At 36.2% G+C, this 72089-nt stretch overlaps 2 protein-coding genes and 1 pseudogene across 6 annotated transcripts; 2 read left to right on the top strand and 1 right to left on the bottom strand.

Moving 5' to 3' along the window:
* Positions 1-33587: 33587 nt before the first annotated feature.
* LOC137713494 (uncharacterized) lies at positions 33588-41939 on the bottom strand. Of its 3 annotated transcripts, none has more exons than XM_068452793.2 (7): positions 41666-41939; positions 40477-40620; positions 40292-40393; positions 39110-39277; positions 37865-37960; positions 37505-37651; positions 33588-36641 (listed from the first exon to the last, which is right to left on the bottom strand). In XM_068452793.2, exons 1-7 carry the CDS (start codon positions 41747-41749, stop codon positions 33708-33710), a joined length of 3675 nt encoding a protein of 1224 aa, XP_068308894.2. In that variant the 5' UTR covers positions 41750-41939; the 3' UTR covers positions 33588-33707. The 3 variants fall into 3 exon arrangements, with proteins under 3 accessions (XP_068308894.2, XP_088540373.1, XP_088540372.1); XM_088684247.1 differs by having other exon boundaries at positions 40477-40900; positions 41666-41877; XM_088684246.1 differs by lacking the exon at positions 37865-37960 and having other exon boundaries at positions 41666-41890.
* Positions 41940-55364: 13425 nt separating this feature from the next.
* LOC137713181 (transcription initiation factor IIE subunit beta) lies at positions 55365-59650 on the top strand. Of its 3 annotated transcripts, none has more exons than XM_068452447.2 (5): positions 55365-55590; positions 56186-56425; positions 58047-58178; positions 58323-58439; positions 59058-59650. In XM_068452447.2, exons 2-5 carry the CDS (start codon positions 56186-56188, stop codon positions 59397-59399), a joined length of 831 nt encoding a protein of 276 aa, XP_068308548.1. In that variant the 5' UTR covers positions 55365-55590; the 3' UTR covers positions 59400-59650. The 3 variants fall into 3 exon arrangements, with proteins under 3 accessions (XP_068308548.1, XP_088540927.1, XP_088540926.1); XM_088684801.1 differs by having other exon boundaries at positions 55371-55590; positions 58917-59650; XM_088684800.1 differs by having other exon boundaries at positions 55452-55590; positions 56150-56425; positions 59058-59644.
* Positions 59651-63541: 3891 nt separating this feature from the next.
* Positions 63542-65883, top strand: LOC148691254 (uncharacterized; annotated as a pseudogene).
* The last annotated feature ends 6206 nt before the right edge of the window (positions 65884-72089 follow it).

Below are 72089 nucleotides of genomic sequence, written 5' to 3'. Positions count from 1 at the left end.
GTTGTGTGTGGACAACGGGCAAACATGTGACCATCGTGTTGATGCGTCAACCAACACCATAAAGTATCTAAATGGTCCACAGGTTGGTTGGATAGGTCCACAAATGTCCCCTTGAATCCTCTGAAAAAACTTAGGTGGGTTGTGAATGATCTTTGTATGTGAGGGTTGAGTATTCAACTTCCCTAAAGAATACGTTTTGCATGGCAGGAGTCCAACATAGGGATGTAACTTATGCCCGTGTGATGATTTGAGGATACGACGCATCATGTCACGTCCCGAATATCCCAAAAGGTTATCCCAAATAAACAAAGTGTCCTAGAACTCAAGCATAGGGCCAGTCACACTTTGGGCTTCTATGCCGCGAATGGTTATGATGTACAACCCACTTGGGAGATGTTCCAACTTCTCATGAATACGCTTCTAGCCATATTCATACGAAGTGATACAAAGAAATTCATAACCATTATCTTCAGTGGTTTCAATATGATATTGATTATCTCGAATATCTCTAAAACTCAGCAACGTTCTTCCGAAACGTGGAGAATAGAATGCTCCTTAATGGTTAAGATAGTACCATTGGACAACATGATATGTGCCTTTCAGTATCCTTCAATCAGGTTGGATAGGCCTGAGAGTTGTTAAAAGAGCTTTCTTGGTATTAAGTTAGTAAAAGAGCGTCATTCATGTAAGATGGTGTGCATGGTTGCACTATTTTCCAGACAACTAACTTCCTCACTAAACATACCTAGAAATAAATTGATAGAATTGGTCACATGCATAAATGTAAGTCCATTCATTCAATTAAGCAATTCGAGAAAATAATATCCGTTCAAATAACAATACATCATTCAAAACAAACCAAAACCAAACAAATTATTCCAAATACTTAGAAAAATTGTTCAAAATTAAACTATAAACCTAGAGAAATAGAGGGGAAACGGCCGGCCACACTTAGTGGGTTCGGCTACTAGGGGTAAACACCCTAAAAACACGTCTAATTTATTAAGCCATAGGAGCTAATGCCTCCTGAAAATCCGATATCTCCATCGATGTAGTTGCATCTTTCGGATGATCCACATGTGCAAAGTTAGACTCACGACGGGAATGATGCTTGGCAATAGCCTCAGGGGAAGGTCAGCATATGCATGACAATTAATCCCTTGATCCACAACAGTAGCACATGAACAGTTCAATAGAAACGGGCTAAACGCGAGCTTTGCCCTTGTTCTTGAAGTTTGGGGCCTTAGAGGCAAGTGGTGGACGTTGCTGGGTCACATTTCCTCCCTTAGGTATAGCACTATGTTAACCTTGGGCCCGTGGTTGGGCTTGTTACCTATTGTGACGGCCACAATGATTCTTTCAGCATTTATGGATGCTAGAATTGGTCGCATGCGCTTTAGGCGTGGCGTTCAAGCCAATAAGTCAAGCTAGACGATTCTTCATCAAAAGCTGGTTCTGCTTTTCAACGAGAAGTAAAACAGAGATCAAATCCGAAAACTTGGTGAATTTATGTGCCCTATATTATTACTGCAGGACAATATTAGTAGCATGGAAGGTCGAATATGTCTTCTCCAGGAGATCTGATTCGGCTAGTTCAACTTTACAGAATTTAAGTAGTGAACTGACTCTACAAACTTCAAAGTTGTATTCATTCACAGACTTAAAGTCCTGGAAGTGAAGGTGCTGCTAGTTATGTCTTGCTTTAGGCATGTATATGTCTTTTTGGGGATCAAAACAGTCGGCCAGAGCAAGCCATAGGGTGCATGGGTCCTCCTCAACAAGGTACTCGGTCTGCAATGCATCATGGATTTGTCTTCGAATGAAGATCATTGCATTAGCCTTCTGAGCTCCCTCAACAGGTTTGTAGGCCTATTTGATTGAACGGTCTTAGGGTTTAGAGAGAGAGGGGCCGGCAATATTGAGGGAGAAGAGAGAGAAATTTAATTGTGAGGTGTGTTTGTATCACCCCATTGTATCTTTATTTATACTAGTAGGATAGGCGAAAACCTTACCCTTTTAGGATTATAACATTTAATAGGTAATCAATTCCTAATAAGAATATAAGATACATTCTCATATCTACTAGGATTTACACAATCGCTTTCCTATTCTAAATATTAATGTAACATGTAAGTATTTATTCCATTGAATAAAATAGTAAAACCAAATAATTGCGTCCTAAAAAACCTAAAACCGTGTGGTTTTTTAATTGATAAAATAATAAAATGTTAAAACCATACTACTCCCTTGGAAACCTAAGTCAGTTCGGATTCATAATTGAATAAAATAATCATGTTAATAATATACTTTATTCTTTAATCGACATGTATGTATAAAATTTGTAATTTAAATATAATAAATTTCGATATTAGTTAAAATAAATAATTTATTTAACATTTATTAATTCTTATTTTTTCTAAAGTAGGTCTTAATTTTCTGTTGGCTATAACAATTAAATAATAAAATAGTCAAATGATTAGTAATTTTAAGCTCAAATAACCAAAACTATCGCTATGCTACAGCTCACGGCAACCTTATTAGTGGCTCTGCCGGTGGCTGGCAGAATGGTGGTTGGTGGAATGGTGCCCGAAGATCACTCAGGGGCTCGGGAATGCGAATGGAAGAAACTGACATGCTTGGGCTATCCCAGCAATGTATTGTCAAATATATTTGTCGCGATGATGCACGCCCAAGAGATGACTTCCCACTTCCCAACATGGATATCATGATCGATTCCTCCTCAGGGGAAGGTTAATGTCATTTATGGATAGCTTCAGTGGCTACCACCAATAAAGATGTCCATAAATGATGTAGAGAAGACGGCCTTCCGCACACCATTTGGGACTTTTACTACATATTCATGCCGTTCCGACTCAAGAAAGTTGGTGCCACATACCAACGAGCAAATGACGATTGTCTAAGAAGTTGAAGCTTACATGGACGGCCTTGTTGTGAAATCCAATATAAGGGAGGGACACTGGGAAGGTGTCACAATATAGGTTGAAGATGAACCCAAGAAGTGCGCTTCTAGTGTTTCCTCCAGCAAGTTCTTAGGATTCTTGGTTCACCGTCATTACTAGGCTTTGAAATTTATGGTTTAAGTTTTGTTTTAAAGTGCATACAAACATGCTTACGCCATTTACTTGTTAAATGTATGTGTGTTATGTTGCTTAATGAACTTAAGAACTGAAACAACATTATTCCTTGCATGGTCTTTGAATAACTATCCATTTTCAAATGGAACAAGTCCTTTCACATACATTGTTAAGGACAAGAAAAAACAGCACCTCGAGGCAGTAGCGGAGAGAAGGTGGAGCCATTGGGATCCTATGACCCCAATAAGGCCAATTGTCTCCCTTTAGGTATACCCTGGAGAAGTTGGAGGCATGTTCTTTTATATGTTTATCTAAATAGTTAAGGGTGTACATTATATATTATAGATGTGTATCATGAGTCGAATATATATACCAGGTGAATATTTTGCTTAGAGAAGGCTGGAATGAGCATCAACAACATTTGCTTACAATTCATTGGCTTCGGTTTACATATTTTTTTTTATTTTAATTTTATTATTATTAAGGGGAGAAGGAGGATTCAAAACTATTACAATAATTTAGGAGAAGAGGAAATTTCGAACCCCGGACGCATGGGTAAAAATTCAATACCCTATCTACTAAGATATTAGATCATATGCATCGGTTTACATAAAATGCTGAATTTGATATAATACATCTCTATGAGTAATATTATTATTATGATGATGCCCCCCTATTAAGACAAAATCTGGACTCTGCCACTACCTAAAGGAACCCTAGAAGTTCTACTTGCTGGTGCTAAGTTTGTCTTCCGGCTTCGAATTTGTTTCAAACACCTAATATTATTGCAGGTTAGGCTGATGGATCTTTATGTCATAAACAGTCTCACCTGCAAAGATCAGGAGAGAAGAACAAGGTGGCACGCGGTCAGTTTTCTAGTCTACCAACTTTTTATGCAATGCTATTAGGGCACACAAAATTAGTATAGCTGACATGAATACAGGTGGCTTTCACATTCATGAAGTAATATAATCTTTTTACTTATATTATTTTTTTACAAGCATGATTAATGAGTAATGTCTTATTCAGACGGACAAAAACTAATACAACTACCATCACATTCTCTAGAGTTGTGAATTAGACTATCATGAATGACAAATTATTTTTACAGGATGCAGAGCAAAATGATATTGAAAACAGCAAGAAAGAAAAAAGAATATATTTACGTTGAATCATTAATTGCATATAGCAGCAAAATTAATATTGAAAAAGAACAAAAATGATGGTACAGGTAGTGGGTGTTGGTGCTTAACACCTTTGCTAATTAGCCAAAAGCTATATTTGGAATTTTATTTTACAATGTTTATTTCGGATGTAATAAGAACCGTTGGATCATAATCTAAGTGGCTCTCTTAGCTAGTCTAAGATTTAAGCAATAGATTATGACACGTGTAATCATCTCATAGGGTGATAGAATCTAAGGCTTGGATTTGATCTTGTGTTGGTTAGAGAAGCATCTCACTTCTCTCTCCTCTAACTGTTATATCACACCAGAGGTGTGAGAGAATAATCAATTTCAATCATCATCTTCGATCACCATTGCTGCAGATTTTTTGCATCTCACTCCTCTCTCTTCACAGAACTCCAAATACACAAAACGAAGAAAGAAAGCCATAAACATTAACATGGCCTCAGAGCCAGGCTTCATCGCCTTAATTGGAAGTGAATCTGTGAAAAGAAACTAGAATCAATTCGACCTATATTTGAGCTTATTCGACGTTTGGGGTTGTGCGATTTCTTGAATCCAATGTCTAATATGGTAGGATCGAGTACTGCTAAACTTCGTACTCCAATTTTCAATGGAGAAAACTATGAGTTCTAAAGTATTCGAATGAAAACCATTATGAAATCTCATGGACTTTGAGATTTTGTGGAAAATGGTATTGATACTTCAGATCTAACAAAAGAAAAAGAGGAGATCGATGATGAAGCTAAGAAAGGTAAGATAACTAGAGTAGAAAAGCTCACAGTGACTAAAATCCTGATGAAGGATGCTCACACACTTGAGTTGATTCAAGGGGTTGTTTTAGATCAAATCTTCCTCAGAATCATGAATGAGGAAAGCTCAAAGGGAGCGTAGGACATTCTAAAGCAAGAGTTCAAAGGAGACAAACAAGTAAGGAGCGTAAAACTACAAGGTTTGCAACGAGAATTTGAATATACTTGTATGAAAGATACTGAATCGTTATATGCATATCTTACTAGACTGTTTGATATACTAAATCAAACGAAGAGTTATGGTGAAGATCTATCTAGGAAGAGAATGGTACAAAAACTATATATTAGTCTACCTAAATTGTATGATCTTATTTGCTCTGTGATTGAACACTCCAAGGACCTTAAGACTTTTGGGGTTCATGAAGGAAATATTTGTGAAAACTAGTTCATTTGAGCAATGTCTATGCATGCAATTAACAATTAAAAGGCGGAATCTGCTCGTATGCACTCAAAAACTTACCCACGAAATTCAAGGCCTAGTGAGTGTGGTGAATCAAGACTGAACTCAAGAACAAAGTGAGTTGAGAAATATTATACCTTTGTTGATTCCTCTTTGCATAAGCAAAGGCTAATCACCTAAGAGATAGGGCCTTCATTCCAAGTTCCCAAAATAAAGAACCTCTAAGTCTCCACACCAAGGAAAGCTTTGATGAAGAGATGAGTGACCTAGAGGAAGTAAGATTGCTAGCTAATTTCCTCTAGGGTGGCCGGCCTCTTAGAGAGAAAATGAGAGTTTGTGTTCTCTCCAATTTCCTCTAGGAAAACCCTAATCATGAAAATGGTTATAAAGTCCTTTATATAGTCCCTTCAATTAAGTGACTAAAAGAACCAAAACCCCTTTCTTTCTCTATATAGCCGGTCTCCTTAGAGCTATGAGATGTTGGGCCCTTTTGGGTCTTAAGTCAATAAGTTGTTATACAACTTATGTTAATGGGCTTGACATTCAAATCTCATTGGGCCTTGCGGCCCAAAACTAACCTAAGGTCTATAACAAACTTATTCGTTTGATTAATTATCATATTAATTAATCCTAGCCATAAATAATTAAACTATTTAATTATCCTTACTTATCTCTGTTGTTTCTTCAATCTCTACCTTACATGGTGTACGATCCATTAGGTTCCTTTTAGCGAGGCAATGGGCAATTAGAACTGTTCAAATCAATTATGAATTGAAACATACTTTCAATCCTCCCTTTAATGATTATACACCTTTAGGGCTTCCACAAACCATGAGTGACAACTAGCAGTATATTATGGCTACCCAAGCTAATCAGAAAAGGTGGAGAACCTATTCAGTTTAGGATTACAATACAATACGGTCTTTCTCTAATACAATACTCTTAACCACATTGTTTGCTTTAATAGTTTATTCATGTCTACTATCTAATGTGATTCATTTACTTATATGATTACCTTGAATGTGATTTGGAACGACATCCTAATTCTCATTCATACTTTAGCCAGAGATTCTTAATCATATCAGAAAGTATTCTCCCTCAAACGGTTTAAAGGTTAGAGATCCCTTGTTGCGCATTCACTTGCCTCCATGGCTAAATGGCTTAACCCCAACTATGTTGTGGACACCCTCTAACTGAGTGACTTTGACATAGTCAAAGATCAAGGACCTAACCATAAGACAACTATGATGCCTCAAGTCAAAGGACTACTTTGCATTATTCCGACCATGAGTTCTCATGTGACATGAGTATGAGATCTCCTTGTTGATCGTGTTCAGTGGATTCATTCTCTATGGAGCACCTACATGCTTGTCTTGATGTCAGTCACACCAATGACTTGAGACCAATCACCCTCCCTAAGAGAAGACATAGCACGTACTGATCTTAACGAACTGTCAATACCCTATTGGCAATCATATGATCAGAAATGTTTAAGATATGTATACGAAATAGAATGGTCTCATGAATCTAACTTCTTTAGATCACATTCTCCCAATTACATACCTTGGACTTATCGTTTAAGCATATAACTTTTATATGAGATGGCCTCAAACAATATTGTTTGCCTTTTATATTAAACTAGATTAGTTTAACTTGTTAAATGTCCATAGAGTATCATCATATGATTGGCTTTAGGGCACATTTCCAACAATCTCCCACTTGCACTAGAGCCAATCAGCTTGGTCATCAATGATGATACCTCTTCTGAATTCATTTCAAAAATGGCTGAGTAGTAGGCCTAGACAATGGATATCTATATGTTATCCATAGAAGCAACCTTGAGAATAACGATGTCACCATTATACATGATTCTCAATCATGTGGTTCAATCTCTCATTTGAGTTCGGATCTTGATGAGATGTTGATTCCCTGGCTTGAGTTATCGCCCCATTAGTGTCGTAGTGTCGGCACACTAGAGACATTTTCTGGTTGGAACCAAATGGAGAGTTCATAAATGAACTTTCCTATCCAAACAACGTTGTTGCATGCTTCTATATGGCGATATATTTTGCATGATGGAACACACTAAAGTCAATACTTATAATGTTTCCACCCAAATATGCCTTTAGTCACAATAAAGAGATATCCAATTATCTCTTCATTCATAATGAAGAAACATCCAATGATGGATATGATATTAGATTCATAATCTAATACATTTACGCTTCCATTGCATTACTCTAATTCTTCCTCATTCTTGAGGAATCTATCCTTTAGTATTTCTTAAATACTTAAGGACTCACTTGACAGTTGCCATGGTTCTGATCCTAGGCTTGCACTGATATCGTCTTGTACCGATCTTGGCACAACTCATATCAATGTTTTTCATACAATATGAAATACGTAAATCACCTTTTGTGTATGCATAAAGGATTCTACACTTTATGCTTCTTTGGAAGTCAAAAGGGTACATTCCCTTTTAGAAGAGCAACTCCTAGTTTGACTGGAATTGTCCTTTTCTTTTGAAGTTTATCATTCAAGAAACTTCCCACATCTATCGTCTGTCATTAGGGATTGAGATAATCTAATTATATCTTGAAATCTATCATTATAGATTTTCATCCTATGTATATAGACTATGTCTCACATATACATTCTATCATTTATAGAATGTTTAAAGTCATAACTTTAACGAAGAAGAACTCCTTTCATTTCCAAAATTAATATATCATATATATGTTCAAATTTAGGAATATGATTAACTCCCACTAATCTTTTGAAAACCTAGTAAAACAAAAGATTCAATTACATCTTTATGAGAAATCAAACGATTTGATCTTTCTTTCATAAGATGCTTATGGCTCCCACTAGCTTGCTAAGATTCATAATGGATAGATCTCTACAACTTACACGTCTTGTAATTCCTAATTTTAGACATATATTATCAAGACTATCTTGATAATGGTTTCAGAAACCCATATTATGTCCAAACATTGAATCACCGTTTGTAGTTAGCAATCTTCAAATTAGTAGAAACCAAGACTACCTCAAAGATGGTTTCTTCCAAGTCAACCAATCTCTTTGATTGTAGTCATCAAAGCTATCAATTAACTATAAAGGTTTCACTATTTCGGGTCAAATGGTACTATACCATTTCCTTGAGTATATGTCGTATATACACTCAATATTGTCATTAGGATTTTCATTCTTATTTCTTCCGAATTAAGAGGTGTAACTTTATGACATAGTCATAAAGTTCAAACATTCAACTGAGATGGTTTATAGATCCTCCTTGACTACCTTGGAGCTAGTGGTGTAGGAACTAGTTTGTTATATTTGTTGATTATCATCTTGTATCTCAAAGAACCCATTCTTTGAATTCCATCTCTAGTTCATTTGCTTTATGTTAGGCAAATCCTATTGTAGGATTACAATGAACTACCCAACAAACAACATTTGTTAGTTGGTTTATAGAACTGATATCCAAAAGTTAATTTCAGGATATCACACAAGGCTGTTCTCAAACAAATATTGCTTATTAGCACACAACCCCAAATCTTAACATGATTAAGACTTATCTTTCTTTCCAACTACATCCTATGGAGTCATGAAAATTTTGGAAGATCTTCTAACTGACAATTATATTGTCTTAGAAGTATATATCCTATATATGGGTAACTGATAACATCCAACGAACTACATCTTTTTCGAGTTTGTTCTTCTCCTAATGGAGAAATCCATTATCTTATGATGCTACTTTCCTTGATATCTTTCAAGGAAACTCATCTAAAGTGTCAGTTTTCCTTGGATCAAATCTAAGGAGGTAAATACTTTGGACATCTTACTCATCAACTTACATTCTTGAATTCTTTGAAACCTTTTGCAAAGTATTTGGACTTGTGTTTATTCAAAATAAATGATAGTCCAACCAAGAGCGATCTTCGGTGAATGTCATATAACATGAGTAGTATTATGTTGTGGACAAGTGCCACTAACATCTAAGTGAATTAACCTCAACAACTTTGTGATTCTTTCTTCTTTTCAAAAAAATAAATAAAGATTCGAACATTTCACCCCTATACAATTTGAACAAGAAGGCATTGGATCCGGATCAAACGATCCAAAGCATCCATCTATGACCAACTTGTAATTTATGTTTTAGAGATCCCACAAAGCAATGGGATGAGTCACTACATTGCAACCTTTTGGGTTTTAAGCATCATTATATTCTAAACAGTTAACACTACCACATCATCTCTACTATAGAGACAATCAATTAGATTACAATAATCCAATCATTCATTAATAAAGAACAATGTTTTGTCAAACAAAACATTCATCCATCTCTTATAATGACGGAATTAAGTTCCTTCATTCAGATTGAAATGTAAAGACAATCTTTGTTTTCCATTTTCTTTGGTAGTTCATATGAGGAAGTACGTACTATTGATGCGAGATTTATGCGCACACAAATTAAACCCTATTTGTGACAATTGTAGTAATGATGTAAGTAGGGATCGTTCTAACCGGGGATTAACTAGGGGTGCTAATCTATTTTGAATTGACTTGAAAACACAAAAACTAAATGTAAAGACTCTTAACAAGACTACTATGACTCAGAATAGCTTTGAAAAACTCAAACTGCCAAAAACAATCAAATTGACTCAAATAGAAACTAGAACTTGATTTAGACGAATTTGAAAGTGTTTATGACTCCAAAAGCTTAAAGATACAAAAATAAAACAAATACGAATGATTAAGACTCAACGAAATATGGGGGAAATGTGTTTGGACGATATTAAATTAAATGGACAGAATATAATTAAAGGCAAAATGTAAATATGAATGTGATGAAAATATGGATGATGGAATAGCCAAGGGGTTCTTCTCCACACATGTTACACTTGCATACAATATTGATTCTCAGTTGGTCTTTCGATAAGTTGTGAAACTCAACACCCCGGGTTAATTAGGTCCGCTTAAATTAACCGTCAAGTTCTCCTTAAGTTAATGAATTGGATGGGTTAGCGCAACGCAATTCACCACATTCTCCAAAAGTCCTTTACGTGAAAAACACAATAAAGATACAATCAAAGATCATTAAGCATTATGAAAACTATAAGTGTTGACGAGGCATTCGTTACTATGATGAGCATGAAACTCGTGCCAAGAATTCGTTTAACGTGATTGTTTATAAGCAACCTCCACTACTTGTGAATATAAGTTCATAACGATTAGGTGAAACTCACTTATATTCTAGCGTCATATTCATGCATGAAAATTAAGCGCGCATTCTTAATAAACATACATAAATAAGTTATCAATCAAACGGTTAAACAAATTGAATCAACAACTTATGAAATTCCAACGAAAGTTAATCAATTCATATTGCAAACATAAACATAGTTTCGAATCACCCCCTAGCTAAAGGGGGTTTAGTTCCTCATAACTTTGAAATCAAAGAAACACCTAAACATTCCAACAACTCAAACTTAAATTGTATGAACGTTTAGGCACTCTTCTCTTCCTCGTTGTTGTAGCACAAGGTCTAAGGAGATGTTTAGGGCTTTAGGTGTATGTGGAATGGAGTGGGGAATGGTTGGAATGGCTGCAATGAAGGAGAAGAATGCTGAAAAACTGGAGTGGATATGCACGGCACAAAGGTGTGTTTTTGTTGTGTGTTGTGTATGAATTTCTGTGGTGAATGGAATGTGTATGAATGAATGAATTTCTCAATGAATACATGGGTTTTTATAGGGGGAATGGGAGAATATGTTGATGATTGTTTAAGAGTGCATGTGGCTCTTATGATTGAGAATGCATGTGGCTGAAATAATGATGGAAAAACAGCTAGGAAAAGAATGATTAAAGAGGGAATGCATGTGGAATTGCAAGGGGGAAAGCTGGAATTGAATGGTTATGCACGGCATGGGTAGTTTTTGGTGCATGTGGCTGCAATGTTGTGCAATGATGAAAGGCAAAGTGCATGTGCAATGTTGGAGGATGAATGTGTGATGGTGTGATTGAATGATTTAAAGGGGCATGTGGGTGAATTAAAGGATGGAATGCATGTGAATTAGGTTGCAAAGAGAAGGAGAAAAGCTGGAAAATGGAATGGGATACACGGCAAGGTGTGTTTGGTGTTGGAAATGCATGTGTTTGCATGTGAATTAAAACTAGAGTGAATGATGATGAATGCATGTGGATTAAAGAGGGAGAATTTGGTGTAATGATGAAGTGTGTGTGGATGGTGGTTTTGCATGGCTTTGATGGATTGTTTGATTGGGCTAGAGGTTTTGCATGGCTCAAAGGATTGTTTGATTTGGCTAGGCCCTTTGTTTTATGTCCAAAGTGCATACAAGGCCTTCAAATTCGTCCAACACATTGGCTCCAAGCATATGCTATCCATTCCAAGCCCAATTTTGCTCCAAAATGCATCTTTTTGCTTCCTTAGCCATATGAACCTAAAAACACACGAAAATGGCTTAAACTACTAAAACAACTAGGAATTAACAATATAAATGAACGAAAACAAGCTAAGTAAGTCGCCTAAATATGCTCCTATCAAATTCCCCCACACTTAGCTTTTGCTAGTCCTCGAGCAAAACAAAACAAAAGAAACCAAAAACAAAACAAAACGAACAAAACACAACCTACACCTTCCAACAATCGTCTCAGGGATTTCCAATGCACATGACAAGTTAAAAATCATTATTCCCACAGATTTTAGCCATCTTTACACTTAAGTACATTGTTACTCATAGTCACCACATACTAGTTCACAATTAAGCATTTAAAACCATGATTTGAATGTAGTAACATGCCTTAGCGAATTTGCTCAATTCCTTACAAGATATGCACTCAATTTTCACTCAGATTTTCTAACTACACACCCTAATCTAGTTACATGTGAGAAGATTGATGTAAACATGAAAACGAACACTCACATATATATATCATAAAGAGAGCAATTTCTGGAATTAATAAGTATGTTTAGGTATGATCTCATGAATGGAATGCTCCTACTTAGATGTGAGAACCAGTGACACCATATGCTCATACCAAGTTCAAACTCCACAAATTGAAACACATAACGATCAAGATAGAAGTCAAAGGGGTGTAACGGGGCTAGGGTATTGGCTAACAATGAAAGGTGAAGGATAAACAAACATTCTTAAAGCAATAGTGAGCAAAGTATTGAATTAGGCACTTAGAATTCCCTTTTGAATGAAAACTCAACTTTTGAACAACAAGGGGGAACAAGTTCTTTTTCCTTTCTTTTCTGTTTTTTTTTTTTTTTTTTTTTTTTTTTTTTTTTTTTTTTTTTGAATCTCAAAACATACATAAACGCTTAAGAACAAAACATTCTCTCCCCCACACTCAATTTCTTTCATAATGTACTCAAAAGGAATTCATTTAAATCATGCTCACTATCTTTTAAGAACAAGGGTGTGGACTGTCCTATACTAGGCTAGGTGAGGATAATGTGGTTAAACAAAGAATAAAGGCTAAACAAGGCCCAACGGGGTTAAAACTTACAACAAATACGAAATATGGGAAGTAAGGCTATTTGGCTATGGTGGCAACTACACAACTTCATCTTGATATATGTTATGCAATTCAATGTCATGCTTTGAATGAACAGATATAAGTTCTAGCATTTAGTTCTATCATGATACAATTGCATTCTAAGTAGCAACCAAGCAAGGAATAATGAGATCATGCAACAACTTTAGAAAACAAAGAATCACAGAAAATAACTCTCCAAAGAAGGTAATGGCTCGAGTCTCACAGGGTTGTAGCGTTTGTTTGAGTTCCTTCCTTCAAGCATGTTACAAAAACGAATTTTTTTTTTTTTATGATTGCATGTGAAGTCATACATTATAACCATAACCAAGCATATACCAAGAGTAAATCAAACTTTTCTCTATGTTTATAACTCTTTTTAACAGTCATGCAATTACAAACCAAATCCTTATCATTGTGTTGAAAGGTACCCTAAGACACAAACACACAAAAACGACTCAAAACACTCTTTTTAGGCTTTTCAAAACATGTTTTTTCAAATTTTTATGTGATTTTCGGAGTTATAAAACAACAAATACTAAAACACTATAAAACAGCTTAAAAACGTTTTAAAACAGCAAGGAACAACATTTGAAGTTATGGGTGATAAAATCCCACGAATTTGCATCAAATATACTTAGTTACCCCCCCCCCCCCCCACACTTAAATCAAACATTGTCCTCAATGTTTTAAGCATAGATTCACACAAAGCATAAGTAAATACACAAAAAACACTTAAACATACTAAACATGGCAGAATGTAACTAACAAAGAGAAGAGTTTAGAGACGCAAATCTGGTTATGGAGTGTAAATTCCATCTTCTCTTTGGTGATTGCATTGAGGCATTGATCTTGGTGATTCCACAGGCTTACTCTTGAACTGGTTCTCCCATCGTTGATTTTCCTTTGTGCTACTCTTGAACTAGGCAGCAGGATTCATTTGGGTCTCCCCCGAAGGTCTTAGCTTCCTCCTTTTATCTGTTTCTTTGTTCAATCTTTCCAATTCGTATTGAAAAGGGTTAGAGGATAGCTCAGCATTTGCAGTTGTTGCTTGTCTCCACATGCTTCAATGTATCATTTTCACTTGCCTTACTTGCTCCGTTGAAGATGACTACTCGAGAGCAACGCTAGGTAAGCAACCAGGAATAGATTCCAGGTAGTTGGCTCCAGATCGAAAGACTGACTCCAAGTGCCGGCTGATTGCTTCTTTCACTTTGCCATGCGAGTAAGAACAAAGACAAAGAAAAAGACAGGGAAAGAGCATGATATGAGATACTTTTGCTTTTGACCTTGATGATATGAGATACCTTTGCTTTTGAAGAAGCGGTGAATGAATCAGCACACTTCAATCTAGCGTTTCCTCCTGGGTCATCTGTACTCCAGGCATCTGGTATCATCTTTGGGGAAGAAGAGGAATTTGAGTATTTCGAAAGGCTTTGATGGGAGTGCGCCCTCGGAGGTGAGGAAAAGTTGGGCATTTTCTTCAGGTCTGCCATGCCACAAAAGATGAAGGTCGACATATATAGAGATAATATCAAGTGGTGGTACTGTTCTTTTACCCTTGTCGACAAACATCTCTTCGATCCCGCAAATCCGGCTTTTTGAAATAGTGGCGCCTCTTCGATTTCTGAATACGCCTCTTCGATTTCTGAGCAGGCGCCCCTTCGCTTTCTGAACGACACGTAGTAGTGCGGATGCGACTCCTTTTGACAAAGCTGCACGCGTCCTCTGAAAAGCAGAGAAAGCGTCGCCGAACTTTGCGCTTGTCGGCTAAAGATGTGTAGTTGCGATGATGGCCTCCACGTGTTTTCTGAAAAGAAGAAATCTTTTGACAAAGTTGAACGCGTCTTCTGAAAAGCCGAGAAAGCGTCGCCTAAATTACGCCGGAAATTCCGGCTTTTTGAATCGGTGGACGCGTCGCCTTGGCTTTTTATAGAGGTATCGATCACCGCCAACATACACACTCTGAAGATTTCCCATTCTTGAACATCGTCTCCGGCCCTTTGAAATTTTAACTCCATCCACCCCTTCTCTTTGAACACTTTTGAAAAATGGCAAACCCATCGAACCTTAGCTTAGAATTGAGTCTCAGCAGTGATACGGGCGCGCCGCGTCAAGGTAACGTATGGCGCCCTTCTTTCTTATCTTCTAACGGTCCTCTTACAGGTGAAGACTCCGTGATGCAGGACGCCACAACAGCTACAATAGTAGCTAGGAACCTCCTCACTCCAAAAGATAGTAGGCTGCTGTCAGGACGGTCCGATGAGTTGGCCGTTCAAGAGTCCCTCGCTCTTAGTGTTCAGTGTGCAAGCTCTGTGTCCAACATGGGCCAACGCCTGCTTGCCCACTCCCGTCAGGTGGAATCATTGATGGCAGAGGTGGAAAGTCTTAAGCAAGAGATCCAGCAGCTTAAGTACGAGAATAGAAGTTTGCATGTGCTTGCAAATAACTATTCGTCGGGCATGAAGAAGAAGCTTGATGAGCTGCAAGAATCTGAGGGTCGAATTCAAAGTGACCGTCAAAGGCTTGCGGCTTATCTCCAGAGGCACCTTTTTCCTGGGTCATCCAGCGTTTGGCCAAGTATTGAGGCCTGGAATGCTCTAGCTCCAATGTCTTCCGCCCCGATGCCTTCCGCTTCAAGAGTTTTGCCAAGTAGTGGGGCCTCAAGCAAACAACCTTTGTGAAAGTTACATTCTTTTGCCATGTTTTTTTTTTTTTTTTTTTTTTTGTAAACAAATTGAAGGTCAGTGGACAGCTTTATTTTATTCAGTGTATTGGGTTGCCTCCCAAGTAGCGCTTTCTTTATCGTCTTGCAGCCGGACGATGGTATGCTCATTCCTCACTTAAGGCCCACGGCATGGAGGGGTCTCCTCCACAACATGATCCTTCATTTCTATGCCATTTGTAATGACCGTTTCTAGTGCATCACCATGTAATTGATCAATGTGTGCCTGCGCCAAAGAATCAAGAATATCAATAGAGAAACATGAATGATCATCATTAGGAAATCTCATAGTTTCAGAAATATTAAAATCAATCACTTCCCCGTCGAATTCCATTGTTAAAGTGCCTTTAAACACGTCTATCTTAGTACGGGCCGTCTTCATGAATGGCCTCCCAAGAAGAATTGGCAAGGATGGAGCATGGGTGGTTTCCTCCATTTCAAGGACATAGAAATCCGCCGGGAAGATCAAATTATTCACCTGCACTAAGACATCTTCCAATACGCCCTTTGGATAGGCATTAGATCTATCGGCCAACTGAATAATCACACCATCATTTTTCAATTCACCAAGGTTCATTGAGGCATAAATAGAGTATGGCATGACGTTAATTGAAGCTCCTAAGTCTAACATAGCATGTTCAAACTTAGTTTGACCAATAATACAAGGGATTGTAAAGCTACCTGGATCTTTGCACTTTGGTGGTAACTTTCTTTGTAAAATAGCGGAAACGTTCTCACTTACCCTTACCACCTCCTTGTTTGAAATCCTCTTCCTCGTTGTGTAAAGCTCTTTTAATAACTTGGCATACTTAGGGACTTGCTTGATTGCATCAAGGAGCGGAATGTTGACTTGAACTTTCCTAAAGGTTTCCAGAATGTCTTTCTCCTGCTCCTCCTTCTTTGTTTGCATAAACCTGCCAGGAAAAGGCACGTTTGCTGGAATCACATTAGAAACAATTGATTTTGGACCTACCTTTGTCGTGGCTTTGCCCTTGCTCTCTTCCTCTTTCAACAACCTTTCATCATCTTCTTGGCTGGATTTTGGTGGTTGTGAGGTGGTTCCAACTTCCTTGCCACTTCTTAAGGTGATTGCATTGGCGGTTTCGAAACCACCCTTTGGATTGACTACCGTAGTGCTTGGTAACTTACCATTTTCACGGAATTGTCCCAAAAATTCGGCCATTTCGCCCATTTGCTTCTTTAGCTCATTAACCTCCTTTGCTTGGTTCTGCATTCACTGCACCATTGTGGTTATGTTTTATCGTCATTCATAGACGTACCTGAGTTGGTTTGGGATGATTGTGCTTGAGGAGGTGGTTGTGGTGCCATTGGCCTTGGAAAGAAACCTGGGGGTTGTCGGAATCCACTTTGTTAGGCAGGTTGTTGTGCATCTCTCCATCTGAAATTTGGGTGGTCTCTCCAACCTGGATTATAAGTGTTAGAATATGGATCATTCCTCGGTTGGTTTTGATTCCCATAGCCCATGGCATTGGCTGATTCCCATCCTCCGTTCTCAATTAATTGAGGGCATTGATCAGATTGGTGTCCTTGAATGGAGCATACACCACAAATTGTAGCTCCTTGCGCTTTGGGGCCCTCCACAAACTGCGACAACATAGATGTAAGGTTAGCCATTTGGGATTGTAACTCAGAAATAGAACTTACCTCATTTACATGATGTGGCCGTGGGGTGTCTCTCTGCCCAACACCTTCATATTGTTGTGCATTGAGTGCTCGATTAGCAATGAGAGTTTTGGCATCCCTAGGTGTCTTGTCCACTAGAGCTCCTCCCGCGGATGCATCCAACATTTGCCGTTCAAGTGGTAGAAGACCTTCGTAAAAGTATTGAAGGAGAAGCTCTTCCTTCATTTGATGTTGAGGACATGATGCAACAAGGGCTTTAAAACGCTCGTAGTATGCCGAAAAAGATTCTCCTTGACTTTGTTGGATTCCGCTAATTTTCTTCCTCAAGAGAATGATTTTTGAAGTAGGGAAGAACTTTTCCAAGAACGCTCTCTTCATGCTTTCCCAAGAAGTAACGGTCTCGGGTGCCAATTCATAAAGCCAATCCTTAGCCTTTTCCACAAGAGAGAATGGAAAAGCTTTTATCATCAGAATGTTCCCATCGACATTTATGGGTGTCATGCTCGAACAAACAACCTCGAACTCCTTGAGATGCTTGTTGGGATCTTCCATGGAAAGCTCATGGTATTTCGGAATGTGGTGCAACAAGCTTGACTTCAACTCGAATTCATCGGTCTTGCCTTGGGCAGCCGCGGGGTATTAAATGCAAAGAGGGGCTGCATTGGCCAAACCCGAGGCAGAAAGCTCTTTGATGGTTCGATTGTCCACGGCCATGGTTGGTACTTCCTCTTTAACCCAATCCGTGGCTTCCTCTTCTACTTCAGGTTCGGGACTAGGAGGATTAGACTCTTGCAATTTCTTGTTCCTTCTCAAAGTCCTCTCGAAATCACCGTCAAAGTCAGAGATATGCTTACGAAAAGGTTGTGAGCTACGGGTCATAAACTAGTACCTACACACAAAAGTAAACAAGATAAGTAACCAACTTAATAGACTTGGCACAAGTAAGAAAACAAGTTGCCACACACGGCACAAAAACAAAACACATACACACGGTGCAAAAATTAAAACAAAACAGAAACTAAACAATTTAAACAAGACTCAAGACAAGGGATTAGCAACTTTGCCAATCCCCGGCAACGGCGCCAAAATTTGATGCGAGATTTATGCGCACACAAATTAAACCCTATTTGTGACAATTGTAGTAATGATGTAAGTAGGGATCGTTCTAACCGGGGATTAACTAGGGGTGCTAATCTATTTTGAATTGACGTGAAAACACAAAAACTAAATGTAAAGACTCTTAACAAGACTACTATGACTCAGAATAGCTTTGAAAAACTCAAACTGCCTAAAACAATCAAATTGACTCAAATAGAAACTAGAACTTGATTTAGACGAATTTGAAAGTGTTTATGACTCCAAAAGCTTAAAGATACAAAAATAAAACAAATACGAATGATTAAGACTCAACGAAATATGGGGGAAATGTGTTTGGACGATATTAAATTAAATGGACAGAATATAATTAAAGGCAAAATGTAAATATGAATGTGATGAAAATATGGATGATGGAATAGCCAAGGGGTTCTTCTCCACACATGTTACACTTGCATACAATATTGATTCTCAGTTGGTCTTTCGATAAGTTGTGAAACTCAACACCCCAGGTTAATTAGGTCCGCTTAAATTAACCGTCAAGTTCTCCTTAAGTTAATGAATTGGATGGGTTAGCGCAACGCAATTCACCACATTCTCCAAAAGTCCTTTACGTGAAAAGCACAATAAAGATACAATCAAAGATCATTAAGCATTATGAAAACTATAAGTGTTGACGAGGCATTCGTTACTATGATGAGCATGAAACTCGTGCCAAGAATTCGTTTAACGTGATTGTTTATAAGCAACCTCCACTACTTGTGAATATAAGTTCATAACGATTAGGTGAAACTCACTTATATTCTAGCGTCATATTCATGCATGAAAATTAAGCGCGCATTCTTAATAAACATACATAAATAAGTTATCAATCAAACGGTTAAACAAATTGAATCAACAACTTATGAAATTCCAACGAAAGTTAATCAATTCATATTGCAAACATAAACATAGTTTCGAATCACCCCCTAGCTAAAAGGGGTTTAGTTCCTCATAACTTTGAAATCAAAGAAACACCTAAACATTCCAACAACTCAAACTTGAATTGTATGAACGTTTAGGCACTCTTCTCTTCCTCGTTGTTGTAGCACAAGGTCTAAGGAGATGTTTAGGGCTTTAGGTGTATGTGGAATGGAGTGGGGAATGGTTGGAATGGCTGCAATGAAGGAGAAGAATGCTGAAAAATTGGAGTGGATATGCACGGCACAAAGGTGTGTTTTTGTTGTGTGTTGTGTATGAATTTCTGTGGTGAATGGAATGTGTATGAATGAATGAATTTCTCAATGAATGCATGGGTTTTTATAGGGGGAATGGGAGAATATGTTGATGATTGTTTAAGAGTGCATGTGGCTCTTATGATTGAGAATGCATGTGGCTGAAATAATGATGGAAAAACAGCTAGGAAAAGAATGATTAAAGAGGGAATGCATGTGGAATTGCAAGGGGGAAAGCTGGAATTGAATGGTTATGCACGGCATGGGTAGTTTTTGGTGCATGTGGCTGCAATGTTGTGCAATGATGAAAGGCAAAGTGCATGTGCAATGTTGGAGGATGAATGTGTGATGGTGTGATTAAATGATTTAAAGGGGCATGTGGGTGAATTAAAGGTTGGAATGCATGTGAATTAGGTTGCAAAGGGAAGGAGAAAAGCTGGAAAATGGAATGGGATACACGGCAAGGTGTGTTTGGTGTTGGAAATGCATGTGTTTGCATGTGAATTAAAACTAGAGTGAATGATGATGAATGCATGTGGATTAAAGAGGGAGAATTTGGTGTAATGATGAAGTGTGTGTGGATGGTGGTTTTGCATGGCTTTGATGGATTGTTTGATTGGGCTAGAGGTTTTGCATGGCTCAAAGGATTGTTTGATTGGGCTAGAGGTTTTGCATGGCTCAAAGGATTGTTTGATTTGGCTAGGCCCTTTGTTTTATGTCCAAAGTGCATACAAGGCCTTCAAATTCGTCCAACACTTTGGCTCCAAGCATATGTTATCCATTCCAAGCCCAATTTTGCTCCAAAATGCTCCAAAATGCATCTTTTTGCTTCCTTAGCCATATGAACCTAAAAACACACGAAAATGGCTTAAACTACTAAAACAACTAGGAATTAACAATATAAATGCACGAAAACAAGCTAAGTAAGTCGCCTAAATATGCTCCTATCAACTATCTGCTTTCGCAGAGATCTATATTTGATTCATGTTCTGAATGTGAATTACTTACTCTTCTCTCATTAATCTTCTACTTTTTATTAGCCACACTTTTACAACGATTGTAAAACATAGTTACTAATACGGAATCAAATATTCAAGTGGAAGAACCAACTGTTTTGAACCTTTCAAGAACATTTTATAACACCTTCAAAAGGTGTGTTCTTGACACTTACAAGACATTTCTTACAAATACCCCTTCTGATGCGAGAATTATACGCACACAAATTAAACCCTCTTTTTATCAATTGTAGTAAGTATGTAAGTAGGGATCGTTCTTAACCGGGGATTAGGAGGGATTGCAAAATCACTTGGAAACTGACTCAAAAACGTAAAATAAAGTTTAAAACACTAAACTAGACTCAAAGAAGGCAAAACTAAACACTTAAAACACTAAAACAAATCAAAAGATTCAAAACAGCCCCAAAACACTCAAAACTGCCTTAAAAACACTTTCTGGGCAGTTTTGAGCACTTTGGTGAATCTGGACGAATTTGTGTAACAAATTGAATCAAAACACTTATAAACACAAACTAAGACACTTTCTAACTAAATTGGACACTAAAGCAAAGGGGGATTGAGGTTTTGACGAAATTAAACTAAATGCACAGATTGTAATTAAAGGTAGAATGTAAATATGAATTTGATGGAATTGAATGGATGGGAAGCTAGCTAAGGGGTTCATCTCCACACATGTTATACTTGCATATAAAACGATTTCCAATTGCTTTTCAATAAGCCATGAATTCTCAACGCCCCAGATTAACCGTGAATTGCACTAATTAACCCTCAGATTTTCCTAACGTTATTGAATTGGATGATTACATACGACAACCAAAAACATTCCCCACAAGTTCCCTATATGAATTGCATAATAGAGATACAAGCAAGAATCATTAAGTTCTTTGAAAACCATAAGCATTGACGAAGCACTTGTTACTATGAATTGCATGAAACTTATGCCAAGAATTTACTTAACGCAATTGAGATCATCAACTTTTACTACTTGTGAATATAATTCCATAACGATTAGGTGAAATTTCCTTATATCCTAGCATCCAATTTATGCATGATAATTAAGCGTGCACTCTCAACCAACACACACAAATCAATGTAATTCACATAGATAAGTAAATTGAATTCACAACTTATGAAACGCAATTAGAAGTAATCAAATCATATCGCAAGCATAAACATGTATTTCGAATCCCCCCCCCTAGCCAAGGGGGGTTTAGTTCCTCATACGTACAAAACAAAGAGAATTGAAATTAAACATTGAATTCAAAGGAAAAGAAACACCTAAACATTCCAACAACTCAAACTTGAATTGTATGAACGTTTAGGCTCTCTTCTCTTTCTCTTTGTTGCAGCACAAGGTCTAAGGATAGGTTTTGGGGTTGTATTTGTATGTGGAATGGAATGGGGAGTGGTTGGAGTGGCTTCAATGGAGGAGAAATGCTGGAAATTGAAGGTTATGCACGGCTTTGAAGTGATTGTGCTGAAAATGAATGTGTGATGCATGGCTCAAAGGGATTTGTTGGTGTGAATGGCTGAATGGAAAGGTATGTGGATGTGTGGAATGGAGTGAATGGATGAATTTCTGTGGTGAATGGGAATGGTGTGTATGAATTCATTGCATGGTTTTATAGGGAGAGAATGGATGGGAGAGCATGTGAATGACAGCTAGGATGAATGATTTAAAGAGGGAATGCATGTGCAATGACAGCTAGGTTAGTTGTGGAAAGCTGGAATTGCAAAGGGGAATGCATGTGCACGGCAAGGTGTGGAGAAAAGGGGTGAATGGCTGAATGTGGTGCAATGATGAAGGAATAATGTCTTGGTGGCTGAAATGATGAAGTGGGATGGCTGGAATTGCAAGGGGATGCACGGTTTTGGGAGAGAATGGGAGAGAATGTGCTGCAATGATGAAGGAATAATGTCATGGTGGCTGAAATGAATGAATGAAAAGTGAATGAATAATGAAATGGGAAAACATGTGAGTGACAACTAGGTTGAATGATGATGAGTGCATGTGGCTGAATGAAAATATGTGAATGAATGAGAATATGGTGCGGCTGCAAGGTTGTAGTTTAGGGTGCTTGAGTGAATGGTTGAGATGGTTTGATGAATGAATGTGTTTAAATGGTTTAAAACACGAAACAGGGCCCTTCCTTGCACGGCAAGGAAGGGAAACACCAAGGGACACACGGCAAGGGTTTTAATGTTGCAAGGGACATTGTTTTGTGACCTAGAATAGGTAGGAGTCCTTGATATTGCTCAAACATAAGATCTTTAGGTCTTCAATTTCGTCCATTCCTTTTGCTCCAAACATAAGCTATCCATTCCAAGTCCAATTTTGCTCCAAAATGCTCCAAAATGCATCTTTTTGCTTCCTTAGCCATATGAACCTAAAAACACACGAAAATGGCTTAAACTACTAAAACAACTAGGAATTAACAATATAAATGCACGAAAACAAGCTAAGTAAGTCGCCTAAATATGCTCCTATCACCTTCCAATGTCCATCCTTTCATAAAGAAAGTTTGTTCCCTTGGTGTTTTACGCCTTCTTCATTTGACTTCTCCTTTGACTATATTAGTCATGGTCCCTAAACTCACACTATCTCTCTTGAAACTTATTTCAATTGTGTTATACAAATCAAACGATTTAGAGAGCGTGCGGTTATTGTTCACTATATAGTTTACAATAAACTTAGTGAACCATTTGGATAAGGACTCAAAAGTGAAGTCCTTGCCTAGTTTCCGTCTCCTGAAGTGGTTTAACACTTCCAACACTCAATAATTCAAAATCATAATAAGTCCATGTTGATGGATTATTTTTGTCAATCAACCATTATGTTCTAAACATAATTACAAACTTTCAAGAGTTGTTCCATGAAACTCTCATTTCTTCATACAATAATTTGTAACTGAAGAATCATGGCACAAAAAGTGTCCATGCCCTTGTGCTTACTTCTCAAGTTCCTTGTTCATTTAACAAAGAAACAAGCACTAGTGTTTGCATTAACTAAGGGTTGTTCAAAGCAACTCTTATTTCTTCGTACAACAATTTGTAAATGAAGAACTATGACACTAAAGGTGTCCATGTCTTTGTGCTAATCTTCATAAGTTCCTTTGTTCATTCAACAAAGGAATAAGCATTGGTTGTTTGTGTTGTCCTCTTTATGATAGACTTATGTAACATGTTCTTCCAATGATACATTATCAATAGGAAGATTGTGAGCATGAGACTACTTAAGTACATATACAATCCATTCAAGACAATCTATGGGATTGCGGTACCAAGTCCGGAAACTAAAGTCTTCGGCTTTTCTTTGTCAAGTTTTGGATAGCGTTTGCAAATATGTCGATAAATAAATACATAACGAATATAAATTGATTGATTTTAAGCTATTTGATTTAGGTCTTTAAATCAAATAGCACCACCCACTATTTTTGGAAAATTCCAGATCCCTCATCAGAATTCGAGAGTTTTGGAGAAAACTCTTAGTAAGGTATGGGAGGCTCACTATTACCAAGCCCACCTCACAATGATATGATGTTGGCTAGCAACAATAATAATGAGAGAGTATGCTTACTCATTTACATCTCATGTAAGTACCCATATTATTTGGCCTCTAGAGAATGATGCCTCACAATGATATGATGTTGGCTCCATTGCACTTAGTTAAGTCATCCCCACCATGCAAGTTCGGGTAGGGGTTTAAGAACAACCTCACAATGATATGATGTTGATCGTTCTCATTGCCTACCTTCACAACATCATGTATGCATATAGGACTCCTCCTGAGTGTAAGCCCGCACTTTGTACTCCCCCATGATAGGGTGAAGTCGGTGTACAAGTCACAAACGATCGGAGCCTACCATGGTGGAAGGCCACAAAAAAGTGTTCAAAGCACTCTCACAGTTGTCAACTTCATAATTGTTTGGTTGAGGGTTTTTAGGTCTCATCACATATTATTATGCATTTTAATCTCATTAAAACAATTTGGCCCTATTACTACTGTCGGTCCATGTCATTGATTTAGTAGTATATGATACTCCCACTAAGCTTGTAAAATGCTTTTGAACGCAAGAGTATGTGGTACTACTAACATAAGCTTTGCATTCATTGATGGACTATATAGTTGCCTTAGGGCCTTAGGATGACTATGAACCTTTGATTCGATCCAACACGAGCCTAGTGTTGGATCTTGGTCTAGGGATGGTGATTGATTTTAGTTATGTGTTTAATCACATTAAGGCGTGTTTTCTTATTGGGCGTTGGACCCTACTACTCCAATTTCATGCATATCAAATAAAACAAGAAAATGAGTACTTCAAAGCAAAGAAGAGCTTATACTCTTTTACAACATTTGATCATATCAAATTACAACCAAAATCTAATCTACACATTCCCATGGAATTTGAAAGATGGCCATCCACATAGATCAATTATCGTATGCTTACGCTCATAATCATCCTTTCTTTAATTAATAAATGCTTTAACTAATTAAACTTGAATGCAACATTGTCATTTGGTTTTTGTATCCATAGAATTGATTTAGATGGAGCTAAATGAAATGAAAATCTAATTCTCATTTAAAGATACAAAACTATTTTGTTCTCTACTAATTTGGGCCAAAATGCAATAACCTCAATTATTAGGCTATATTGCAAAACACAAGCTTTTGAGGTCACTTTGTAAAAACACAAAAGTCCACTATTTCATGTAATTACAACTAGAACCCAAAATTTTCAACAAATGCAAAAACTTCATTAAAGGAGCAAAACAATTTGTCCTTTAGTAATTTTGGACCTTTACGTAAAAACGTAAACTTTTGGGTCAAAGTAAAAATACACAAAAGTATCAAAACTTTATGTAATTGCATTAAAGTCCCAAAAGTACCCCCATTATACGGGTGGCCGGTTTAGGTGAGTACGAGAAAAGGTTGGTTTTTGTATCTTAAAGTGTGTTGAATAAGTGAAAGGTATGGATTGAAAAGTTGATTGGCATGACTGAATAGTTTGATTGATATGGGTTGAAAGATAAAAGTAAGGTGTAGCCTTTATCAAATAATAAAACACAAATCATCCATCACTTATCAATAACAAACCAAAACTTTATGACAACAAACACATTGAATCAAAACACCAAACCTTTTTGTTCTTGGTAAGAACATCCATGAAAAACCCATAAGAGCTCCATGAATGTTTTCACTCAATAAAACTCAAATTTTCACTACTTAAAAAGGGGTTAACATCCTAGGGCACTTAGGGTTTCCCAAAGTCACTTTAAAACACTTTTAACAAGACAAACATGAACCCAAAAATCCACCCTTTGGATTTGGCCGAATTTCCCCATAAACATGGCACCAAATTTTAGCTCCAAAAGTCATGCTCATATGAACTACACCTACAACATTTGAGATGGAAAATTTTCAAGCAAAATTTACATTCAAAGAAGCAAGAATAAAGCTTGTAACAATTACAACATTTAAATCAAAAACTATGAACTACAAAACCCAAAAGGATTCACCAAGTACTAGACCTAGGCTCTGATACCACTTGAAGGAAATATTTGTGAAAACTAGTTCATTTGAGCAACATTTATGCATGCAATTAACAATTAAAAGGCAGAATCATGCTTTTATGCACTCAAAAACAAAACTTTACCCATGAAATTCAAGGTCTAGTGAGTGTGGTGAATCAAGACTGAACTCAAGAACAAAGTGAGTTGAGAAATATTATACCTTTGTTGATTCCTCTTTGCATAAGCAAGGGCTAATCACCCAAGGATAGGGCCTTCATTCCTTAATTCTTAGCTCCATGGATTTCAAGGATGAAGATGGTAGAATGGATTCTGCAAGTTCCCAAAATAGAGAACCTCTAAGTCTCCACACCAAGGAGAGCTTTGATGAAGAGATGAGTGACGTAGAGGAAGTAAGATTGCTAGCTAATTTCCTCTAGGGTGGCCGGCCTCTTAGAGAGAAAATGAAAGCTTGTGTTCTCTTCAATTTCCTCTAGGAAAACCCTAATCATGAAAATGGTTATAAAGTCTTTTATATAGTCCCTTCAATTAAGTGACTAAAAGAACCAAAACCCCTTTCTTTCTCTAGATGGCCGGCCTCCTTAGTGCTATGGGCTGTTGGGCCCTTTTGGGTCTTAAGTCAATAAGTTGTCATACAACTTATGTTAATGGGCTTGACATTCAAATCCCATTGGGCCTTGCGGCCCAAAACTAACCCGAGGTCTATAACGAACTTATTTGTTTGATTAATTAACATATTAATTAATCCTAGCCATAAATAATTAAACCATTTCATTATCCTTACTCATCTCCATTGTTTCTTCAATCTCTACCTTACACGGTGTACGATCCATTAGGTTCCTTTTAATGGGGCAGTTAGCGAGTAGAACTCTTCAAATCAATTATGAATTGAAATGTACTTTCAATTATCCCTTTAGTGATTATACAACTTTAGGGCATCCACAAACCATGAGTGACTCCTAGCAGTACATCATGGCTACCCAAGCTAATCAGAAAAAGTGGATAACCTATTCATTTAGGATTACAATACAATACGGTCTTTCTCTAATACAATACTCTTAACCACATTGTTTGCTTTGATAGTTTATTCATGTATACTATCCAATGTGATTCATTTACTTATATGATTACCTTGAATGTGATTTGGAACGACTTCCTAAATCTCATTCATACTCTGGCCAGAGATTCTTAATCATATCATAGAGTATTCTCCCTTAAATGGTTTGAAGGTTAAAGATCCCTTGTTGCGCATTCACTTGCCTCCATGGCTAAGTAGCTTAACCCCAACTATGTCGTGGACACCCTCTAACGGAGTGACTTTGACATAGTCAAAGATCAAGGACCTAACCACAAGACAACTATGATGTCTCGGGTCAAAGGACTACTTTGCATTATCCCAACCATGAGTTCTCATGTGACATGAGTATGAGAACTCCTTGTTGATCGTGTTCAGTGGATTCATTCTCTATGGAGCACTTACATGCTTGTCTTGATGTCAGTCACACCAATGACTTGAGACCAATCACTCTCTTTAAGAGAAGACATAGCACGTACTGATCTTAACGAACTGTCAATACCCTATTGGCAATCCTATGATCAGAAATGTTTAGGATATGTATACGAAAGAGAATGGTCTCATGAATCTAACTTCTTTAGATCACATTCTCCCAATTACATATTTCTTGGAATTATTGCTTAAGCATATAACATTTATATAAGACGGCTTCAAACAATAATGTTTGACCTTTATATTAAACTCGATTAGTTTAACATGTGAAATGTCCGTAAAGTATCATCATATGATTGGCTTTATGGCACATTTCCAACAGTTCATGAGGTTGTTACTTCTTTGAAAAGCTTTAAACTAACGTTAAACAAATATGCTAAAAATTCCACATAGAGGGCTTTTTCCAGAAGAACTGGAAATCCAAAAGGAAAAGTATAGGATAATAAGTCCAATTTTACTACCAAACAAAATGTTACTCATGATGGAAACAAAACAAGTTGCAAACACTGTGATAAATTGCATTATGGAAAGTGTTGGTTTGAAGGAAAGCCTAAATGCATACTTAAGGTGAATAAAGCAAATCAACTTGAAGAAACAGGTTCTTTTTTGAATGCATGCAATGCACTAACTAATGTGAAAGTGAATCATTCCTGGTATATTGATAGTGGTTGGAGCAACCACATGACAGGAGATGAGAGATTACTTGTCAATATTCAGAGAAATTTGACTTCCAGAGTAAATATGAGAATATGAGAAATAGTAAAGGTGGTAGAAAAGGGAACACTGGTGATAGAGACTATGTTGGGAAGGAAGCATATTCAAGAGGTGATGCTTGTTCCTGGACTTGAAGAAAACTTTCTCAATGTTGGACAGATGATAGAGCATGGCTATTACTTGTTGTTTAGAGGATAGTGGTGAATATCTTTGATGGTTGGTCACTTGACAACTTTAGTGTGAGTACAAGTGACTAACAATAGGTGTTTTTCTCTATCAATGACACCTGCAAATCAATTAGTTATGAAAGCAAGTGTGTCACATTGTTCACATACATGGCACAAGAGGATGGGACACTTAAATGATAGAAGTCTCAGATTACTTGAAGATCAAGAAATGGTCCATGGATTGCCTCGCTTGGAGAAAAGCACTATCATATGTGAAGATTGTATGCTGAGAAAGCAATATAGAGAATCATTCTCATCATAATCCACTTGGAGAGCTCAATTTCCACTGGAATTAGTTCACACAGATATCTGTGGACTAATGCAAACTGAATCCATATATGGAAACAAGTACTTATTACTGTTCACTGATGACTACACCAGGATAACATGGTTGTGCTTTCTTAGAAATAAATCAAGTGCATTTAAGTACTTTAAGAAGTTTAAAGCAATGACAGAGTTGCAAAGTGGTTATAAGGTGAAATGTCTCAAAAGTGACAAAGGTGGAGAGTTCCTATCTACTGAATTTGACAAATACTGCAATGACTTTGGGATTCATAGGCAATTAACTATGGCATACACTCATAAGCAAAATGGAGTTGCTGAAAGGAATAATAGAACTGTGGTAGAGATGGCAAAGTCTATGATGCATGAAAATGATCTTCCTTATGCATTTTGGGAAGAAGTAGTGAATACAACAATTTATTTACTCAACAGATGCCCCTCCAAGGCTCTAAAGAAGATGACCCCATTTGAGTCCTATAGTGGCAGAAAACTGGGCATTGCACACTTGAAAATATTTAGATCACTGTGCTATGTGCACATCCCTTCAACATTGAGACACAAGCTTGAAGAAAATAGTCATAAGTGTATATCTGTGGGTTATGGAATCAATGAGAAAAGATACAGGTTGTTTGATCCAATCTCCAAAAGAATCATTTTGTCCTGAGATGTCAGTTTTTATGAAGATGCTTCATGGAAGTAGGAGTGAACAGAGAAAGGTGAAATGAGAGTCCCTGTGGTTACTGAGTATCAGGGGACAGAATGTAATGATGGTTAGAAGTCAATTGAGATTTGTGAATCAAGTGAACCAAATGGAAACAGTATCTCCAATTGATACTCAACCGAGTGAAAGTGAAATTGAGAGTTCTCATGCAATTGATCATACACCACATAAGTGGAGAAGTCTAAGTAAGATCATGGCTCAGTGTAACATGTGCATTATAAAGCCTGAAAACTATGAAGAAGCTATACTAGATGAATTTTGGAAGAAGGCAATAGAATATGAACTAGAGATGATTAAGAAAAACAGTACATGGAAGCTACTTGATAGACCATTTGACAAACCAATCATTGTTGTTAACTGGGTTTATAAAACTAAGCTAAACCTAGATGGATTGTGCAAAGAACAAGGCTAGACGGGTTGCAAAAGGCTATTCCCAAAAGCCAGGGATAGATTACAATGCAACTTTTGCCCTAGTGGCAAGGTTAGATACTGTTAGGATCTTGATAGCTTTTGCTGCACAGAAGAAGTGGAATATGTATCAACTTGACGTAGAGTCTACTTTTCTTAATGAAGTCTTGACATAAGGGCTTTTTATAAAGCAGCCACAAGGTTTGTGAAGGAAGATGAAGAAATTAAGGTGTACAGGTTGAATAAAGCTTTGTATGGGCTGCAGCAAGCTCCAAGAGCCTAGTATGATGAAATAGATGCATATTTCAACAATATTGGATTCAAGAAGAGCTCAAGTGAAGCGACTTTGTATGTCAAGACTAGTGAAGGTTCAGGTATCTTTACTGTCTCACTTTATGTGGATGATATTGTATACATTGGGAGTTGTACAAGATTGCTTGAAGAATTCAAGAATGACATGATGAGTCATTATGCAATGACAGATTTGGGACTACTTCATCATTTCCTTAGCATATGAGTGATACAAAATGAGAAAATCGTTTTTATACACCAAAAGATGTATGCAATAAAGCTCGTTGAAAAGTTTGGGCTGAGAAATTGCAAGTATGTGGCTACTTCTCTTGCAAGGAATGACAAACTATGTAAAGTAAATGGCAGTGAAGCTGTAGATAAGAGTGATACGGAAAGCTAGTAGGTAGCTTGATATACCTAATTGCCACATGACTAGATATAATGTTTACATCTAGCTTACTTGCTAGGTTCATGCATAATCCCACAAAGAAACATATGGGTACAGCCAAGACAGTATTAAGATACATCCAGGGCACTCTTGACTTTGGAATTGAGTTTGTGAAAGGAAAATCAACTACTTTGATAGGGTATTGGGACAATGACTGAGCTAGAAGTGAGGATGACATGAGAAGCACCTTAAGTTATGTGTTTTCACTTAGCTCAGGTGTGTTTTTGTGGGCTTCAATCAAACAAAACACTATGGCCTTATCAAATGCAGGAGAAAAATATGTAAGTGTTGTAGAAGCTACATCATAGGCAAAATGGTTAGGGTTTGTGCTTGAAGAATTCGGTGAGGAGCAAGTGGAAGGCACACCAATTCTTTGTGACAATACATTAGTTATAGCAATGGCAAAGAATCTAGTTTTTCACTAGAAAACTAGGCATATCAGCAGGAAACTCCATTTCATATGGGAAGCTATTCAAGCAAAGGAAATCGAGCTAGTTTATTGCAGAATTAAAGACTAGATTGCAGACATACTCACCAAGGCCTTGCCAAAGGATAGATTTGCTAATTTGATGGAATTACTTGGAGTGAAATCAGCTAAAGGGTTGGAAGGGAGTGTTAGTGCTTAACAACTTTGCTGATTTCTTAGAGCCAAAAGCTATATTTTGAATTTCATTTTATAATGTTTATTTTGGATGTAATGAGAACCTTTGGATCATAGTCCAAGTGGCTCTCTTAGCTAGCCTAAGATTTAAGTGATAGATTATGACATGTGTAATCATCTCACAAGGTGATAGAATCTAAGGCTAAGATTTGATCTTGTGTTGGTTAGAGAAGCATCTCACTTCTCTCTCCTCTAATGGTTATATCACACCTGAGGTGTGAGAGAATAACCAATTTCAATCATCATCTTCGATCACCATTGCTGCATATTCTTTGCAGCTCACTCTCTCTCTCTTCCCAGAAATCCAAATACACAAAACTAAGAAAGAAAGCCATAAACACTAACAATGGGTCGATGCCAGACTGGAAAGAAGCTATAATATTCACCATTGCTGGTGCTAAAGGTAAGCTTAGAATAAAAATATATGACGACGACTCTGGTACCACTGATGATTATGTACGAGAATTAACGTAATAAGAACTTTTACTCCCATGCATGCATAGGGATATAATATTTTGCAAACATTGGATAATGTAAAGCTTACATGACATGTATGCCAAAGTAACTATGAGTTAATTACATCCTTCTTGTAAATACGGGTGTGGCAACTCGTAATCGAGCTCGGTCGGGCGAGTGGAATAAATATGGTCGCGATGTCAAATGCATTGCTAATTTCTACACTTGAGAGACTACAAACAAGCAAGGAACACGTCTCAGCCTTGGGTTCTAGTACCTGAAGACAAGGTCACTAAATCACTACGAAGTTCAATAAATGGTTCGATTCAATGTGACGAACATGAAGTAACATGGTAATACCTCATTTTGCTTGGAAGCTAATGAAGTGACCTCTTTAGGCGAAAGATCGGAAAATATTTGCTAACCGATAACCAACCAACCTAAAAGTTGGGTTGTTTACTTGTCCAAATTAAAGGTGCTCCTAGGCTGTTTGATTCAACAATGCCAGTGTTGTATATTTATACATGTGTTGACATGAGGGTTAGGATAGTTAGTGTTTTTCTCAGGGGTGAGAAGGGTTTCTCATAGAGCAAGGGGTTCATGTAGAGTGTTTGAGTTGTTTGTTGAGTTGAATGTGCTTTCCATATTGCAGAACCCCTTCTATTTATAGGGATGATCTTCATGATAAACAAATCTGTTAAGGTAAAGTCCTGATGACACTGTGTTTACTCGGCATATACTTGAATATTGGTAAAGTCTTGATGAGACTGTGTTTACTCGGCATATACTTGAATATTGGTAAAGTCCTTATGAGATTGTATTTACTTGGCCTATATTTGAATATTCTAATTTAATCTCTCTAATCCCCTTCTTAGCTGAAACTCATATCCATCTAGTCTCAACCACTTTGATTCAAACCAGGATTTTGAACCTAGTCTCTTTATGTGATTAATCAAGAATGAATTCTAGTCCTTAAAACAATTTGCATCTAAATAGATATGGTTATGATCATTGACAATTTTAGTTCACTAAGGACTCGACCAACCGCGCGCTTAAACTTCATCTTTTTAAAATCCTACTTTCACAAGGGCATAGTCGAATTAGTCATTTCTTGAGCTGAAAGCCCACTAGACTAAGGGAGCATTACCTAGCCGAGGATTATGGCTTTCAACTCAGGTTCGCCCACGCTCGGCCCAAGCCATTTTTCCAAGACAAAACAATAGCGTAGTGCGTACCACAAAATGTCCTACGAATAAAGCTTGTCGATAGGGAAATTGATGAGGAACCAAAACTTACTCTAAACGTAATCTCGATTCAGAACTCGGCTAGATTCAATATTAACAGACACCGGATGCGAGGGGAGAATGCCACCACCATACGAAAAGGAATGACTAAGTCAGAGGAGAGATTACCAGTGAAGACCGTGATGGTGATTGCTGTGATCACGAGGAAGAAGAGTGGCATGGTGGATGCCGGAAGGATGCAGTTTTGCTCGATGCCAGTACTTTATACGCTAAATAACAGTTATGACTTGCGTGACCCCTCAAGTTTAAATTTCTGTTGGGCAGTCTATACGCAGGAAGAAAGCACTTGCAGAATAAATATACATTCACACAGATTACGCTGCTACATCACAACATGCAGTTACAGGGTTTCAAGATGTAGAACTTACAGAAACCTGTCTATTTGCAGACAGGAACCACCTTTGTTCTACGACTTCACCTTTCCATGATAATCATCTACGCAAGGCCACTGCGAACCAACCAAGCTTCCGGCAGGCAGTAATGAAGAATTTAGAGATAACTGTTGGCCTGAACACACCGCACTGAAATTTGATGTGCTCATGTTTCCAGCGGACTGGAATGAAGAATTCATGGATAACTGGTGGCCTGAACAAACCCCGCTGCAATTTGAAATGCTCAAGTTTCCTGTAGGGAGGGATGTAGGATTCCTAAATAACTGTTGGCCTGAACAAACCCCGCTGCAATTTGACATGCTCACGTTTCCTGGAGGGAGGGATGAAGGATTCCTAGATGACTGTTGACCTGAACCAATTCCACTGCAATTCGGCATGCTCACATTTCCTGAAGGCAGGAATGCAGAATTCATGGATAACTGTTGGCCTGAACAAACCCCACTGCAATTTGAAATGCTCACATTTCCTGCTGGGAGGGATGAAGGATTCCTAGATAACTGTTGGCCTGAACCAATTCCACTGCAATTCGGCATGCTCACATTTCCAGAAGGCAGGAATGCAGAATTCATGGATAACTGTTGGCCAGAAGCAGATTGTTCTGGCAGATTGAACTGAGGTAAATTATCACTTCGAAACAAGCTAGGTGAGCCAAAATCTGATAGTGCCATATTGTGAGATGTGTCAAGTTTTTCTTGGAAGTAAACTTGATAATAATCATCCTCTAATGGAATTGCACCTGTAAGAGTCTTGAATGCAAAATCGAGGCATGGGTCAGACCATGAATCCGTGAAAGGGAAAGGGAACTGTGGCTCTGGATTCTCAACATATGCCTTCTCGGTTTCAAACTTCTGGGGTTTCTCCTGAGGAACAGCATGCTCTTCAAGAACCTTCGCACTCTTGTATGACGTCTCCTCTTGCATTGAATTGTATATAGCAGTACAAGCACGACTGGCAAGCTTCACCACTGGTGTAATCTCAAGCGGTTGAGATGCTTCATCTGCCAAATCCACAGCCGGGATGGCTATACTTTGACATGAATTTTCAGTTGCATTTCGGATAGCTCGTTCCTTGGATGTAGTATTAGCCAGCAGCTCAGGTTGAACCCCAGCATACTGTTTTGAAGACCAACTGGACAACTTAGGATCTTTATTTTTCTTGGATTTGTTTCTACTGCAGTTCTTTTCCATCCCACTGTCAACTAAATTTTTTTTATGCAGCATATCAGCTGCAGGTCTCAAAATAGATCTGTTATACACAGTATCAGCTATTGGCAATTCCCCTGTAAGTGTTTTGAATGCGAATTCTAAGCATGGGTCTGAACCAAACAGAAAGCTGAGCTCTGGCTCTGGCTTCTCAGCATCCATTTTCTCAGTTTCCAGCTCTTGTTGCGCTCTGGGAACCACTGGGTCATCAATTGGCATCTTGTCCTCATGAGATATAGATTTTATGCCAGTTAAAGCATGATGTGAAACCTCTGCTTCTGATGCAGCCCCAAGCTGCTGAGATGCTCTGTTTACAAGATCTGAAGCCAAACCTACGTCTTGACTGGTATCACTTTTACTAGGTTTCCTAGTTGGAGCTTGAACAGCTCGTTCACTGGAAGCCAAGTTAGCAACCTCCTCTGGTTCAAGCCCAGCAAGTCGTTTTGAGGACCGACGAGACAAAATAAGTTTTTCCTTGTTTTTTGATTTGCTCGAGCCTATTGGAGCTTTTCTGACGTTGCTTTTTTTCTCAACAGTCTTATGCGAATTATTCTCATTCAGGGTGTAAGAAGCAGGAGTCAAAACGGGCTCATTTCCAGCACGCATCATTTTTCCTGGGTCTATCACAGAACCTACAACTTCAAGCAATGACCTTTCTCCTTCCTGTCTCTCCGAGAGTTCAGCTTTTGGGTGTGATGACCCGCTTGGAGAACCATCTTCCTTAGTTTTGGCACATTTTTCCGGCATGTTATCAGTTAAATGCTTCTCTTGAACAACATCAGCTGTCATAGTAAAGGCAACTCCACTTACTAAGGGTACCATCTTGTCTGGCAACTCCGAAATTTCAGTTTCCGGTAATTCCAACCTGCTCCCAGCAAGTCGTTTTGAAAACCGGCGAGACAAATTAAGCTTTTCCTTGTTTTTTGATTTGCTCGAGTCTACCAGGGTTCTTCTGACATTGCTTTTTTCCATCACAGTGTTTGGGGAACAATCTTCCTTAGTTTTGGCACATTTTTCAAGCAAGTTCCCAGTTAAATTTTTCTGTTGGACAATCCCAGCTGTCGAAGCAAAGGCCAGTCCATTTTCAGAGGGTACCCTATTGTCTAGCAACTTGAAGCTTTCAGTTTCTGGTAGTTCCAACCTGCTCCCAGCAAGTCGTTTTGAGAACCGACGGCACAAATTAAGCATTTCCTTGTTTTTTGATTTGCTCGAGTCTATTGGGGTTCTTCTGACATTGCTTTTTTCCATTGAAGTGTCTGGAGAACAATCTTCCTTAGTTTTGGCACATTTTTCCAGTATGTTCCCAGTTAAATGCTTCTCTTGGATAACATCAGTTGTTGAAGCAAAGTCTACTACACTTTCAGAGGATACTCCCTTGTCTAGTAACTTGGAGATTTCAGTTTCTGGTAGTTCTAACCTGCTCCTAGCAAGTCGTTTTGAGGACCGACGAGACAAATTAAGCATTTCCTTGTTTTTCGATTTGCCCGAGTGTACTAGGGCTCTTCTCACATTGCTTTTTTCCATCACAGGTTCAAGTGAATTGTTCTCATTCAAGGTATAAGCAGCAGGAGTCAAAACAGGCTCATCTCGAGCAGAACTCATTTTGCCTGGATCTATCGCAGAACCTTCACCTTCAAGCAATGACCTTTTACCTTCACGTCTGTCAGAGAGTTCAATTTTTGGCTGTGATAGCTGTCTCCTCGTGACTGGGGGCTCATGTTTTTGCATTCTGGTGGTAGATGATGGCTACAGTAACAGAAAAACAAGGATAAGCATATTATTAGTAAAATCTCCCACGTGCAGAGAAATAACATATAACTGATAAAAGTGATAAAATTGTTGTTAACAAGCCTACCACAATCATCTGGTCATAGTTAGAGAGAGAGAGTAGTTTTAACTTGGAGTTCCTTGGGTTTCATACTTCTATAATTTTATTCATTAAAGAGAATTTACTAAATACCTGCTATTTCTTTAAGAGACAGGTAATCAGAACAGTATATCAGATAAGTATGAAACCTGAACAGCTATATTTATTAATTGGGAATTCTATCTTTGCTAAAATGGGTAAGTTAATACGCATGAAATTGACCTAGTACAACATCAAAGAATGTTAGCCAAAGCAGAAACGATGCTCCAAACCAATTATGAAAACAGACACTTTAAGCAGCATAAACAAAATAGAAAATCGAAACGCCACAACACAAGAAAGCTTTCACTTGCATAATTCCAAGAGTCATATTTCTTTTGGGGCCCGTATTTTATTTTTTTTTTAATTAAGCCTAATTATTTATGCAAAAAGCATAAGAGCAACACCTAGACCAACTATTTAACCAAAGTAGTATATATGAATCTCACTTAGAACTTTATTATGTTTTTGCACATGCTAGTCATACATCACACCATATCCTGCATGGTCAAATTATTTTCAAGTAAATATGGGTTATTATGTTTCTAGCACTGAACTTTTTAAGGAAAACAACAATAAGTATTCTGATTTTCACAAAAAACTGTTTTACAGAAATAATGTAGGTGTTGCGCTAGTGAACACTAATATTGCAGTAGCAAAGAACATCGGTGATGGAAACAAACAGCAGGAATAGAGCACTTACTGCAATATCATCATTAACCAACTTCAGATCATTATTGCACATATTCTTGGGTTTAAATGCATATTTACTCATCTCTCCAGTTTCAAGATAGCGAATAACATCTTTTTTGGAGCGGAATACGTATCCAGAGTCTGGATCTGTGTAATACTGTACAAAGAAATGGACCAATATAAATCAACATATAATACATAGTAAAGAACATAGAAAAAACTGCAGTTAGTTGGATTATTAATAAAGCAACACTAAGCATGGAAAGCACACAAGTGCATGTGTATGCATGGAGAGAGATAGAGAGGCACAGAGGTGATCAGCAGAATTAACACCAACTGGAATAAGTATCAGGGTAACTAAATTTTATACCGGGTCTCTTCTAAATCGATTTGCATACTTTGTAACTTTGATCTCCTTTATCCATCCTGGTGGTAAATCCTCCACATGATGTTTCTCAACATAAACCTAAATTATACATCAACACGCATACTGGATTAAACAAATGTAATAACATGAAATTCCTAAACAGAAAGCAATCATGATGAATCTTCAGTGTGTCATGCAATAGAAACCTTCGTACTGAAATATGGAAGTGAGGTATCGTCCATATCAGGACACCTCATGCTTAGAATCATTTTCGCAGAAACATTTTACAACTCTTATTTCTTTCTTTTATTTTTTTAGATGAAACATAATATACAGTTTACAACTTCTCTTTTTCACAATACAACTACAATGGAAATTTTAATCCATTCATAGTGTAAACACGCAACCTCTAAAATTTTCTTGTTTCCCTTAAAATAACTCAAAAGATGGGTGAAATTCTTCAGAAAAGAAGAATGGCTACAGGTTAAGTTATTTGCAGGAATACAGAGATGGATAAGGTTCAGCAATTGGATGTTTGGCAGGCTGGACTCATATTAACAATCTCACTCTTTGCTAGGCTCTAGTTGTAGAAAAGTTTAGTGAGGTAGCTGAACTGTCTGCCTTTCAGGTATCCCCATTACATCATCATTCAACAATAGTGGGAGAAATGATCCTAAAATACCACAACTTATACTTATCCCATAAACCCGTATACAAGTATTTCAGCTGAAACCTATTCTCTAATCCATTTTATTCCAATGATTAAGGTAGTAAACATACTTAGCCTAGAGAAATCTTATACCACTTTCCATGCTTTGATTTTTACATACTAGATGACCCAGATATAATGACCTAAGCAGGATACCTCACTCATATGAAAAAGTAAAAATATAGGACAATTCTAAAACTCGTCATCATGTTGAAGTTTTCAACCATTTAAGAGATGGAATGCGATTGTTGGAAAGAAAAAAAATACATTGGAGGCAGACGTTTCAGGACTCTCAAATGGCAAACTTCCTTGATAAATTACATCACATGGAATGCCAAGTGTTCTGAACTTTAGGCTTTTCTATAAATTTAAGCACACTTCTAAAGAAAATTAATTGTAGTTAGATTTTGATTTCTTTCTCGATTGAGGATTTCAATTTATAAACCATTTTTGGGTCTTTTTTTAATAGAATTTTTGTCCCTATCCAACCAAATAAGTAGGAAAAGAATTACAGCAAGAGAGTATGAAAGGGAACAAACATTTTTTGCCAACTGCATGGTAGTGACAGCCTTCTTTTCCGTTATGCATCTCTTGCTGCTTATAGTTAGAGTTCCAGACTTCGAGCTCTTCCATTTTACAGTTTTGAGATATCGAAATACCTCTGGCTTGGAATAAAATGTACATTCTCTGAAGGGATCAATGTAACACTGCAATAGAAAAGTTAATCAAGTCAATACAACAGTAAAGTTACAAGACTATTTTTGTAAAACCACATAGACCCTCTCTTTAAGTTGTACAATAGACAGGTGCTTACACCGCATAATACAATAGCAAATATAATCACTATATGAATGGATGAAAAAAACAACATAGTACAGCTTTAATGTTGGCACAATTATGCAAGACATGGTTTGGAGATAAACAATTTCTAGAATTCTAGCACACTAAAATTATTGCTAACGACTTAATGACATGTCACATGTTACCATTAAAAATAAGAGTCGAACCACAGAATTTCATGCCTAACATCCTTCATAGCATATAGTTTAACACCTAGCATTAAGATGAATAAGTGCAGCAATAAATTTCAGATGAAAACAATGTAGTTTAATGACTAGATTCCTTCAAACATGCCATAACCATTATCCTAATACTTATTTCCAGCCTATATCATGGAAGGCATAAATTACTACTTGCTTCAACATATTCTTTTTGAAAGTTTTAACATCTTATATCTAAGTAATGTTACTAATATAGTTGCTAAAATAACTATAGCACTAGTATGTGCACAACTATTCTGACAAAACCTTAGACCAAATTTTGGATGGAAAATATCTGATAGACCTAAATATGTATTCAATCTAAATTGCCATCAAATCATCAATACAACAGTAAATATTGAGCCTCGACATAGAACACACACATGTCAAATATGCATGTGCTGTGCCAACCTTGCATTTTGGAACATTAGCTACACGTCAAATATGTGTGTGCCACACCAACATGGAATATTAGCTAAATCATTCTTTTTTTTTTTTTTTTTTTTTTTTTTATTTTGCAAATACTACTAGCAATATCATCATTAATAACAACCTAGGAGTTCCTAACTAAAACTAATAAGCAGCCACTTGTAATGGCCTTACAATAAAAAAGGTATTAAGTATAAATTCACCAGACAATAATGGCACTACACACATAACATACATTCACATAAATGTTACCTTGTATTCTTTTCCAACTTGCACACCACTCTGTCGTGTCCTCAGCTCCACTTTCCAACCGTTAGGCAACCATTCAGGACATTCCGTTGGGTCCACTTCAAGCTTTTGATAACAAACAAGATCAATCAAATAAATTAATTTATTAAATGGATTAGATAAAAGCCCCAAAAAGGAAAAAGACTCACTTGAGAAGGGACTTCTTCTGAGTGATCTGGGATTTTCACCACAGTTGGCTGAGGCTTTTCGCCTTGAGTGTTTTGCATTTTGATATAGCGCATAGCATCATCTTTAGAAAAGAACTTTTTCCCAGTTTCCAAATGGGTATAAAACTGCAAAGCCAACGTGATTATGTGCTTAGTGATAACACAGTGACATGATAGTTTGATTCCAAACTTCCCATATGAGTTCAGTAATATCTTTCCTGCTTTAATTTTCGTACACAGTAATATTCTCTTCTGTTCCAAGTTCGCATATTTTCTAACTATATTGCTCAATTAGGTCACCAAAATCGGAACAGAAGAGGAAGAAGTTAAACATTATTCCTCCAATATAAAGAAATCCATTTTTGTTTCAGACTCCAATCCTTCACTCACAACAGTCGTGCTGCAGCTACTTCCAGTTCAAGCATTATGTCCATCATCAACACCAGAATCACACAGAAAACCACAAAAGAGAGCTTAGTGAGCCAGGTCATGTTTGCATCTTAACCTACTATACAGACATTTATGTGTAACAAGATCCATTAGTAATGCCTCATACACTCTAGCATTGAGCTCAGCTCAACAAAACACTCTCAAATTGTTTCAGGTCACCACCACTGTTTCTAGATATTATTCTGGAAGCTATGCGGAGAAAGCGACAACCCACACTGCCAAACCCTGAACACAACAAACCCTTCCTATACAAACTAGATTGTTGTCAAGCAGCGAACAAACCAATCGCATTGAGACCGTTGCAGCATGGAATTTAAGTCAATCTACTAATCCCAGTACAGAAACCTTCAGAATTTTCCTAAAAATGTAACACTTACTAACTAAAAACCAACTGAATCACTCAACATCAACATCCAACTCCTTTTCATCAACCAAACACACATTTTTCACACACAGAGGCACTCGCATATCATTGAAAATCATCAATGGCATGCGAATGTAACATGCCAATATCATATAAGACTTGTATTATGCTAAAGAGAGAAACATGGGCCAAATAACACAATCAAATCGATAAAGGCACAAGCTTTCTGCCATGGCAGCCCAGCCACAAGCTAACCGGAATCAACCAATTGAAAACTAAACAACCCAAAAACCAAAATAGTGTGTTAGCAAAGTCAAAACCTAGAAGGCAGAAGAACGAAATTAGCCAAAGTATTACCACAATTTTGCGACCTCTCTTTTGGGATCTGGTTTGGACAGACCATCCGGGCGGGAGCCAGTCCGGCGAACTCCTGGCCACCATTTGGCGGGAATATGGAGTTTCCGGTGAGAAGACGCCGAAATCTCAGAGTTGTTGGGGCAATCAAAGTTTGGGTTTTACTTGAGGGTATTTGGTGTCTCTAGGTCTTAGAAAGCATAACGGAAGTGAATGAGAAATTTTTTATTTTTTATTTAAAAAGAAGTTATATGATGAGAAGTTACGGTTGTCTACTATTTTCGGTTCAGAGAGCCCTGAAGAATATTAAACCCGAACCTGCCATATGTTTTGTTTTTTGAAAGTCGCAGTTTGCGCTCTTATACTGTGTCATTTGTTGAATGAGAATTAGTAAACTGCTAAACTATGTTAATTTCAGTGCACCTTGTGGAGTGGATAGGACCGGAGTCAAATGTTGCGGCACACTCTCTCTATCTACACTTTATCGGTTTATCCGTTTGCATTTTTGCCTTTTTTGTATGCTTTGGTACTTCTCCTAGACTAGACTCCATGTTTATAAAGATTATAGCAATTTACTGTTCGATTAATTAAGTGATTATTTTATTTTTTTAATATATTTTCTCCTCCATTATTATATTAGAATTAGACGGTAATAATGTAGAAATGTGTCTCTCACTAAGTAGGTAAGTTAGCATTTTTAGGATTAAAAATGGCTTTGGACAAGAGAGCTAGATGCTTGAATATGGAATCATATTCGAATGTTCTAGTTTGTATTTTGAAAGATACCCTCAAAGAAATGTGAACATTTTTTTTTTTTTTTTTTTTTTTTTGTAATAAGTTTAGAAATATTTTATAGAGAGTAAAATAAGAGTTGATAGCTTGGCTAAATTGAGTCTATTTTGTCTTCTATGCAATAATGAATGTCTTATGATGGGGACGGCTCCAAATCCTTTCCATATGACTTCCCTCCGGCCTCCGGAAGGTGAAGCTACAATGGATTTAAAGTCTTCTGGTCGGAATTTCAAGAGCATTAACCCTATGCAAACTGAGGGATCTTTCAAGAATATGATATTGGGTATTGTGAAGACAATGAAGAGTTATCCCAAGTGGGCTATGGAGGACGACATTTCAATATTGGGTATGGAGAATTTGAAGTCACTAGTACTAAGAGAGAGGGCCGTTGATATTCATTTTGCTGCTAAGGTGAAGGAACAAATATACATGTACTGCCATAATTCAATCATTACTAAATTCGTGGGGAAATGTTATACCTATAATTTTTGCTTGCTCGTTTAAAACAAGGGTAGAATTTGAAAGGATCAAAATGCAATTGGTTGGAATGGAAAATGATTTCTTAATTGTCCATTTCTCATTAAAAAGTATCAAGTATAGTCGTCATAGTTAGTTTCTATTTGTATAAGTTGTTGTAACTGTAAATGTTTTTTTTTTTAGTACAACGATATATTTTACACTAAGGGCACCACACAATAGGCAACCTAATTTGGTATCGAATTCGCCATCTACAAGATTCGAATCTAAGACCTCTCACTTACAAGTAAAAAGGAATACCACCAGACCGTAGTACTGAATGGCAACTGTAAATGTTATTAGTTAGAATAGTTAAGAGTAAAATTGTCGATTGCTTTCACAACTCAATGCTATAAATACCAAATGTATCTTATAATTATTGTTGATGAAAGTATCAAGTATATTCAGTAAAGTTGCTTCCTTTCTAAACTTCCTTCTTGGTATCTCTTGCCTTTTGCCTATTGGCATCTTAGATCTTTCCAACTTTCACTTATTTTCTCTGATCTTCGAAGCTTGTTTCTCTTTGATTCTTCAATCATCTTTTCATCTTCAATTTCTTGAATATCATGGCGTCTCTGTCGAAATCTTCATCTCCACTAGAGTCGGTGCCATTTCCGCACCCAAATTCTTTTTCATCAAACCCTAATTTCTCAAATTCATACACTTCTCTTACAAATCAGAACATTGGTAGCATGGTTCCGATTAACCTTAAATGCTCCAATTATCTTCCATGGCGTGCTTTTTTCACTATGATTCTCCAACGCTACAAGCTTATTGGCATCATTGATGGAACTGAACTGTGTCTATCACCGTTGATTCCAAATCATTCACTCAAGCCAACTTTTGAGCTATGGTATGAAAAAGGTTAGAATCTCCTCATTTGGTTAAACTCTACCTTATCTGAAGAAGTCATTCCATTCATTATTGGTGTTTCATCCTCTCAAGATCTGTGGATCAAATTGGAACAATGATTTGTCGTGTATTTGATGTACATATTCATCATTTGCAATATCATCTTCAATCTCTTCAGAAAGGCTCTCTGTCAATCTCTAGGCACCTACAGTAAATTAAGGAGATCTATGATTCTTTAACTGCAGCTGAAACACCTGTTACTGATCATGATTTGATCGCTACCACTCTTGATGGGTTACCAAATGAGTTTGAATCGTTTATTGATTCTATCATGCTTCACCTCTCATTTACTTCAATTAATGAGCTACTTGGTTTACTTATCACAAAGGAATTGTCCATATCTCGAAGGAAGAAAGTTGCTTCATCAAGTGCCACAAAACCTTTTTAGGCATTCTCTGTGCAATCTCAAGTACGTCAAGAACCACTTCTTCCCACACCACAAGCATTTGCTGCTCTATCCATAATCACAAAACTCTATGAAATAAACTCTAATCGTGGAAGGAAGAATCGTGGATTCAACAATTGTGGACATCGTGGCTCAAATTATAACTCCAGAGGTAACAGTTTCAATCATTGAGGAAGCTATCATGACTCTCACACCTTTAACTCATCTGATTGTCGACAACTTGTCAAATGACTCTGGTGCTACATTGCACATCACAAATGATATTTCAAACATTTAATCTCTCGGTCCTTATCATGGAGAAGACAAAATGTACATTAATGATGGTAAAGGTTTGTCTATTGACCATGTTGGCTTTTCTACATTGCATACACCTTCTTCATTTAAGTTGCACAATGTGCTGCATGTGCCTAAAATGCAGCATAATCTTCTTTTTGCATATTGGTTTATCAATGATAAGTCAAGGATTGTACTATGGAAAAGATAATTTTGCGAAGATTATGTAAAGACGGTTTCTACCCACTTCAAAGCTCCACTAGTCACTCTACTATATTCTCCAAATGCTTTAATAAGTAATAAAGCTTCTGTTAAAGTGTGGCATAATAGGCTTGCCCACCCCTCATCATCTATCTTTCGAATAGTACTTTCAAATCATAAAATTACTTTTCAAGGTAAAAGTTAGTGGATTTTTTTTGGTCTAGATTGTGCTTTGGCAATGGATCATAAGCTTCCATTTAGTATTACTAGTTTTGTTTCATCTAAATGTTTGGATTTACTACATTATGATTTATGGAGATCTTCTTCTGTGACCTCTGTAAATGGTTATAAGTATTATATGCTTATGCTTATTGTTGATGATTTTAGTGACCTCTGTGAATGGTTATAAGTATTATCTGCTTAATGTTGATGATTTCAATAGATATAGTTAGGTTTTTCCCCTTAAAATTCAAGGTAGATTTGTATTCAACCTTCGTTGCTTTTCAATGATATGTAGCAAAATATTATTGGCAATAAAATCAAAATTGTGAGGTTTGCTTCAGAGGGTGAATTCATTTCCAAGTTTCAATCTTATCTCAAATCACATGGAATTCTTCAACAATTTAGTTCTTCACATACTTATGAGCAAAATGGTTGTGTTAAAAGAAAACACAAACATTTGGTTGAGACTAGTATAACCTTGTTAGTTCAATCTCAAGTGCCTCACTTATATTAAGTTGAAGCTTTTTCTACTGTTGTTTATCTAATTAATAGACTTCTCATCCCTAGTATTACAACATCTTTATGAGAACTTCTATTTTATATCCACCCAAATTACTCAAGATTGAAAGTTTTTTGATGTAGTTGTTTTCCATGGCTCAAACCTTACACATCCTCCAAATTAGACTGTAAAAGCAAACACTGTGTTTTCTTGGGGTACAATCTTCAACATAAAACGTACAGATGTTTGGATCCAATCACTGAGAGAGTATATATTTCAAGACATGTTCTTAATGAATTTGAGTTTCCTTTTCACAAATTCCAATCCTTTCAACCCTCTGCATCATCAAAACCCTATGTACATTCATTTATTAACCTTGAATTTACCATTCCACATCATAACTCTTGCCTGCCATTAGTTCCTGTTGTTTCATCACCTACTATATCCTCTACTGATGTATCTTCGTCAGCTGATGTTCTTGTTGTTCTTAATACATCCACATCACATCTACCATATTCTAATAATGTTGCTACCAATGTTCATTATACGGTTGATCAAAGGTAGGAATCCACAAACCTAAAGTTACTCAGCCACTAAACGTCTATTACCCTCCTCAATTGATTTTGTCCTCGAATACCTACCTTCAAGCATCCAAACATGCTCATTGGAGAACTGTTATGCAAGAGGAATTTAATGCATTACAATCCATTAAAACATGGACATTAGTTCTACCTCCCCAGCTCAAAATATTGTTGGTTGCAAATGGATGTTCAGGATCAAGAAACACTCTAGTGGTACCACTGATAAATATAAAGACAATCTTGTAGCCAAGGGCTTTCATCAGCAAGCAGGTTTAGACTACTAAGAAACTTTTAGTCCAGTGGCTAAACCTGTCACTATCAGGATTATCTTGTCACTAGCAATTCAATATGATTGGTTTTTTAACCAATTAGATATTAATAATGCCTTTTACATGGTGATCTCAAGGAATATGTTTATGCACCAACATCATGGTTTCTGTGACTAATTCATCCAACGATATGTGTAAGTTTAGGAAGTCCCTCTATGGATTAAAACAAGCTCACAGAGCTTGGTTTGAAAAATTGTTTCAAGTTCTACAGTTTTTTGAATTTCATGATTCAACATCTGATACTTCATTGTTTATGCTCAAAGCTTTTCATTATTCTAGTTTATGTGGATTATATTATTGTTATAGGCCCTAATTAGTTGTCTACAACCTTTTCATCAAGAAATTAAGTGTAGTCCTTCCTGTCAAGGGCCTTGGTCCTTTGCTCTACTTTCTTTGTCTTGAAATTTAAAGATCATCAGATGGTTTGTTTCTTCATCAAAGCAAATATCTTCTTGATTTGCTTCAGAAAACTAAAGTGGAAGGTGTCAAACCATGTTTAACACTTTTGAGTTATGTTGAACTTGACCACACTGGACCTCTTCTCACTCCAGACCAGATTTATCCTTTGCTGTAAATTAGGTCGACCAATTCATGCATGCTCTAAGAGAACCTCATTTGCAAGCTGTTAAAAAAAAAAAAATTAAGTTTCTTAAAGGTTCAAGGGTTTCATACACCTCACTGCCTACTCAGATGCAGATTAAGCAATATGTACTTTTGACAGAACATCTACCAACAGATATGCATCATTCTTGGTCCAAACTTGATCAATTGGAGTGCAAAGAAACTATCCATTGCTGCACGTAGTTCCATGGAGGTGGAATATAGATCATTGACCTATATTGCTATAAATACCAAATGTATCAAAGAAACAATCCTTTATCATAGCCCAATGCTATAAATACCAAATGTATCTTGTAACTATTGTTAATGAAAGTATGAGGTATATTCAATAAAGTTGCTTCCTCTCTAAGCTTCATCCTTAAGCTACTGGATTGTTGTTAAATAGTATCTAGCAGTTCATCAATAAAGACCCAACTTTTATGGAAGAAAAGACTTTTCTTCTCACTGTTTAGGTTCGTCTGTTGAGATTACTTCTTGAATATTTTAATAAAGATATTATGCATTATATTGGTAATATGATAGGTACCACTTATAACATGGATGCTTATACTATTGGCCAGGCATAGGGTAATTATGCGAGAGTTTGTGTAAAGTTAGATCACAGGTTACATGGACACAGACATGAATACTACAACACCGACACGATGACACGACAAAACTCAAAAATAAGGACACGAACACATCTAGGACACATTGATTAAAATATAGTAAATACTACATATATTAAAAACAATATGTCCAATTGATAATATAACAAAGTACTATGTTCATCAAATTCATTCACCATACATAATAATTAAAACAACACATGATTCAAGTGTCAATGACATTCCAATCTCTCTTTATATTTCCTCTTGAACTTCATCGTCATCATTACTAAAGATCACAACCTCCAGGGCCAATTCATCATGTTCCATACTCAAATAATCAAATTCAGTCTCATCCACATCCCACATCCCACATCTTAAAGTGACCTTTTTTTTTTTTTTTTTTTTTTTTTTTTAAAGGTTGGTCCTCTAAATAAAAGATAAAGATTAGTATAAACATATACCAAATCTTTGACTTGTTGTGGAGCTATCATATTCCTCCTCAAAGAATGTATAAAATTATATGTTGACCAATTTCTTTTACAAAATGATGAGAAATAAGGTTGTTTAAGAAGCATCAAAGCCAAATCTTGAAAAGTTGGAATGGAAGCTCCATGGATAACCCACCATTTCACCAGTTGCATTGGAAATCACACATAGCATCACTACTTAAAAAATCCTCAAGTTCAGTTGAAAAAGCAGCATACTCCTCATTGATATTTCTTCTCTCCACACAATTAGCAAAGTATCGCTCAAAGCATTTTTTTTTCTTTCTATTGAGATCTTTTTATCCTTATGTGGAGCAACACGAATTGGAGCACCAACAAGCCACTCATTGCTATAATACCTGTAAATGATGAATGAAAAAATTATAATAATTAAGACCAACTAAATAAATTTATTAAAACTCTCAAAAAAGTTATCTTGGATTTAGAAAATTTGCAAGGCAATGCAGTGGTGTACTATTCTATTTGTATTATCACCTCAAACATGGCATCAAAGTATTCTAATTTCTCATCAAGCTCCTTGTTTTTCTTGTTTTATTTTTTATTTTTTATTTTTTTTATTTTTATAAGTAGCCTTCTTCACATCTTGTATCATACAAACCCAATATTCATTAACCAAGTGAAGATATATATATACACACACTAAAATATATAAATATAGATATACACACACACACACACACATATCTGTTAAATAGTTTTTTTTTTTTTTTAATTTTGGAAAATAATTTATAACGAGCATTAGTTGTGGTCAATTAGTTATCGACAACGGCCATAGCACATAATAGAAATTGAGACTTTTTTTCATATCTAGAATACTAATGGGCACAGTGTCTGTAGTGAATTGCAATTTATCAATGGTATTCATCGTTTCACCGATTGCATTAGAAATTTGTCACTCATAGCATCACTACTTGAAAAATCCTCAAGTTTAGCCGAAAAAGTAGCATACTCCTCATTGATACTTCTTCTTACCACACTAGTATCAAAGTACTGCTAAAAGCATTTTTTTTTATTCTATCGAGATCCCTTTATCCTTATGCGGAGCATCACGATTTGGAGAACCATCAACTCACTCATTGTTATAATACATGTAAGTGATAAATGAAAAAATTATAATTAATTAAGACCAACTAAATAAATTTACTAAACCTCTAAAGAAAGTTACCTTGGATTTAAAGAATATGCAAGGCAATGAAGCGGTGTGTTACTTTTGGTCCATCTTTGTATTAGCACCTCATACACGACATCAAAGAATTCAGATTGCTCATCAAACTTTTGTTTTCTTTTTTATAACTAGCCTTCTTCACATCTTCTATCACAATCCCAATATTCATAAACCAAGTGAAGACAAGGAAAATTGGTGTCATACATTCGAAGCATAGAATAAATAGATGTAAAACTAAGTATGTATTCAAGGTCATACCAAAGCTTGTCACTTAATATTTTCTTTTTGATACTTCTTACTTTTTCCACACAATCCTCTTTATATGAATCTCATTCCTTACTAACCACCATTCTTTGTAAGTCATGCTTTATTTCCTTAAATCTCATCATCATAATCATAGAAGCAAAGCATGCGTTGGCAATTGCAAGAAGCTTCAACTTTGAATAAGAATTAAAGATGGCCAATCTCATTTGGTGGTTCATAATATAATTTTTAATCGCCGAAAATTCATCACAAACATCAGCAATTCAAATGAATTGACCTCACACATCATTAGATGGACTTGCTGTCATTGTACATATGTTCTTCAAAGCTAGATTTAGGGTATGTAATACACATGGAGTCCAAAATATGTGTCTATATTTGGTCTTTATTATTTGTTCCATCATTTTGCAAGCACTTGCATCGTCTGCGATTATTTGAACTACATCTGGTAGTCCAATCTCACGAATATACTCATCGAGCAAATTAGCAATGAATTGAGCATTCGTTGTCTCACCTTCACAATTAATCGTCTTCAAGAACATAGGTCCATTTTCACAAGTAGCAATAATATTGATAAATGGTCTTCTTTGAGAATTTGCACATCCATCACTACACACGCTTGCACCCATTTCTCTCCACAAATTTGTTACTAGATTTGATTTTAGCTCAATGCGACTCTTCTCCCTTTGCAAAAGTATAGTCCTCAATGGGTTATAACTTGGAGGCTTATAACACGAAACCAAACCAAATACGTACAAGCATATCTAAAGGTTTTGACATAATATGGATTTCTAGCAAAGATTGAATGACGACCCACTTATATAAAACATTCTAGCAATGAGAGCACCCAAATTATGTCTACGCACCAAATTGAATTTTTCATTAAGAAATCTAGCAGCCTCCTTTCTTTTCTTTTGACTAAGTCGTATGTTCATTCTGGAATCTAATATATCAAATTCCAAATCAAAGATAGTAGCACTCAAAAAGCTAACTTTTGCTTGATGTGGTGGTGGCCAAAGAAATAGTTCTAGCTTTGGTATTTTTTAACCTCACCTTCTCTTCATCTACCACTCGTTTCATTTCCAATAAATTCCTTTGTGTAACTTTGTTCCAATAATTTGTTGTGCTCCATACCAATTGCATATTTTGTTTCCCATCCTGCATCATTCTCCCCTTCTCCAAGAAAACTCGTCCTCGAGTTTTAATTGTAAGACCTTGAATCCAAATAGCGAAATGATGTAACCATTCTGCTTTGCCATACTTTGTTTTCTTCTTCAAACTTACAAACAAAGTCTTTGCATAGACTATACTGAGGTTGGCCATCTCTTGGACTTGAACTATTGCATTAGGATATGAACAAAATGCATTAACAAAATGCATTAACATTTAAGACTTCTAACAAATCAATTATTTTACTCAACCTCTTGTTAATAGAAGCATTTCTAAAATCCCACCCAAATGGATCTTGGAATTGAAACTTAGCAAAAGTTTCTACCACCTCTGTCAAAATGCTCATGTTCATTTGTTTTCTTTTGTGTCCAATTTCGAATTCAAATGCCAAATTGTTGTCATCATGAACTCCTTTGACAGACGTCGAATTGAATTCTTGATTAACCACTTCAAGTTGCCGAGAAAACTCTTGGCCATCAGTACCCAAATTAATTATAACCTCATCAACACCATTATCAAACACAAACACAAAATCATATTTACATATTCCACATCAAATTTCATAAGAACCATCTGGACAACGATCGAATATTGGAGGAAAGGAATATGTTAAGATTAATGACAATCAAGCTGGTGGTATTGATGGGAAGAGAAATGTAGGGAAACCTAGGAAGGCTTCAAGAGAATAAAACAATAAGTTATCTTCTGCTCCATCATTTGCCATTGGTTCAGGGACTAGTTCTCCTAAAGTGAGAACCAATTTGAGATTAGAAAACAACCACCAAACTCTTGCTATAATTATGCCTCATTTTTCTTCTATACTCTCACCAGTTACACAAGGAGAATATATTGCGAATCGATCTTTGTCTCATGCCACTTACAAATTATTATTTTATGATATTCTTAAAGTACTAGTCATCATAAATACGTGAGCACAAATAGGGTGTCAATCGGAGTTTAAGCGAAGAAGTTACATATTTTTTTTGTTGATATGCAATATGGTAAATTTCGAAAAGGATTATTCTTGAAGCCAACATGCATTTTTCTTCTTCCCTGCACGCTGAACGACGAGCAGAAGGGTTGTTCTTATTATCTTCCCCTTTTCCACTACTATCCAAAAATCTTCATATCTCCTTTATTCGTTCACTGCTTTCAACAAATTTATCATCTCGTTCAACACGTTTATCACCTCTATTTTTCTAAATTAGCATCACACAAAGCAAAGTGAAAATGATGAAGAAAGCCATCATTGTCTAATAATTCAAATTTTCAGCTGATCCTGCCAGAATTGGACCTCAATCCAAGAAATAAAAATGATCATCTTCTCGTGGGATTTCATTCAGCAGATGTCAAGAGGCCATTGATAATTTCATTTTTTGTTAAATTTTTCCCGCATATAGAATCATATATGGTACTCTATAAAATGACATCATTCTTCTATTCTCTTTAAGTAGTGATTGGTTAAGCTACTTTTAATTGAAACTCTTTTATCAATCCTTGAATATGTGGGCTGCATAACAAGGTTGCTGCCACATAAAGGTGTATGTATTATTATACATGCAATATATCGAACATTAAAGCTCAGATGATAGTGTACTTCTGGGTTCTAGCCATTGCATCATATTCAGGCACTGCTCTACCTTCCGTTTTGAATATTTATCTTGGTTATGTTTGTTACTATTATAATGTTATGTTGTTATATTATATTCAATAAGGGATATGTCTGGATAGTCTCTTTTCATTTAATTTGGGTATTATGAAAGCTTCACCCGTTTTGCCTTTTCCTTTTATATATATAGCTTAATTTTTTAGTTGATTTGATGAATGTACCCATTGTGTGTGTGTGTGTGTACAATATGTTTTTCTATTTCTATATGTACATATTTTTATATTGTAAAACATGATTTAGAATTGACTTTATGTTTTCTTCCACGGAGTGGAAAATATAATTCATCTTATAATATCTTTACTCCTACAAATCATGTATTTTATTTAAATTCTCATAATTATAAAGAAGTACAATTTCCATAATTAAGTTCAAAAATAAAAGAACTAACATAAAAATACATTAATACTAAAAGTTGTGTACTTTGATAAAAAAATAAAATAAACAAATAAATAAATAAATAAAAAAAAAAAAAAGCTGAAAATCTATAAGGTTTAAGTCAAAGAATATTGATGACTAAGAACATCATCCAAAGTCTCCTCCCTACTTAGGTTGACGTTAAATCTAGTATTAGCTTTCTGCATGATTTTTCTACTTAAGTTCTTTCAACTTAGATAACGCAAGTTTTTAGAATAATGTGTTTTTTTTCTTTGCACCAAAGTTAACATCCTCACTCTTGCAGTCGATAATTTTGTCGATTTTTATTCAGCTGTAACTAGGGTATGAATACAAACTTCTTTCTAACCGTCAATTTGATAATGCGGTTGAGATTGAGTGACTTGGTGAATGGCAATAGACTAGTGTTAAGGCCCAAAACTGTCATATGCAAGCCCAACCAAGTCCTGATGCCCAATTATCAAACAACCTTAACTCAAGCAAAAATACATGCAAGGGTGTGGGATCGAGGAATGAATATATTCACAACCATGCCATGCTATGGTAATTAAGCTGGATATTTATATAAATCACATCATGCCCATGCCTACTCATCACGCTAAAATAAGCCCAAGTCACATGCTTGGGGCTTGACAAGTGAATTATGGTGTGGATGGTTATGAAAACTTATAGGGCCTATGTGGAGTCAAGATTATGGAAGACTTTGGGCTGCTTGGGGGCCCAAAGATTTAGACCCATAACCCTTGTGGTCCACATAGGCAAGCATTGAGAGAGAACAGACTTAGTTTACCTCTTTCTTAGCAAGCTAACTAATCCAATTAGATAGGAACCAAATCCTAACTCTAAGCTCACATGGAAGCCTAGCAAAACATGCATTTACTGAAGAAAGGCTGGACTTTGCACACGAAAGCCATGAAGCGCTCTACCAAAAGTAACGCTTATGAAAGGCTGACCCGGGAAAGCAACGCCTTGGGAAGAAGGGATGATGCAAGTTCACAGGGTGGCAGCGGTTAGCAATTTTGCACCGAAATGGAGGTTATAAGAAGAATTAGGGAGAAAGAACCAAGCCATAATTAGAGAATCCTTAGGAAGGAATCATTCAACTACAAATATGATTAAGAGCTTTAGGAACCAAATAGGACAGAGAGAAAAATAAACCTAGAAGGCATCACTCCGCAACCATAGTATTTTCCATAACCTTCTTCTAAGTATTCCAACCATCAAAAACCTTGTTACCACCCTAGGAAGCCCATATTATCCAACATAGAACACCTTACAACCACTCAAGCTCTCTCTCTTTCATGGTAAATTGATGAACTTTTAGCTTGCACACCATGCCTCACTTGAGCAAACCATTAATTGGTTAATCATGCTAATCTTCAAGTCATTGATCTAACCGGAATATTTCTTGAGATGAGCTAACTCTTTCAAGATATTCTGAGACTTGGTATGAAACTGAACCAAGAGAAACAAGAGGAAGTTCTCAAAGCAAAGTCCACATTAACTTAAAAGTCTCCAAACAACTAGAATATTGGCCAAATAATGAAAATTGCAAAGTAGGCAGTTTTGTGTGAAAATATGGCAGCTATTCGGTTGTTTTCGAATAAGACCGAGCAAAATGGCTGACTTTTGGAATAATGACAGAACCTTCGGAACTGCCGCCGTCACCGTGGCTGTTGTTGCACCTAGATGCCAATTCATTTCCTCCACCGCCATTCAATCCCATATTCCCTCTTCCATCTGAGATATGTAATTTGTTGATTTGGTGTTTGAAATATTAAAGGCAAAACAAATATTAGCTGTAGGATTCTCATCTAATGGTGAAAATGTGCCAAACAGGTTACCTGAACTTGGTTTTATTTCACAATTATATTTATAAACAGTAAATAAGTCTGTATTCATACCCTTGTTGCATTGCATTGCATAGAAGAAAATTGTAACTTTGTTCTGCCTAGGGATGGATTTGAAAAAATGAAAAAACTAAATCGTTCATCAAAACCGAAAAAGCCAATCGAAAACAAAAACAAACCAGAGTCGTAAAATTCAAACAGAACTGAATTATTTTAATTCGATTTCGGTTTTGATTTCAGAAATTCAAAAATCAAACCAAGCTGAACCTAATTAATGTAAATTAATTTTATTTATTTACATTAGATTTTATTCCCAATTTCAATTCCAAGGCCCAATGTGTTGGCAAACTTCAAACCCAATTCCCTTCGACCTCCTATTCCTTCTTTTCAGACCTGGTTTGGTACTAAGATGATTATGAAAAAAGCTGCTATCAAAAAAAGCTGGGAGCTATTTTTGTGTTTGGTAAACACTCAGCTTCAGCTTTTTTTCACAGTTTTGGATGAAAAAAAGCCAAAAACAAGAAGCTGCAAAACCTAGCTTTGAAAAACCGTCTTTTTTTCACATCTGTTTTACATAAAAGTTTACCACACTCTAATACTGATTTTTTTTTTTCAAAAGCACTTTTACAAAAAAGTTTACCAAACACTCTGCTGCTTTATTTCACAGCTGCTTATTCTCACAGCACAGCAAAAACAGCTTTTTTTCAAAGCACAACAATACTAAACCAGCCCTAAATCCCCTCATTCGCATCTTCCTTCTCTCTCCCTCGTCTTTCCTTGTTTTTTCCTCTTCTTTCTTCTCTTTTTTCTCAGTTCCATGCCGTCCACCACGACAACGCATGTCTCTCACTCTCCTCAATCCTCTTGCGTCTTCTGATCTCTCTCTCCGGTAAGAATCTTCCCGGCCCGCCGAGAGTGCATACTCGCTAGCAGCCCGATACCTCGATCCTCCAAGGCCTCTAATTGGAGGTACTAGTTGAGAAGTTTTTAATCTGTTTGTTTTCGTTTTGGTCTTCGCTTTCAATATTTTTTTGTTGGTTTGTTGTGAACGTGACCATAATTTTTATACAAGAATATCAAACTGAAAACTACAAGAAGCTATTGCAAATGGTGGGTTCAAACCCTTCTGATTATCCGATTGATTGTCAAGAAATTCATAATCTTTCAATCTCTAAGAGTACAACCGCGACCTCAAATTACTTCCTTGAAAATGATTTGATAATATTATCGGGCTCCAGTCTTGGGAAAAAGAAAAAGATCAACTTGGCAAATTAATAAAAATCATTTGCAATTGCGGTTGTACTCTTAGAGATTGAAAGATTATGAATTTTTTGACAATCAATCGGATAATCTAATCTAAACTACGGAGAAGGTGAGGGTTTGAACAGCCATACGGAGAAGGTGGGTTGAGGAAGAGGCCCTTTCGAGGGCACTCCACCATTTGCATAGTTTCTTGTAGATTCCAGTTTGATGTTCTTGTATAAGCTGCGTTGTTTGGTTAGTACATCTTTTTGTACTGTTTTAACAGATATGATGAGTTCTCAGTAAACTTTGTGAGTTGCAGATGGCGTTGAAAGAGAGTTTAAATAGGTTCAAGAAGCAGCAAGAAAGCGCACAGTCACTTCTTATCGGCATTGCATCTGATAGGGCCACAGCAACGCCAAGACCTGCGCCTGCGGTCACTAAGGCTCCTGCTCCAGCTGTCAAATTTTCAAATGATACTGAGAGGCTTCAACATATTAATACCATACGGAAAGCCCCTGTTGGAGCTCAGATCAAGCGTGTTATAGACCTGCTGCGGGAGGTTCAAATTAAACTTACATTTCCTCCCATTATTTGCTTGATGTAAATGATTATTATATTGCTTTATTTACAAACCTCCAAATGAGTCATAACAATTCATAACTGTGTAGTGTGTGTACTTTAAATCCTGAAAGACAAATAACTTTGAGGTGTCCATTGTTTGAACTACAACCTTGTCTGTACCCCAATATGATGTTTTGAGTTTCATGTTGATTTATACAGTAAGTTGTAAGGAGCAGGATTTTTGTAGAGATTCTTGGCATGTAACTTATTGGTGTGCCACTTCTGATTGCGGACAGTGTTGACTTGTATGTCCAACATAAGTCTCACCTGTTGGGACAGGAGTGGGTTGTTGCCACCCTCCCCCACCACACTCATTTTGCCTAACAAAATGATGAATTAATGGTCTGTATGTAAAAATTTGTTATGTTCATAGTCTTTTTTTTGAAGTTATACAGAACAAGGAATATTTTAGATGTAGAGCTGAAGACGGATCAATATCTAGAGCACGCGGTATGAGTGGTATGGGTATAGAAAATTGGCTGTACAGGTAATCTGTTGTTGGTGAACAGATGCAAGTTGTATTCATATAGTTCTGATCTTGAAAATCTGAATTCCTTCCAAAGTGAAGTTTGCTACTTGGTTAGTGGCTCATAAAAGTAGGAGACCCAACCCCTATGCAAGAGTGACTTGGAGTTTGTGGATTATGTTTTTTTACATTGCCCTGTGGTTTTTGAGTCTTTGGCCGTTGTTGTTCAGGGAGTTTGGACTTTGGAGTACGTTTTCTCCTTTTTACCTGAGAAACATAAATTACCAGGGAGGGGGAAGAAGACCAGGGTTTGAAGGGGGTGCATACATTTGAATAATTATTTGGGCAGTTTGGCTATGATTTTTCGAAGATCTTGCAGGTGGTGGGGTATAGATTTTATGGGAATTTTTTTTTATCTTGGTCATCATTTGGGCCTCAATCTCTCCAGAATTAAGGGGTTGATCTAATGCCAATGTTCAGGAGTTGATCTTGCTATATACTATGTATGGTGTTGTCTTCTGTGTTTTACATCTTAGTGTTTGAGAACACTTGCTTCCATGTTTTTCTTATGCTTTTGCATTCCCAGTTGTTGCCATCTTGTCCACTGCTTGTGTAATTTTATTGTTCATTGGATTAAATTTTGTCTCTACTGAATAATAATTAAATAAATAACAGATTTCAGAAATAAGTAAGCATTTGCATATAATATGTATATGAGGGCTGTGCTGCAGGCTTAAGTTAGTGGCTCTACTTATTTCTGATCTTCTGGATCCCTATAATAGAATATTTGCGAGGTTGAAATGGGGAGTATCAGTTTAGATGGAAGAGTTTTTGTGGTTAAAGATATTAGCTTTGCCACGGGTTCAGTTGTAGCAATTAGAAATTCACTAGGTGCTAACATTGGTGTTAATCTATAATTTTGTTGGAGCAATTTGGTGCTTTCCTGAAAACACCTTTTACTCTCCCTCCCTTTCCCTGCTCTGTTTTGTTGTTTTCTATTTCTCACTTTTTGGTCTTTAGTTCCACAAGAGATATACTAGCTTGGATAGACTATTTGATGACTTTGAATCTCTATGTTTACATATTTTTGCAGACAAGGCTTTCGTACACACCAGATCAAATTAATCAAGAATGTTATGTTGATGTGAATGCTAACAAAGCTGTCTTTGACAGCCTGAGGAATAATCTAAAAGTTTCTTATGATGGGAAGAGCTTCTCTTATAAGGTAACTTTGAATTTTATCTAACTGTATGCCCGAGTAGACCAGGATAGTATGGTTTTATATATCATTTGAATTATTTATAAATAGCCATTTTGTTTAACCTCCATGAAGGATGAGATCTTCACTTGTCTTTTTTTTTATGTGTAGTCAAAACATCGTATCACAGACAAAAAACAGTTGCTGTCCTTAATACGGAAATTTTCAGAGGGTATACCGGTCATTGATCTCAAGGATGCTTACCCAAATGTGATGGACGATTTACAGGTATATATTATTTGTATATCTCCTACTTATTTGATGAATCATGGTATAGCAAATACCATCATTTGATACCGTATTTAGCTTTTAGATATCTTAGAGATTCCCCCCCCCCTCTCTCTCTCTCTCTCTCTCTCTCTCTCTCTCTCTCTCTCGCACCAATTGTAAATGTGACCGTATTTGTGTGCGAGAGAGATACCATATTTGACTGTCAATGTTTTGACGTTATAACTTGTAAAAGTACATGGATGGTATGACCTTGGGTCCATATAACTCTGCAAATTTAGGGGTCTGAGGAACTACGGTGGTTTGAAGTTTTCATCTCTTTTTAACCTTATTGCTTTTACTGAGGCCATTAATGTGGAACCTATTAGGAACTGTTTGAAATGCTTTTAGCTTGGTATGGTGACCCCGAAAGAGAGTTCTACATCTTTGGTCTTAAAGATGTCTTATTAGATTTCTTCTTTTGTTGATTATATGAAGGAGAAGGGCTATGCATCTTGTTTTTGCATCCGAACTTTCAGATTTTGGTTGAGGCCTTTGTGTCTCCTGTGATGTGAATTATATGTATCTCGGGATTACTACTCTTACCGAAGAATTTTAGAAAGAGAAATTCTTTTCTAGGCTTTGAAAGCTTCAGGTGACATCTGGCTGCTTTCAAACTTTGATTCACAAGAGGACATAGCATATCCAAATGACCCCAGGTTGCCTGCTTCCAAAGTTGATGATGACCTTAAGGTGCTTTTTCGGGGGATTGAATTGCCTCGTGATATGATTGACATTGAGAAAGAGCTCCAGAAGAATGGGATGAAGCCGGCTACGGATACTGCAAAAAGAAGGGCCCTGGCACAGAGTCAAGGCATTCCTAGCAAAACCAAACCCAAGAAGAAGAAGCACGAGATCACCAAGAGAACCAAGCTTACAAACGCCCATCTGCCGGAGCTTTTCCAGAACCTAAAGAAGTAGGTCAAGCCGTCCTCTTTGGCAAGTTGCATGGTTATGTTAACAGGAAGATTAAAAAGTGGATCATCGCATTACATCATTGACGTTCTATTCATATTTTTCAACGTTATAGTTCATGTGAAACTTCTCCGAGATGATGTGGCTTGTATGGTCCACAGAATGTTTTGAAAAACATGTACCATTAGCCACGTTAGAACTATTAATGTTAGTGAAAAACACTATATGAATCAAAATGCGAGGTTTTTTTAGACTTATTTGTGAAGGCTGCAGAATGTGACCAATGCCTTGTGATATTTGATTACCTTCTCATAAGCAAAACATTTCTTGCTTCCAGCCTTGTATTTTGGAAACATAAGTAAAACTATGGCCACCTCAATGCATAAGTAAAACTATGGCCACCTCAATGCACATAAGCAAAACATTTCTTGCTTCCAACATATATGTTTTGCACAAGACGTTCCAGATGTGGGTTAGATTAATTAGTGGTGAGTGCAGTGTGGTCACCTCAATGCACATCCGGTTTTAGTCCTCAACTTGTAAGTTAGAATAGTTTAGTATACACTGTCGTCTTGTAAAAATTCCACAGGAAATTTGGTAAATGAGCTAATATTTGGACCAAGAATAGTTATCTAATTATTTTTCTTTTGATAATTTTAAGCAAAAATTGACATTAAAAGTATATAAACAGCCTTGTTGACCGAAAATTGATAAAGTTATATTCTGCAATGAGCTCCACTCCCACTTTGTCTTAACAAGTTCATGCTCAATCAAAGTAGAACAAAAAATTACCCCAAAAACATGAGATTTCTGTAAATATCTCAATCAAGAAACCTAGTTTTCCACCAAATCGCACTGCGCAAGTACCTAGCTTTGAGAGTCCTCCCCACGCCTTACATCGAGGACGTGGTCCTCCCCTCCCCATGCCTTGTTTATATGTAAAACAAAGGTTGCATAGGTGGATGACAAGTTTCATTCAGTGGCAGAGCCACTAAGGCCATCTCCAACCGAAGGGACTATATTTAGCCTCTGTCCAGATTATAGCCCTACAAGAAATTATTTTTTAATGAACAGTGCCAAGTCATATTTATATACCATCTCCAACCAAAGAGGGCTAGTTTTTTAGCCCCATCAATAATTTATTATTTTATTTAATTTTATTGGTTAATTGAATTAAATTACCATATTAAAATAAGGTTTCCGAATATATTTTGAGTGCTACTTGTCGTTAAATGAATAAGTCTCTAGACATATTTTGAGTGCCACTTGAAGAAGAGGCCATTTGAAAATTATTGAAAAAAATTAAAGGAAAGATTATTGGAAAAGGTAAGAGAGGGGTGTGTATGGAAAAAGTGTTTGAGGTGGATAGAATGTGAAGAATTGAAATAAAATGATGTTAGATAGTATGAAAGGATGAAAATGATGTGAGGAATGGTGTATAAATGTCTTTAGGTATTTATAGAAAAAAATAAATTAGAATTTTTTAGTTTTTTTTAATTTCGTCTTTGAAAAAAAAAAAAAAAAATTCCAGCTAGGCCCAAATGAAAAGGCTGGCTAACTGGCTAAAGATGGTCAGCCCGCTAGTCATATGGCTGGATTTTGGCCCCGTGGGTCCTAAGATTTTTTGGCCCAAACCTTCATTGGAAATGGGCTTTGTGCCATAAAAGGCTATCCTTCGGCCTATTGCATTACAGTGGTCCGGTTGGAGACCAACCGAAGAGGCTATGTTTAGTCTCCATCTAGATTATAGCCCTGCAAGAAATTATTTTTTAATAAACAGTGACATACCATATTTATATACCATCTCTAACCAAATGGGCTATTTTTTAGTCCCCTCCTTTATTATTTTAAGTTTGTTCTTTAATTTTATTGTTTAATTGAATTAAACTACCATATTAAAATAAGGTTTCCAGACATATTTTGAGTGTCACTTGTCGCTAAATGAATAAGTCTCCAGATTTCTTATCCTTCGGTTGAAGATGTGGCCATTTGAAAAAATATTGAAAATTTTAAATTTAGATTATTGGAAGAGGTAAGAGAGTGGTGTTTATGAAAAGGATGTGAGCCTAGCAAAAAAAAAAAAAAGAAAAAAGGATGTGAGAAATGGTGTAAAAACGACTTAAGTATTTATAGGAAAAAAATTAGAAGTTTTAAAAAAAACTTTTGCAAAAAAAAGTTTACCAAATACTCAACAACTTTATTTTACAGCTGTTTATTCTCACAACACAGCAAAAGCAGTTTTTTTTTTTTTTTTTTTTTTTTTTTTAAGCACAACAATACCAAACTAGCCCTTATTCTATCAACTTTTCTTTGGCTTTAACTTCTACTTTAAAATTTTCTTGAAAACTCCTTACTTGATATTCAGATTTCTGGATTTGTGCAATGTTTTTAGTTCTCTATATTGAATTTAGGGTCTTTCAATTTTTATGTAAATTGCTCCAATCTCTTCTGTTCTAAGTTCAAATTACCTATGTATGTGAGAGGCCCTGCTACACATGAAATTCTGGCTCCACCACTGGTTTCATTGTTGTGGTGCTTGCAGTAGTTGGGTGCATGTTGTGCTTAGAGAAAAAAAGTGAAAAGAGTTCTCAGAGAAGAGGGCTAACATAAATGATAGGAGGAGAAAGATTGCACAATGGATAAGATATAGGTTTTTAATTATTTTAGTTAGAAAAGGGTCATTTTCATGTCAAATTTTAGTTAGAATTATATAGAGTTATAATGGTTGGAAGAGATCGTTTATTTCCCAGTCCACTTTTTTATACTGGAAGAGATCGTCCCCTAAAATTGATATAAGGGATAGTTTAGTTGCGGTCCCTGATCCCTAACTGTTATAAACTCAAACCTTATGGATTTTAAGTTTTTGATTGAATTCCCTCTCCTGTCACATAAATGACATAATAATAAAAGCGATACAATAATAGCAATAAAGACTTAACCGTTTTCTTGCTTTCATTTACACTACCAATTCAATTATTCAAAATTGCTTATGAGTTTTGATTAAAAAAAAAAAATGTAATTGCTTATGGGTGCATTCTAGATTATATTAAAAATGGGATTTTATTTTTTTTTATTAAATATGAGTACATTGATATAAAAAAAAAAAAATTGGCTACATTTTACATATAAAAAAGGAAAACTAACAAAAAAACTTTAGTTTCAATGAAAAATGACAAATAAAGGTGTAGTGAATAGTACCAAGAAAGGTAAAAATATGGTTTTTCGTTAAAAGTGAACAGTACCAGGAGTGTTTCGTTAAAACTCTCTATAAAAAATTAGTATACATTTTATACATAAAAGGGGCACGCTTTATATAATTTTAGATTAAAAAAATAAATAGAGTTTACATTAAAAAAAGGGTACATTTTACATAAAAAATGGTGCTTACAAAAAAAAAAAAAAGGATACATTTTGCATATAATAAAGTGGTACATTTGTAAAGAAAAATGGGCACATTATAAATAAATTATGGGTACAAATAAAAGGTTAAAAAAATTATGAGTACAAATAAAAGTTTAAAAAATAATGGACAAAAAGAAATTAATATATGGGTACAAATTAAAATTTATAAAAAGGGTTGCCAATTAAAAATGGGTACAAACTAAAAATAGAAATATATGATAAAACTTTAGCCATAAATATAAATATACCAAATGTAGCATTTCAAACACTAAATGAATATATTTAGAAATAAATTTTAATTATCTTGACATGTAAATAGTTTATTTTTGAAATAATTAATGACGTTCATTAAAATCAAAGAACCTTGATAAAAAATTGAAAAATAATAAGGTTTTAATAATAGAAAAAATAAGAATGGAACCTAATTTCTTCTTGATATAAACCAGTCGCAAGACTCATAGAAAGTAGAGCAAAGAAACCAGAATATCACGCGCCGCCATGATGCTCATTCAATCTCAGTGCTCCATACTCTATCCCATTCACCTCACATACCCTCGTCGTCGGTGCCATCTCATTTCCCACCCTGCCCCTATAACAGTAATACGAAGTTCCAAAGTTTCGACTCAGTTTTTTCATTCTTTAATTAATTATCTATGTTCAGTTTCCTGATTGAACGGTGTTGTGAGAACGTGGCTGGGGAGTCGAAGGAGCTTCATTGACCTAGAGATCCCATTTCCCACAGTTCCATGTCACGTAGAAGGTTGCTTCACTTGTTTTACGAAAGTTATTGTTTTGAGTTGTTATTATACGCATCAACTGTCACATAATGTGATCAAAAAATTTGATCCCTTTAACATTATCCCTTGTTTTTTAGCTTCTTGCGCGTAATGCAACCATGTGGTGTACTTGACACAACAAATGTCTCATAATGTGGCGCAGTTACCTTACGTCAAAATAATGTTCTTGTAATTACCATAGGAAGATCTTGGAACACGTATGCCTGCTCAAAGCAAAGGAGAATTTACATGATGAGGAACAGAAGGATATTGTGGATGCAAATTTCTTCCTTCTTGTTCTTGGACGAAAATGCATTTGCAAAAACAAATAACACCTTAGGTCAAAACCAAGAGCCTCACGCGCCCATGATGAATTTTTGTTGGGGGGCTTTGGCCGAAGAACCTCCGATGTCAAATTTAGAATTTTGAGAGAAAAGTGTTTGGAGAATTTAGAGAATTTTACAAGAGGATTGACCTTGGGTTTTGGAGAAAATGAGGTGGTATTTATACGGGTGTGGCCGGGCCTCTTTGGAGAAGTGGGAACCGGCCACCTTTGGTATTTTTTTGGTGTTAATCACCATCAATTAGCTAATTAATAAATTAATTGAGTAATAAATCAATTAATTAGCTAATTATTATAATGTGAAAGAAATAATTTGGAAGTTACCTTGTAGGGAAGATTTGATGAGAGTTGATGAAATAGGTTTTGAATTAATACCTATTTTGATCACTTTTGACCTTGATTAAGGGATGATTGTCCGTTGCTTGCGCGTACAAATCCCGGTGTGTCTTGAGGGTAATCTCGTATTTTTCACCCAAAAATCCACGTGTCGCCTCCATATTTTTCTTGATTATTTTTGGTTCCACATATATGCTGGATTATCTATATACAACCCAATATCAAATGCGAGGCATTCTTGCGATATCATTAGGTTAGTTTTACTTCTAAACTCAAAACATTCGGTTTTTGGTGGCTTTCCTTTGTCTAATTTGGAACTAAACATGAGCTTATGTTCTCTCAATCACTGTCTGCATACACTTCCAGGGAAAAGAAAACATTGATAAGTTCTACGACAACCCTTTCTACTTGCGACTTCTCAAGGAGCAAGTATTCCCTTACCATGTATGCCCAGACATGTAAACACCGACACTCTATTCTTTAGGCTTCTATTTCTGTTGATTTTGCACTTAACCATTTTGATTTGAATAGTTCAAAGGCTATTTTTTTTCTTCAACTTATTGGACTGAAATTTATTACATACACAGGAATTGCTTAATGTCCACTACCAATCTGAAGTAGAAAATGATATCGTTCCAATATTCCACAAAGGAGAGGTCTGAAGCGGCGTCCTTAATTAGTTTGGTTTTATTTATAATACAACAACAACTGAGTCTTATTCAGTGAAATGTTACGGAGACTACATATTCTATATCTTGTTCATTTAAGTTTTAATGCCCCATTTTAACCAACTTGGTTAGGATCAACCTTTTAAATCTCATTCCGTCCAAATATGTCCATATGTTTTATGTATTTGGTTTTTGGGTGTAAAAGAAATGTAGAAAGGAACGCTAACTACTCTTGTGAACAGGAATTCAACGTTGGTGTCGAGTTCGTGCTTCTGCTATTGTTAGTTGATAATGCATCTGGACATGCGGAAGAGGCATTGGTTTCTTTAATTGGAAGAACTGATTTTTGAATTTCCATCATCAATTGTTCAAACTACTCAAGGTTTGTTTAAGCTTGAAGTCATCCTTCGTTTTCACTCTTCCTGGAAACTACTTCACTTGAACTTCGTTTTCACTCTTCCTGGAAACTACTTCACTTGAACCGAATTACAAGGCATTTCAATTGTGTTTTTAACTCTTGTTTCTGGTTTGTTTTGGTTTGTGTTTTAATACATTGATTCTAGCAGGTCTGAATCTTAATCTCAGCAGCAAGTTGTACACGCATGGAGTAGTGATCAGATTTTGGCTGTGTGAGCTCTCTTTGCCTTATTTAGATTCAGACACATGTTGTCTTCATTTTGCTGAGTGTCATTAACTGTATAACTTGTAGTTGACGCTTTTGAGATATTCATGGGAAGCTCAGAATAATAAGAAGTAGTCAATGTGTGGTTCAGCTTATTTATGTACTTGAATCCTAATTTCCCCATCCACTGCGGCATGAACTCGCATACAAGTGCATCCTTATACAAGATTACACTACAATTTTAGTACCTTCTTTATAGCATATAGAAGGTTTGTTATACATACTTCCGAGTGCATGCATTGGCCTTCTAGGATTCATGGAGTACTTGGAGCTAACAAAAGACTTGGCACAAAACAGAGCGTAGTGGTGTTCTAAGATTCATACAGCTGATCTCACTGAGTGGAATAAGGTTTTGTTGTTGTTGTATAGCATATTCTTAGTTTTTTTTTTTCCTACCAGCTTGCATTCAGGCTAAGTTTTAAGGTCCAGACACATTTGGGATCATGGTTCTTAGGTTTGTGTCTGTTTCATTCAACCAACATATCTCTAACAATAATTCAGAAATTACAAAACTGCAGATATGGATGTCTAAGTTCAAGCAAATCACTGGGAAAACGCTTTCTGTACATTTTTCAGTTCATCCAGTTGGCAATGTGATTATGTAGAGAGGATCCTTTGAGGTTTGTTTCCCTTATTCATCCAAACCGACTGAGTACCATACGAAGAGAGCTATATCTCATAATATTCACACGTTCCGTGCAGGGTTTTGAACATGCATTCTTGCTCAATCTGTTTAAAGCTGGTTTCTCCATCTTTGTTGTTTCAACCAGTTACTCAATCTGTCTTCTCGAGAATCCTCGCACGGAATCAAATTAATCTAATCAGTCCAGTTCTTAGAGATCACAAGCGAAAACTGTGTATCGTACTGTAGGAATGTACGCATTTTTTCTTGTATTTTGTATTGATTTATCAGTCAAACTTCTTCAGCGCTCGTTGCGGCTTGGATCATTAATCTTAGTAAAGTTTAGTTATGTACAAAGCTTCGCCGCTGAACGTTTAGGAGCGAATCCTGCACAAACACAGACGTGGCTCCTTAAAATAAATCAAGTTAATCATGTCTCTCTGTCTGTTTCTCTCAATCATAGGATTGAATTGCCTCTTTCTCTTGTATCGAATCCATGTATGTGTTTGTGCAGAATTTGCTGCGAAACGTTCAACAGAGAAGTTTTGTTCTTTAATTATGTTTAATCAAAATTTTATAACTTCCCATTTGTTTCTCCTGCCGTGAAAGGTCCATTATAGGATCCTTGCAAATGCATTTTTGACTTGATACAGAAAAACTAAAGACACAAAATCAGGATTCTAAAAAACACTATGCGCTAGTCGGGCGGTGGACTGGGGTCTAGCTCCTAGATGAGGGAGGTGAACTAGGTGGATTTAGGTATATATATCATAAATAAGTGTCTATTATACTTAATAAACACATAATTTTGTTGAGATACATAAAAGTGATATGCAAATTATAATGTATTAGACCATATTGAAAAATGGGGGAACAAACATATAATGAGTGTTCGTTCAAGTGTTCAACAAGTCATTCACATTTTATTGAAAACATAAAATGCAAAAATGAAAGTAGTCAATTTTTTGTCTAAATGAGAGTTGTAACATAGGCAGGTTTAGGTGGGCAAAGGTGGGTGCCTAGACGGGCTAATAACCATATGATTGAGTTAGTTAGAGGTTGTTAGTGAGGGTATTTGGGTCTTTTGCCTAATGACTATAAAAAGGAAGTTGTAGAGATCATTTTCTGTAGAGTTGTATTCGACTATTGTGATAAATATAGAGAGCATTTCCTTCATCTTCTTTCCTTGTTCACCTTTCATTCTGCCATTGTTTCTTTCTTCAATCTTTCATAGATTCATAGGTTAACATGGTAAGTCAATGTAGTTAACAAGGTGGACGTCTAAGCGGGTCTAGGCGCACTTTCTTAATTTTAAAATACTTAGAGATTAATCGAGCCGCTTAGCGCCTAGACGGAGATTTTAGATCAGTGCACATAATAAATGCAAGCAAATTATATATTGATATTATGCATTTCAGATAATTTTATACTCCATAAAAATCCAAACAGTGGTCCACCAAATTGATCAATCCAAAATTCAATTACGTGTTTGCATGTTGACTTCTTATGTAAACAACTTCTTGTTGGTGATGCAACTCATGTCTTCTCCTTTGGAAAAACCTTTCCCGAAGACCTTACTTTCAGGAGAGGGTTGAAAGGGCAATCCACCGGTTGCCTTGTATGTTTAGTTTTCCTTTTTCATTACAGAATAATATTTTTCATTTGCTGAAGAAAATAATAATTTTATTCATAGAACAAGTGCAAAATCTCCAGAAATCAAGTGCAGATAATTTATGGATGACAACACTTTTTTACCATTCAATTCACAACTGTTTACGGAGTTTCACTTTCTTCATAACAACATTCACTCTAAGATTTTTTACTGGAAAAAAAAAAAAGGAAATGATTTACTCTAGAAACTGCAAAAATAATATTGTGCGACTGAGAATACACAAATACAGTTGCCAGAAGGTTGATCAGTTGTGAAGTGGGTTTGGTCCCTGTGGAACTTCTCGTAAGGAAACACCGTTATTTCGATCGGTCACATGAGATCCCTCCTCTGGAGATTCTGTGGAGACATGCCATGAATTTCTGGAATAGAATCCAGTTTTTTCTGTTTGCTTGGCTCCTTCAACTTTCATTCTGTGGATGTAATGATAACTCGATATCTGACTGATCATAAGCATGATCATGAAGGCCACCACACATACAAATCTGAGATGCTGAATTCTCATGATTCTATAAGATGAAGATTTAGAAAAACTGAGTTTGTTTCTCATTTTTCAAATGCAAGAAGCTGGTGTGAAGGCTTTTAATATGGGATGAGGCAAAATTGTGGTAAAGATAGAGCCAAAACTCACAATTAATTCTACTGAAATGACACAAATGCCCAATCTTTCGTCCTGAATTGAACTAGCCTGCTCAAATTGTGGAAATGGTCATCTTCTTGTTGTTATCCATTTGGGTAGTGATTTTCACACTCGTTTATTGTTATACACTCTTACTTTGTATTTGATTTATTCAATTGAATGCTATAAAAAAAAAAAAAAAAAAAAAAAAAAAAAAAAAAAAAAAGGAAACAAGTGTGGAAGGAGAAAAGAAAAATGCAGAAATCACTGCTGTTGTTTTATGTAGGGGTGGATTTTTTTGCCAAATTGCCGTGCCATATCGATTTTAGGCCAAATTTTTTGTGTCAATCTGTAATGGTACGGTATTGTACCGTATCAAAATTTTATGGTACAGTATTGGTAATAGATACTATTACCACGATATTACTGTACCGTATCGAAAATATAATATAATATATAATTATATTGACCCATATTTATAATATTCCATTTCTTGCTTGATTTGTATAATGAGTGTAGGAGATTAAAAAATGTTTGCTTGATTTGTATAATGAGTATAGGAGGGGGTTCTTCTACTACCTTTGGGGCTCTATTGGAAGATGTGGAACTAAATGAGGAGTTCATAATTCAAGCTTGTGGGGGTGATGAGAACAAAATTGAAATAATGAAGGAGCTTATACAAGAAAGGAGGGAGCAATGCCTTTTGGAGATATCCAACTAAGTTGATAAGTACTTTGCCGCTCCTTATATTAGCTTTGTTGTTGGTGGCTTTGATCTCTTGAGTTGGTGGAAATCAAACACAAAAGAGTTCCCAATTCTTTCACAATTAGCCAAAGATATCTTCGCAATCCCCACCTCTACCATTGCTAGTGAAAATGTATTTAGCCTAGGGAGGAGGGTTGTGGACCCTTTTAGAGCATCATTGACTCTTAAAATGGTAGAGGCACTAGTGTATATTAGTGATTGGATTAAGGCGGATGAAGTAAACTTCTACAAGGAACTAACAGAAGATATGCTTCAATTTTACAAGGAAATGGAAGAAGTGAAAACGAGTAAGATATGCTTAATTTTGTAGTAAATTTGTTATTAAATGGTTTTCAACTTTAATTCTGCTTCTTGCTACTAATATGTTTTCTTTGTTTGTAATGTAGGCTTGACACAAGCTCAATCTTCTACAAGTTCAATGCCTCATCCAAAAGTTTTGACATCTCAAACTTGAAGAATTGATCAATGGATTTTACTTTTTGAAGTTTAGTTCCAATTTTCAATTTGGTTTGAAACTTTAACTTCTATTTGGATTGTTAAAGTCTATTTGTTTTGATTCGTAACTTCTATTTGGATTGTAAGCTTAATTTTCATCATGAATCTTGATGCATCATTTGAATTATTGTGTGTGTGACTTGCGAATGATGAATAATAGATGAATTTACGCCACAATGTATGGGATGTACAAAAAAAAGTTTTGCCCTTGAATTGGGTTAAGAAAACAAAAACAGACTTTGTGCCAAAACAAAGTGGCAACAAACTATTTGGCAATACCGAACTTCGGTATATTAAAAATTTGGTACAGTAATAGTAATAGATTTTACCAAACTAAAAGTTTAGTACGGTAATATCAAGAGGGTTTTGGTACGGTAATCGTATCGAACTCACCCCTAGTTTTATGCATTTAGCTGGTTTATTTTATTTTTTATTTTATTATAACTTGATTTCTTATACAGTTGAGGCTTTGAATATTTTGGAACTTGAAGGCTAATCTGGTCCTTTTGTACCCAAAGAAGTGCTAATTTGGAAAACGGTTTTGTGAGGGGTGTAACGTTGACTTTTACATTAATTGTGTTCTCTTCTCTCTAATGTCCATTCAGTTTGATAATTTAATTTGTGCCGTAATTATTGCTGAAGAGTTCACACTTGGTGCAAGATCCCATTGCCAAAGGCACTTCACGTTCTGTCGACTTGGATTTTATTTTTTCTTCAAACTGCGGTATATTTAAGCGGATGCTCCACGTATCATAAAATAAATAGAGGAACACGAAGTAATATATCGTTTCCTCTATTTTTATTATGACATATAGAATACCAGTTGAATAGACACTAATTGGAAAAATCTCTGCCTACTTGGTGGTATAATTTTAATGGTCTAATTGGATTAATAGTCTCCGTGGTGATAGGGTAGTTCGAAGATAGCCTCTGTGGTGAAAAAAACTAGGATTTAAGCCCAAGTGGTGAAGTCTGTTAGGATTTATGAACTAAATTAAAAATTCCGTCAAATTTTTGTTAATTATTAGCACGTGAGCCGCACATATTAGGCTAAAACAAAACTCCTCATACACTTATTAGGCTAAAATGGACTTCTCCATTAATTATTAACCTGTGGGGCTAGCTCACGTGCTAATAATTAACAAAAAGTTGACGGAACTTTCAATTTTAGGCATAAATCCTAACTAACTTTACCACAGAGGCTTAAATCCTAGTTTTTTTTTACCACATGGCTATCTTCCAACTACCCTATCACCACGGGGGCTATTAATCCAATTAAGCCAATTTTAATTAATTAATTGGATACTAAAGGATAAGCCATCAAATGACTATACACCCTTCATTGTCACCATTGTTGTCGCCACCAATACTCCACTACCATGTCCATTTTTATCATTAAACACAACTATAGAGTGTACCAAATGCTTTTACATTGTTTTTCATACTCCTATCATTTTTAAACACACACTCGACTGTTTTATTTTATGATTGATTATTCTTAAAATACAATAAAATCAGTCTTTAAAAAAGCATAAAAATCCTAAACTTAACTGGTTAGCCCTTGAGCTCTTCAATATATACTAGCCTCTCCACACGCACTAACGTGCGTGCGAGAGACATTTTTGCATTATGGGCGCTACACGCCCCTAAAGGTGTATTGCGTTAGTTTTTTTTCATTGTAATTGTCAAGATATATTTTAAATGTATTGTGCAAATATAAACTTTTTCATTACCATGCACGTCCTAAAAAGTCGTTAAGTTTTTTGTTTTCACTTTGCGTAAAGTAATGATTTAAATGTTACGCAAAGTGAAAACAAAAAACATGACAACTTTTAGGACGTTATCATGTTTACAAAATTAAATAGTAAGAAATGTCAATGTAATTGTGAAGATTTTGCATTAGTTTTTTTCCATTGTAAATGTGAAGATATATTTTAAATGTATTGTGCAAAGATGAACTTTTTCTTTACCATGCACGTCCTAAAAAGTTGTCATGTTTTTCGTTTTCACTTTGCATAAAGTAATGATTTAAATGTTATTTATGCAATTGTCAAACAACATGGGATTTTGGATGCAAGTTCCTACCTAAAGTCCATGAACAATAGTAAGTAGATGTAAATAAAAGAAGAGTAGATGAAAACATTAAGTGTCACATCCCGGCCCGAGCCCCCATCACATCCTGGGCTCGACTCCACCGTAGCACGATATTGTCCGCTTTGGGCCCCCACCACGCCCTCACGGTTTTGTTTTTGGGAACTCACACGAGAACTTCCCAGTGGGTCACTCATCCTGGGATTGCTCTCGCGCGAACTCGCTTAA

The sequence above is a fragment of the Pyrus communis genome, chromosome 14, assembly GCF_041283825.1.
Source record: "Pyrus communis isolate YQ-2024b chromosome 14, ASM4128382v1, whole genome shotgun sequence".
Taxonomy (NCBI): Eukaryota; Viridiplantae; Streptophyta; class Magnoliopsida; order Rosales; family Rosaceae; genus Pyrus; species Pyrus communis.
The sequence above is the reverse complement of the archived record's forward strand: the minus strand, read 5'-3'. Positions and strand labels throughout refer to the sequence as shown.

Excerpts from the sequence above, each read along its gene's own strand:
- LOC137713494 (XM_068452793.2), bottom strand. The coding sequence starts at position 41,749 with ATGGTGGCCAGGAGTTCGCCGGACTGGCTCCCGCCCGGATGGTCTGTC. Across the intron at positions 40,621-41,665 it reads AGAGAGGTCGCAAAATTGTG|TTTTATACCCATTTGGAAAC; the intron begins GTAATACTTTGG and ends TTGGCTTTGCAG. Across the intron at positions 37,961-39,109 it reads CCATGCAGTTGGCAAAAAAT|GTTTATGTTGAGAAACATCA; the intron begins GTTTGTTCCCTT and ends TGTATAATTTAG.
- LOC137713181 (XM_068452447.2), top strand. The coding sequence starts at position 56,186 with ATGGCGTTGAAAGAGAGTTTAAATAGGTTCAAGAAGCAGCAAGAAAGC. Across the intron at positions 56,426-58,046 it reads TTATAGACCTGCTGCGGGAG|ACAAGGCTTTCGTACACACC; the intron begins GTTCAAATTAAA and ends ATATTTTTGCAG. Across the intron at positions 58,440-59,057 it reads ATGTGATGGACGATTTACAG|GCTTTGAAAGCTTCAGGTGA; the intron begins GTATATATTATT and ends ATTCTTTTCTAG.